This window comes from Choloepus didactylus (assembly GCF_015220235.1).
Source record: "Choloepus didactylus isolate mChoDid1 chromosome 23 unlocalized genomic scaffold, mChoDid1.pri SUPER_23_unloc1, whole genome shotgun sequence".
In the NCBI taxonomy this organism is placed as follows: domain Eukaryota; kingdom Metazoa; phylum Chordata; class Mammalia; order Pilosa; family Megalonychidae; genus Choloepus; species Choloepus didactylus.
The window spans coordinates 3,094,859-3,151,338 of NW_023637590.1; the positions used below are offsets into that span (position 1 = coordinate 3,094,859).

General features: G+C 50.8%; 2 protein-coding genes and 1 non-coding gene across 6 annotated transcripts; 2 read left to right on the forward strand and 1 right to left on the reverse strand.

The window, feature by feature from the left end:
- Positions 1–699: 699 nt before the first annotated feature.
- SCARF2 (scavenger receptor class F member 2) lies at positions 700–9,942 on the forward strand. The gene is given in 12 exon segments (XM_037823654.1): positions 700–893; positions 5,245–5,303; positions 5,390–5,491; positions 5,654–6,173; positions 6,272–6,490; positions 6,654–6,782; positions 7,280–7,383; positions 7,457–7,574; positions 7,662–7,777; positions 8,309–8,461; positions 9,094–9,567; positions 9,570–9,942. Coding segments are annotated over 12 exon segments (2,406 nt in total). The 5' UTR covers positions 700–717; the 3' UTR covers positions 9,806–9,942.
- A 16,347-nt stretch (positions 9,943–26,289) lies between these two features.
- LOC119524944 lies at positions 26,290–26,396 on the forward strand. The gene has a single exon (XR_005214900.1). It is a non-coding gene; the product is annotated as a U6 spliceosomal RNA (small nuclear RNA).
- Positions 26,397–26,450: 54 nt separating this feature from the next.
- ZNF74 (zinc finger protein 74) lies at positions 26,451–41,810 on the reverse strand. 4 transcript variants are annotated; one of them, XM_037823644.1, is made up of 4 exons: positions 41,547–41,810; positions 32,353–32,479; positions 31,848–32,060; positions 26,451–29,255 (listed from the first exon to the last, which is right to left on the reverse strand). In XM_037823644.1, exons 2-4 carry the CDS (start codon positions 32,384–32,386, stop codon positions 27,595–27,597), a joined length of 1,908 nt encoding a protein of 635 aa, XP_037679572.1. In that variant the 5' UTR covers positions 32,387–32,479; positions 41,547–41,810; the 3' UTR covers positions 26,451–27,594. The 4 variants fall into 4 exon arrangements, with proteins under 4 accessions (XP_037679572.1, XP_037679571.1, XP_037679570.1 ...); XM_037823643.1 differs by having other exon boundaries at positions 31,848–31,949; positions 41,320–41,810; XM_037823642.1 differs by having other exon boundaries at positions 31,848–32,036; positions 41,320–41,810.
- Positions 41,811–56,480: the final 14,670 nt, after the last annotated feature.

Sequence of the window (56,480 nt, forward strand, 5' to 3'; positions counted from 1 at the left end):
CTGCCTGGGACTTGCTGCCCCTTTTGTCCCACCCCCGGGCCTCCTCTGTCTCCACCGTGGCCCCCTCCCCACCTGCCCTGCTGCCGGGCTCTGGGCCCTCAGCACCCCCCCCGCTCCAACACAGGGGCTCCCACGCCTCCGCCCCCGACTCTGGAGTTCCAGCAGCCTTCTCCCAGGCTCCCCACCAGCGCTGCGGGGTCTCCCTGTCCCGCACCGGCCCGCATCCCCCACCCACCTAGCCCGGACCCTCGGGCCTCGGGGCTCGGGGGGCTCTGCGCTCCCGTCGGGGGGTTCGGGGCGGGAGAGCCGCGGCCTGGACCCGGGCGGGCCCCTGGACGGCTCCGCGGCACTGCGGGCCTGGCGCAGGGGGTCTGGCTTCGTCGCGCCCGCGTCCCCGCGCGCCCGGGGCGCCTCTGCGGGGTGGGGGGGGCCGGGGAGGGGGAGGACAGGGGAGGGACCCCCCCAGCTCGCCCCCAGCTCGCGGGCGGCCGCGGGGGGCGGGTCGGCGGCGCGGCCGGAGGGTGGGGTCTGGCGCGCGGGGCGGGCGCCTCCGCCTGGCGGCCGCCGCTGGCCCGGGCTCAGGGAGCCGATGTGGAATTTCCTGCCCGGCCCCGCGCCCCTCCTGCCGCCCCCCGCCCGGCCGCGCACTCCGCTTCCGGCCGCGCTCGCTGCGGCCGCACCCGCGCCCGCGCCCGCCCCGCGCCTGCCCCGCGCCGCATGGAGGGCGCAGGGGCCCCGGGGGCCGGGCCGGCGCGGAGCCGGGGAGCCCGGGGGCCCACGTCGCCGCCGCCGCCGCCGCTGCTGCTGCTTCTGCCGCTGCTCTGGCTGCTGCCCGGCCCCGCGGCGCCCCAGGAGCTGAACCCGCGCGGCCGCAACGTGTGCCGCGCGCCCGGGTAGGAGCCCGGCCGGGCTGGGGGAGGGGCGCCCCGGGGCCGCGACGGGCCAGCGGAGGATGCCCCGCGGGCCAGAAGCCAGCCGAGGGGAGGCCGGAGTGCAGGGCGCCCCTGGAGGGGTGACGCGCGATGTCCGAGATTCCAGGAGAGACTCCGGAAGAAAAGGGGCTCGGGCCGGGTAGCACTAGGCCGGGGAAGGGCATCCCAGGCTGAAGGAACGGCATGTGCAAAGGCGCCGGCGAGTGTGGCTGGAGCCGGGGGTGGGGCGGTGTTGATGGGGGATGATGGGGGAAGAAGCGGTGGGACCCGGGATGGTCTTGGGGCAGGCGAGACTTGGGAGGACAGATTTGTGCCTTCGGGAGTGGGAGGACAGAGGCGGGATCCGAGGAGCCGGCGCTCATAGTGGACCCAAAGCCGGCGTAGAGAGGACAATGACGGGCGCCGGGGGCTGGCTGGAGGATGTAGAACCCCCGGCGACTCCCGAGTCGGGGCACTGGGTGTGCTGAGGGACCGCGCAGAGATGGGGCACCCCGAGGGGCCGGCTCGGGAAGCCGGTGTGGGACAGACAGGCAGGGGACAGGCCTGGCCGGAGGGCAGGGAGTCAGGAGTAGGCGCAAGGGGTCGGGGATTGGGGTGGGGAGGGCTTGATAGGGCCGGTCAGAGGCCACGGCGAGGTCAAGGGCATCTCCGAGCCCGGGCGAGGAGCCGGCGAGTGGGGGGCGCCTGGTGCGCGCGTTTTGGGGGACCCCCGTGCGGGCCGGAGACTGGAGAGGGGGCCGCGGAGCTCCGGGCTGGCTCCCGTCGGGGCTCCCTGGTCCGGGGAGGCCGCGTCCAAGGACTCGACGGCCTCGGCAGACAAGGGGAGGTGAGGGGGGCCCGCGCGGGGGTTCCCGGCCGGGATCCGGAGGCGCGCAGACCCCTCCCCGCCGCGCGCCCCGCCTCCGGGGCGGGGGCCGGCCTGGCCCGCCATCTGCTTCGCATCGACGCCGCCGCCGCCGCCGCCTCCCGGCCGCCCGGGCCCCAGGAATGCAGCGGCGGCGGCGGGCGGAGCCGCGACTGCGGAGGGGGAGGGCGCATGGCCGCCGGGCCTCTCCAGGGCCGCCGCCTGCGCCTCCTGCCCCGCCGGCCGGGCTGGGTCCCGGGCTGGGGTTCCCGGGGGGCTGGCCCGGGGTGGGGGACCCCGCGAAAGGCTCGGGCTTGCTGGGAGACCTGTGCGTGAGGCCGCTGGGTCCCACAAACCTAGCGGGAGCCGGGGGTGGGATGGAGATGCCGGGGTTAATCTCCGAGCCGCAGCCTTGGCTTCCGGAAAGGGGGTCGGGGATGGCGGCTCCCCCCGGGTTGAGTGGGGTGACTGTTAGCACGTGTGGAGTGGGTTTGAGGGGGAGGGCGCCTCTCCGGGGCATCAGTTCCATGACCCTGTCAGGGCGCACGGGAGGGGGCCTGCATTCGGCCAATCAAACCCTGCCCCCCACTGCGCCCCAGCCTGTCCTCAGTGCGGGGGACACCGCAGCAGTGGCTCACGGCCCTGTCCCAACCCGGAGAAGCAAGTCCGTCTAGACCAGGCCTGATGCTGGAGAGGAAAAGGGGGGTGCCGCGGGTTGCTGTTTCTTGTAGGGTGATCTGGGGAGACCCTCTGAGGAGGTGATGAGGGAGCCCACGTCTGCAGAGCAGGAGGTGGGAGCCCCCTGGGGCTCGGGGGCAGGGTCCCTGAGTGGCGGGAGCAGGGGGGGAGGAGCCATGGCCGCAGGGAGAGGCCAGAGGGGGGCTGTCCGCTTTTCTCAGGGCCATGGGGATCCCTGGGGGGCTTTGCACAGAGGAGGGGCAGGACCCCCCAGGGAGGGCTGCCAGCTGGTGGAAACACTGGGGCCAGGAGGGTAGAAGTTGGAGCTAGCTAAGAAGTCAACCGGAGAGTTGGTGGCTGCCACGGGACCGGGGACAGGGATGGGCAGGAGTGTTCCGATTCTCCACTGGTTTCAAAAGTGGAGCCAGTGTACTTCTTGACGCTTCTGGGGGGGCTGTGAGCGAGGGAGAGGAGGCGGGCCTGGCTCCTGGGGTTCTGGCTTCTGAGACTGGGATGAGCTGAGCAGGCAGTTGGATTTGCACGTCTGGTGTGGAGGGGAGAGGGCCTGGCTGGAGGTGCCCGGGTGGGACCAGGTGAGCCCCGATGGAGCTAGTGTGGGGAGAGGGGGTGACCGAGGGCAGGAGGAGAACCGGGCAGGCGCCAAGCCTGGGTGGGGTGGCAGGCGCAGCTGTGGGGGTCTGAGGAGGGGAAGGGGACGCTGGCACAGTGAGCTTTGCAAGGGATGGAGCAGCTGCGGCAGGAGAAGTCACGGTGCTTTGGTTTGCTGCTAACGGGGATCTAAGCACGTGGCCTGCCTCCAAGTCCTGCCAAACTTACAGAGCAGACTCTCAATTTCTCTCCCCAAGAACTGCCCCCCAATCTGGCCTTGTCTGCCAGCCCTTCCAAGAAGGAAAGCAACTTGCTCTTGGTGAACCTGTGTTGGCTCCTTTTGGGCAGGGGGGGAGGTGAGAGCTGGATGCCCACCATGGTGGGGGGAACTTTCTGGAGCCTTCCAGAACGGGCCAGAGAGCAGAAAAGTGACTTCAACAGCAGGAATGGCTAATGTGAGCTGTTAGTTTGTGCCGAACCCTTCACTGACTTGGGCTCTCCTCCCACCAAACCCGTGGGCCCATTCTGCAGAGGAGGAGCTCAGTGCTCAGAGAGGTCAAGCCACATGCCACAGGTCACACAGCAAGCCGCAGAGCCAGGCATCAAACCGGGCTGAGTGTGCTGTCCAGGAGGGAACATGGGCCATGCTTCCAGAGCAATCAGGGAAGGCTGCCTGCAGGAGGAGGCCCTGCAGAAGCTCTCGGAAGCCAGAGACCTGGGTTCAGAACTGGTAGAAGAGGCGGGAGGCCTTGACAGGGACTCCCTGCAGGTGGGCACTGAGGAGGCTCTGTTAGGGACGAGTAGGTGGAGATGTTGGGGGACAGGAGAGGCCAGGCTTTGTGCTCCCATCCCCCAGTTCCAGCTTTACTTGTGGAAAATACGCTGAGCCTTCTCTCCGTGGTCTGGGATTTTATGGACTGTTTCCCAGTTCCCACCTTTGACTTGAAGGAGAATCAAGCCCCTTTCGTAGCGGTAGGGGCCTCCCAAGGGCGCCAGCACCCCGCTCTGGTGTGGAGATTACCTTGAGCTGGGGAAGTTGGGGAACCCCCTCACCCCAGCTTGACAAAGTGGTGTGCAGCCAACTGAAGGCTTTCCCTTCCCAGGCTCCTCGGACCCCCTCCAACCTCTTCCCACCACCACATCCCTGTTCTAGATTCAGAACCTTCTAGAGAAGCAATCTCCTTTTCAGTAAAATGTCAGTAGCTGCTTGTGACTTTGGGATTTGGGCAAAGCCTTTCTGGGTCTGATGGAATCCTACAAACCAGCAACTTCAGACCCCCTCTGCCTTCCAAATCTGGGTGCACCCCAGTTTGGCCCCTGTAGCCCCTCTCTGGGCTATATGTGGGTGCACGGCTTCACTGGCACAGTGGCCTCCAAAGCTTTGGGGGCCCTGTACCCCCTTCAGCTCATGATTCTGGAGCCTGCCCCATCTTGAAGTGTGACAGTTACCAATTATTTACCTTCTGTAAGGCAATAGCATCATGTACTTTTAAAGCCAAATAAACTTAAACAATTTGAAAAGAAATATAAATAGGTGTTCTAATATCTCCTTCCCCTCCTTGCCCCACCCCCCACCTTCCCATCTCAGAGGCCACCCATGCACCCACCCACCCTGGCGCTTAGTCCCAACTGGGTGTCAGGGGGTGGCTCTGCCTCTTCAGCTCGGCCCGTCTTGACCGTGTCCCAGTCCTGTCATATCCCAACCCCTGACACCCATCTGGCCAGGCCCCCAACTCCAGGGACCCTCTAGACTCCCACCCCTGAGCAGGCCCTGGAGCCCCCCCTCAAGGGGCCTCTCCCATCACACCTGCCCACTGGCCAGCCTGGCTGTTGTCCGCCTCCTGGGACATGGGGGCCTCTTAGGGGTGCAGTGGAGTCAGGTGATCTGGAGGGGGAGGGGGTCCCTGTGGGAGGCGGTTGCCAGGGCAGCCCTTGGAGGTCCGGTTTGTTGCCATGTGGCCCCTGCAGCCACCCAGGATCCGCTCCCTGGGAGCCAGAACTTGGGTCCTTCCTGTTTTCCATGGAGTCTTTTGCACCTCCTGCAAGGCAGTGCCTGGCACATGGCCATCACCTCCCGAGAGCAGATGCAGGGGGCCCCCACGGAGGCTGCTGGGGACCTCCTGGTGGATGGGGACAGGGGGAGGAGCCAGTGGGCTCAGGCGACCCCCCCTCCGCCTGCAGCTCCCTGGTGCCCACGTGCTGTGCCGGCTGGAAGCAGCAGGGAGACGAGTGTGGGATTGGTGAGTGTGGCACGCTGGGGACAGGGGGAGCGAGGGGGCAGTGTGGCGGCTGGACGTGCGGCAGCTGGGACCCGTCTCGTCCGCAGCGGTGTGCGAGGGCAACTCCACGTGCACGGAGAAGGAGGTCTGCGTGCGCCCCGGCGAGTGCCGCTGCCGCCACGGCTACTTCGGTGCCAACTGCGACACCAGTGAGCGCCGGACAGGGCAGGGAGGGAGCCTGGCAGGGTGGGGCGGGGTCGTAAGGGCCGGGACGGGGGTGGGGGGTAGGGCTGGGGGCGGGACGGCGGCCGGTTGCGGTGGGGCCCCGGCGCCCCCGTGAGTGCCCGCCCCTCCTCCGCTCCTTCCTGCAGAGTGCCCGCGCCAGTTCTGGGGCCCCGACTGCAAGGAGCTGTGCAGCTGCCACCCGCACGGCCAGTGCGAGGACGTGACGGGCCAGTGTACGTGCCACGCGCGGCGCTGGGGTGCGCGCTGTGAGCACGCGTGCCAGTGCCAGCACGGCGCGTGCCACCCGCGGAGCGGCGCGTGCCGCTGCGAGCCGGGCTGGTGGGGCGCGCAGTGCGCCCGGGCCTGCTACTGCAGCGCCACGTCGCGCTGCGACCCGCAGACGGGCGCGTGCCTGTGCCACGCAGGCTGGTGGGGCCGCAGCTGCAACAACCAGTGCAACTGCAACGGGTCCCCGTGCGAGCAGCAGAGCGGCCGCTGCCAGTGCCGCGAGCGCACTTTCGGCGCGCGCTGCGAGCGTTACTGCCAGTGCTTCCGCGGCCGCTGCCACCCGGTGGACGGCACGTGCGCCTGCGACCCGGGCTACCGCGGCAAGTACTGCCGCGAGCCGTGTCCCGCCGGCTTCTACGGCCTGGGCTGCCGCGGCCGGTGAGCGCGGGCCCCGGGGACGGGAGGGGGGGGAGAAGCGGAGGGGACAGGGGACTGCCGCGCCCGGACGCGCCCGCCATCTCCCACCTCCCCTCCAGTTGCGGCCAGTGCAAGGGCCAGCAGCCATGCACGGTGGCCGAGGGCCGCTGCCTGACGTGCGAGCCCGGCTGGAACGGTACCAAGTGCGACCAGCCGTGCGCCTCGGGCTTCTACGGCGAGGGCTGCGGCCACCACTGCCCGCCGTGCCGCGACGGCCACGCCTGCAACCACGTCACCGGCAAGTGCACGCGCTGCAACGCGGGCTGGATCGGCGACCGGTGAGCAGTCCCGGGCCCGCAGCGGCCCCAGAAACGCAGCTCCCCAGCCCTGCCTCTTCCCCCGCTCCCCGAAGGCCCCTCCGCGGAGGGCGCCGGGGGCTTTGCGCCCGTCTGTCCTCCCCCACCCCCCGTGCCTGCTGACGCCCCCTCCCCGCGTTCCGAGGTGCGAGACTAAGTGCAGCAATGGCACGTACGGCGAGGACTGCGCCTTCGTGTGCGCCGACTGCGGCAGCGGCCACTGCGACTTCCAATCCGGGCGCTGCGTCTGCAGCTCGGGCGTCCACGGCCCCCAGTGAGTGCCCTGGACCTGGAGGGGGTGGGGGTCTGTACGGACCCAGAGGGGCTCCAGCCAGACCCCAGGGGCCGCTCTTCTGGCGTAGAAGGTGGGGCCCAGACTGGCCCGTTACCCCAGCTAGCAGGTGACAACAGGCTCTTTGGTGTGGAGCCTGCGCTCGGAGCCTGTAGTCAGTTGGCTGCTGCCTGCAGGACCAAGGTGACGCGGAGCTGGTGCAGACTAGGCAGGGACCTCTCCTTTCCCCGGGGGCCTGGCCCGGCAGCCCCTCTTCCATCCACAGAAGAGCCAGCCCCAGTAACTGACCACAGCCCGGTCCCCAGACCCCTTTCCCTTCCACTACTTGTGCACCCAATCTCTCATTTCCCAAACACTGATCGCCACTGTGTGCTTGGAGGACGGGGCGGGAGCTTCGGTCCCTAGAGAAGGGAGGTGGCCGCAGGGCGAGGGCGCGGAGGCGTCACCGGGGGGCCCCAGCTGACCGTGCACTCCCGCAGCTGTAACCTGACGTGCCCGCCGGGGCTCCACGGCGTGGAGTGCGCCCAGGCCTGCAGCTGCCACGAGGACTCGTGCGACCCGGTCACCGGTGCCTGCCGCCTGGGTGAGGGGCGTCCCGGGGCGGGGTGCGGGGGAAGGCGGCCGGCACCCGCGCTGACCCCCGTGCACCCCCGCAGAGACCAACCAGCGCAAGGGGGTGATGGGCGCCGGCGCGCTGCTCGCCCTCCTGCTGGGCCTGCTGCTCTCGCTGCTCGGCTGCTGCTGCGCGTGCCGCGGCAAGGACCCCGCGCGCCGGTGAGGCCCCCGCCCCTCCCCTCCCCTCCCGGGACCCGCTCCCCGCCCCTCAGGCCCCGCCCCCCGGCTTAGGCCCCGCCTCTGCAGGGAGCTCTCGCTGTCCAGGAAGAAGGCGCCGCAAAGGCTGTGCGGGCGCTTCAGCCGCATCGGCATGAAGCTGCCCCGGATCCCGCTCCGCCGGCAGAAGCTGCCCAAGATCGTAGGTGAGGATGCCCGCGCGGGGTCTCCGCGGAAACACCTCCCGGTCCCGGGGCTGCAGGGAAATGGGCGCGAAGGGGGTCCCGTGCTCGGTGGGGGCGTGGGGAGGTGAGGCCACAGGGAAGGACAGAGGGGGGCTGCCGAGGCGCGTGGGAGGAAAACAAGAGCCCTGGGTGTGCGCGCAGGCGTGGGTGCGTCGAGGCCCTATCCCTGTGAGTGATGGCAGCTGGGGTGTCCTGGGAGTGGGGGGATATCCGGCCCCGGTAGCCCCGCACCCCTAGTCTGTACCAGAATGCTACACATTCCGGGGGCGTGGCTGCAGGTGTGTGCAGAAGTGCACGCAGGACATATGTGCAAGGGAGTGTCCCCCTGCCTGGATCCTGAGCAGTGCCCCGGGCCCCTCCTGGAAGGGAGACTGGTTGCTCCCACCCCATCCCCAGCCTCCATCGCTCCATCCCCATTTGGCAGGAGGGTGGGTGTGGGCGCAGGCTGGGGCAGGGCCGGGCCCCGACATCTGTGCCTCCCTCCTTCCCCAGTGGCGCATCACGACCTGGATAACACGCTCAACTGCAGCTTCCTGGAGCCGCCGTCGGGGCTGGAGCAGCCCTCCCCGTCGTGGTCCTCCCGGGCCTCCTTCTCCTCTTTCGACACCACCGATGAAGGCCCCGTGTACTGCGTACCCCACGAGGGTGAGTGGGGCCTCGCTCCAGCCCAGGACTCGGGTGGCAGCTCAATCTTCCCCCCTTAAAGGTTTCTGGGTTCCCGGGGGGCAGCGACACAGGCAAAGAAGACGCGGCCGTGCCATTAACCTGTAATCAGACCTGCTCAGTGCGGGTCTGGGGAGATGAGTTTGGGTCTCCAGTCTCCAGCCACAGCCCAGGCTCATTCCTGGGGGACACGAGGCAGAGAGAAAGTTCTTGGGCTGGGTAGAGAACGGAAAGGGGGATCCACAGATATGAAGGGGTCCCCGGGTTTGCAGCCTTGGGCACGGGGCAGCGCGAGGGAGCCTGGCTGGCGGGGATTTGTGCCCCTCTCTCTCTTAACCATGTTCCTAGGCGTTCAAGGGACAAATTGGATGGTAGCTCGCCAGGCTGGGGCTGTGGGGGCGAAGGGTGCGAGGCCAGGCTGACATTGAGGCTGAAATCCCAGGAACCTGCCCCTCTTCCCCCAGCGCTCAGCCCCATGCCCAGGGGGCCCTGAAAGCGCTACACACGGAGCCGGGGCGCAGGGTGGTGGGACGGAAGGGGAGGGTTTGCGCCCCGAGACTGGACGGGCCCGACCTCTCCCCGGAGGCGGCGACCGCTGGCCCTTCCCTTGGCAGAGGCGGCCCCCGAGGGCCCGGACGCGGAGGCCCCCAGCGCCCCCGAGGCGCCGTCCCCCGCGCCCCTGAGCACGCCCGCGTCGGCGGAGGAGGCGGCGCCCCTTCCCGCGTCCTCGGACAGCGAGCGGTCGGCGTCGAGCGTGGAGGGGCCCGGCGGGGCGCTGTATGCGCGCGTGGCCCGGCCGGCCCGGGCCCGGGGCGAGGCTGGTGGCCTGTCGCTGTCGCCGTCGCCCGAGCGCAGGAAGCCGCCGCCGCCCGACCCCGCCACCAAGCCCAAGGTGTCCTGGATCCACGGCAAGCAGGGCGCCGCCGCCGCCCGTGCGCCCTCGCCCAGCCCCAGCAAGCGGAAACGGACGCCCAGCGACCCGGCGCCGCGCCCCCCGGGGCTGGCGGAGGAGACGCCCGCCCTCGGCGCGCCCTCGCCGCCCCGGGGCCCGGGCCGAGGCCGCGGCCTCCCCGAGCCCCCCGACGCCGGCGCCCCCCGCGCAGCGCGCCCGAGGCCGCCTCCCTGCTGGCCGCCGAGCTGCGCGGCAAGACTCGCAGCCTGGGCCGCGCCGAGGGCGCGCAGGGCCCGCGGGAGAAGCCGGCGCCGCCGCAAAAGGCCAAGCGCTCCGTGCCGCCCGCCGCGCCCGAGGCCCCCCGCAGGAAGACGCCCATCCAGAAGCCGCCGCGCAAGAAGAGCCGGGAGGCGGCGGCCGCGCCCAACCCCTAGCGGCGCCGGCCCGCCGCGCCCGCCGGCTGCTCCCCGGCTTCGCCGCGCTGCTTGCCGCCCCGCGTTCGCGCCCGGGCAGCCTCCCATTGGCCGAGGGCCCGAGCGGCCCTGCGTCTCATTGGTCAGAGACGGGAAGGCGCCATCCCATTGGTCGAGGTCTGCCAGGCGCTTCGCTGGCCACTCCCCTTCCCCCGCCCTGGGCGCTCGGGCCTGCAGGTACCTAGAGGAGCTGGGCCTGGATGTGTTCGGCCTGGAGACCACTTTTTATTGGCCCCGAGCGCCCTCACCGGGGCCTCCTTATTGGCTGAGGCCGGAAGCACTCCTGCCCCTCCCCCACCCCGCTGCCTCTCATTGGCCAAGGCCCGGCGCCGTCGGCCGGCGGCTCTTTCCGCTGGCTGGGCTCCGGGGCATCTGGTTGACCCGAGCTTGGGGAGCAGGGCCGGACCCTGCCTCTCGGGGGGCGCAGCGCCCCCAGGCTCCGCCCCGCCCCTGCCCCTGGGCCGTCGAGCTGGTTTTGATGGTCCCCTCCCCACCCCTGCACCGTGAGCTCGAGGGGCGTCGCCGGTGGCCGGAGGGGACGCTTATTTATAGGCCCCGGCAGGGCCGCCCCCACCCCTCCCGGGCGCCCCAGGACGGGCTCCTCCCGGCGGGGGCTCGGCCGCAGCTTTCTAATAAAAGTGCCCTTTTCGTCCTGGGCCTTGGCTGCTTCCTGCCTGCGGGGCCTCGGGGGGGGGGGTCCCCCAAAGGAGATTGCACGTGGCGTCTCCCGGCCTGCACCCACACACCCCCACCGAGGACACCCTAAGTGGGGGGCGTTGGAGGTGGGCCGCGGCCATCCGTCCCTCGTTCCCCTGCCCAGCCTTAAACTTGGCCTCCAGAGCTGCTCGGGGTGTTGGGGGACGAGGCTGGGGCCGGTGGGGGTGCAGCGGCCGCGGGCGCAGCCTCCAGTGAGCCTCAATGGCTCCTTGTCCTCAGCCGGAAACTCTGCAGCGGCCCGAGCTGGAGGGGTGGGGGGCGCAGAGGGAGAGGGGAGCCTGCCGGGCCTTTGTCTTCTCAGGGTCTTCAGGCTCCTGGCCCCCCCATGGCTCACCCCCTCCTGGGGCCAGGCCTTCTGGAGGATCTGCCCAAACCCCCAGACCCTTCCATTGCCAGGGCCCCCCCACTATTCCCCACCTGTGATCGACAGCTGCGTGCACTGGGCTCCTCCTCCGTTCCCCTCACTCACATCCTCCCCATCTTTGGTGTGGGGTCTCCCCATTCTGACCCCATTGGCCGATCGACCCCCTCCCCCCCACACACACGCACCGTGCATGACACTAAAGGGGGGCAGCTCCTGTCCCAGCCTCAGGTCACGGGGCAGGAGCTCACCCTCCTGGGCCGCGATGGCCTGGGGACACCGCTGGGACGCTGGAGTGGCTTGTAGGGACACGAAGTGCGGGCTCCCCATCCCCAGCCAGCTGTGGCCCTGCCAGGGTCTCCAGGTCAGCCAGGAGGAGTGACCCACTTGCAGAGGCTGACAGCTGTGCCCCCCACCCACCCACCGACACACACCAACAGCATCTTGGGGCGGCTGCACAGGCTCCCTGACCCCTGCACCCCAGCCACCCCACTGGGGTTCTCTCCCTCCCTCCCCAAGGCTGGCCCAGGACTGCACTAGGAGATGGGGGGGTGTCCAGCAATGACCGGCCTTGCTTGGTCCCCTCCTGGCCCCTGCCCGTGAGTCCCCCCCAGTGGGGCTCCCCTCTCCCCGGCAGCCAGCCCTTCTCCCCGGCCTGCCCGACGTGCAGCCCCCCCAGGAGGCCCCAGTGGCTGCCGGGAGAGGGAGCCCCGGGCCCCCCGCCTGCACCCAGGGCCGGCGCCACAAAGGGGAACCGCGGCGGCTGGAACGCCCGTTGCCATGGGGACGGGGACCGCAATCCCCACATCTGGTAGCGATTGAGGAGGAAAAATTATGAGTCGTGGAAAACGCAAATATTTTGTGTAGCACAGAGCACAACAGAGCGGAAGGAATGTCAGCCACCGAGGGCCCAGCCGGCCTGGTTGCAAAGGGGGCCAGGGCTGCCCGGCTCAGCGGGACACACACACACACACACACACACACACACACACACACACGCAACGGGTGGAACATGGAGCAAGTCCTCAGCCTACAGCCACACACACCACCAGACACTCGGAAACACCAGCACAGATGCATAACCCGAAACTCAAACACCCTACAGAAACACCATGGCGAAACGCAGCCTGCAACAACACATACACACACACATACACAGACCACAGAACCGGACACACAGAGACACACTCACCCTTAACACACACACAACACCTCCTGACACACAGAAACACCAGCACAGATACACAACCTAAAACTCAAACACCCTACAGAAACACCATGGCAAAACGCAGCCTGCAACAACACACACACACTCAAACACACAGACCACAGAACCGGACACACAAAGATACATGCTCACCCTTAACACACACACAACACCTCCCGACACACGGAAACACCAGCACAGATGCACAACCTGAAACGTGCATCTACACACATGGCCTTTGGAAACACTAAGGCAGAAATGCAGCCTCAACACACTTTATAGCACCACACTCAGCAACACACACACAGACACACACACTGCAACACACACACAGCAGATGCAAATGCAACACACACACTCCTCCAAACCACAGAAACACCACAATAGACACACATGCTGCAACACACAGAAACAGAGGCAGATGTGTTCCATGCAAAGCACGCACACACACAAAGTCCTGACTAAATACCAAGACAGACCCTCACCCTGCCACACACACAAACACAGTATTGGATACAGACATGAAGAGTCAGGACTCCTCAACACACACACACGCACACACACACACACACACACGCTCCACAAGAAACACAGAAACAATGACACACACTTCAACACACACTACAAAACACCCAGAAACACAGGGACACACTCAACACATGCCATAAAACACAAACACAGGGACACACACTGCAATACACCAGAAAACATACAACACAGGGACGCACTCAACATGCATCACAGAACACACAATACAGGGACACACACTCAGCACACCACAAAACACACAACATGGGGACACACACAACATGCAGCACAAAAAAACAGAAACACAGGGACACCCTGCAACATACACCACAAAACATAGAAACAGGGACACACAACTCAACTCACACCACAAAACATACAACACAGGGACACAGTGCAACACACTGCAAAACACACAACATGGGACACACACTCAACACACACCACAAACACACAGAGACACAGGGAAACACACTACAACACACACCCTCCATAGACCCACAAAAATGCACTCATCATACAGCACACACACACAACGATCCACACACCCACCAAGAGGGACATGCACACTCTAACACAAGCACACCCCCAACCTGTCTTAGTTTCCAAGTACCATACAATGGTTTGGCTTGACAGCAGGAATTGATTGGCTCACAGCTTCAGAGGCTGCAAGGCTTGTTTCCTCCAGCATCTTCTGGCTGCCAGCAATCCTGGGGGTTCTTGGCTTTTCCGTCACACAACTGTGCATGTGGCGGCCACCTCTCCTTTCTCTTCCAGGTTCTGACTTCTCTCTCTGTCTGATTTCACTCTGCTTATACAGATCTCCAGGAATGGGATTAAAACCCACCCCAATTCAGGGGGTCACAACTTAACTGAAGTCACATCTCAAAGAGATTGATTTCCAATGGACCCCCACCCACCAGAATGTGGGCCAAGAACTCGGCCCAACTGGGGTGCATAAGTCAATCCCCCACACCACCCAAAGCAGAACAAGATGCTTACGCTGCAAAACACACCACTCCATCAGGCAACTGGGCACAGCGAGATACACATACACCATGCAAAAAACACAAACACAGTCCACCCGATACACAAAACACCTTCTCAACCCACCATCTTTCAATGCCACATTTTATGCCATGTACACAAGAATACCGAGACAGACGTACTCTGCAGGGCAAACTCACTGTCAGACCCACAGACACACAGGGACGCTCAACACACACGGAGGCAAGAGGCAGACACACTTGCTGTCACTCGCACACACTCTACAAGAACCAACGCAGACGCCAAAATACAGGGAACGACGTCAACCTTGCATTTCCACAGCAGCACTGGAAGAGACACAAACCTTGCAACAAAACCACACACCCTACCTGACACGTGGAGTATTAGATGCATCTACACACCCTGCAGCACACAAACACACACAACCAGACCTGCAGACACTGGGACAGACACAAACTCTGCAATGAAACTATCTGAAACATCGGAATTTGGCGGCAGGCACATACCCTACAACACAAACATTTCATCACATCTGCACACAGCAACACACACACACACTGCCAGAAACTTGGAAAAAGACACTCACTGTGCAACACACATATACACACCCAAAGACCCACCAAACAATAAGACAGGTGAGCACACTGCAACACACATGACCACCACCAGACACACAGAAACACAAGGTAGACTCAACACACACAAAAATCATGCTCTAGAAGTCATGCAGAAATGGAGAGAGATTAATGCTCAAGACACACAGCCCACAGGACCCACCGACACACACTTTGCAACACACATATGCCACAAAAATATAGAGAAACACAGAAAAAGATACACCCTGCAAATTAAAAAATAGAGACAGACACTTATCCTTCAACATGCACATCCTCCACCAGGGACAAAGAGTAGACACACATACACACACACACACACACACACAAACACCATGAGATGCACAGAATATGTAGTCTGCCACCCATTTTGCAACACTTACACACACACCACCACACCCTCAGAAACTCAGAGATGAACATAAACCCTGCAACACACACACACTCTGCTGGACACACAGAAATTTGAAACAGACATCCTGAAACCAGCACACAGACACACACACACACACACAGAAACACAGATGCAACCTTACAATACACACAAACACTCCACTTGACCAAAATAACCAAGTAACAAGCAGACCTGAGCCATAAAAACACAACAGAGAAACACAACAACTCTACCGTATCCATAGAAACATTCTGCAAACACACACACACACCACCTGACATGGAAATGTACAGAAAAACACACTGAGAAATAGACACTCCACAGGCAAACAGAACACAATGACAGATGTCCTGAAGCAGACACACAGACCCCCAGGCCCAACTAAGTTCCTAGACAGACACTCACTCTGAAACACATCCCACCAGACACACAGACATGTTGAGACAGATGCCCACCCTACAGACACCCACTCGCTTCATCAGACACACTGAGATCCAGAGCTACTTGTCCTACAAGACACACACGTACACACATCCCACCTGACACAGAGAAACACAGAAGGAGCCCACTCTGCAACACACACACACACCAGATGCACAGAAACACCAAGAGGGACTTATCCTGAAAACACTGACACTTTCCACCATGGATACAGAAATACCAAGGCACACATTGTTCTAGTTTGCTAATGCTGCAGAATGCAAAACACCAGAGATGGATAGGCTTTTATAAAACGGGGGTTTATTTCACTATACAGTTACAGTCTTAAGGCCACAAAGCACCCAAGGTAACACCTCAGCAATCGGGTACTTTCACCGGAGGATGGCCAATGGCGTCTGGAAAACCTCTGCTAGCTAGGAAGGCAGCTGGCATCTGCTCCAAAGCTCCGGCCTCAAAATGGCTTTCTCCCAGGACGTTCCTTTCTAGCAAGCTTGCTTCTCTTCAAAACATCACTCCCAGCTGCACTCTCTTTCCTCTCTTTTCTCTCTTCTCTGTCTCCTCCAGCCCAGACCAGCAATGGCTCTGTCTATAAAGATCTCGTAAAAATTCTGTTGGCTTTGCATGAAGCACGCAAGGGTCAAAGCCATCAGACAGTAGGACTTTCCACAAATCCTTTCTGGATAATTCCATCTCCAATCTTGGCTTGTACTGAAATGGTGGCTGGGTTCCGTGTTTGGTTACATCCTCACGTTGGGCTGTAGCTTCTGGGATTCCACCCCCTGGAAGCTCGTAATTTTCCAAGCGATCAGCTTCTGGTCTCTTTGAACCCAAGAGTTCAGTTCTAAGTTTATCTCTCTCTGCTCGCATTTTACTATAAGCTGCAAGGAGAAGCCAGGATACGTCCTCCACACGTAGTCTGGAGATCTCCTCAGCTAAGTATTCCAGGTTGTTGCTTCCAGATTCTTCCTTCCATCTGACACCAGGACTCAATTTTGCCAAATTTTGTGCCACTTTAAAACAAGGATCACCTTTCTTCCAGTTTGCAACAACACATTCATCATTTCTGCTCAAGTCCTCATCAGAAGTATCTTTAGAGTCCATATTTCCACAAACAGTCTCTTTAAAGCAGTTTTGGCCTTTTCTATCAAGCTCCTCACAACACTTCCAGAAACTCCCCCTTATCCATTTAAAAAGCCGTTCCAACATGTTTGGTATTTGCAAACTCAGCAGCAAAAGCACCCCACTTCTCTGGTACCAAAACTTCTGCCCCACACAAGACTACAAAGATAATGGCATTTGGGGGACACAATACACTCAAACCGGCACACACATACACACATGCCACCAGACAAACAGAAACAGTGACATAGACACAACCTGTAGCGCATACACACTACTCCACCACATCCCAAGACAGACACACATCTTGCAAACACACAGTCTCAGTTTGCCAGGGATGCTATGACAAATTCCACCCAACAGGTGAGCTTACACCACAGGAATTCATTGTCTCACAGTTTTGGAGGCTGCACATCCAACACCAAGTCTCCTGGAGACTGCAACATTCCGGCAATCCTGTCACTTGGCAACTTCTCCTTGTGTCTGCTCCATTTGGTTCCACCAACTTCCGGCTGTTTCTGCCTCTGACATCTTCCGATTGACTGTGTCCGAATTTCTGTTGCTTCTGAGGGCTCCATTCATGAATTAAGATCTGTCTTGATTCATTTTGACCTCAACTAAAGATCTTCTGCGATCTTATTCACAAATGAGTCTACACCTTAACTTATGACAACATCCTCATAACTTCCTGTTTACAAATGGGCTCAGACCCACAGGAGCACAGATGAAGACTTGAACGTGTCTTTTATCGAGGGAATAATTCTACCCCCAGTACACACACAGATACAGAAATAGAGACACAGCAAGACACACACACACACCATTAGATAAAGAGTAACACAGACACACACATGCAAACGACAAACACACTCCATCAGGCCCAATGAAATCCTGAGGCATAACTCAGTCTGAATGCACACACACAACTCCACTTGAAACACACATATGAGCCAGACACACACCCCGTAAACACACAGACGCTGCCCCAGACATTCGGAACTCCAAGACAGACACAAGAAACACACACACGAGCCACCAAACACACAGACACACCAGGACAGACTGACGGTGTTGAAGTTTATCTGTGCCCTGTGCTCTGGGAAAGCGGTGATATCAGGTTGGGAGATTTTCCCTCCTCTTCTGTGTTCTGAGAAACAGCTAAGCCTAAAGGACTGTGTTGTCCTTATGTATTCCAGGTCTACTTGCACATGTCCTGAGGACTTCCTTCTTTACCTGCCTCCATAAAACCCCAGCCTCCCCTCCTCTTCTTGGAGACACTCTTCATTAATGAACTTTCTTCTTATCACAATAGCCTGAATAAAATCATTTCCTTCATTGCCTGGTGCATCCCCACCACCACCATCCCCCATGGTTTGGGAGCCATGACTTGGGATGGGTTGGACGTTGCCTTCAGAGCCCGTTTCTCACCCAGGTAAGGAAACCTCTTGGAGCCTTCATGCATTATTAGTGACCGGTGATCCAGGGACCCAACGGTGAGTCCACGATGCCTAGTTCTGGGCTCTGGGCTCTTGTCCATGCGTAGCACAAGAAGAATTTGATTTTGATTCTTTTTAAGTACTTGCTTGATTTCTGGTGCCATTTGGTGATTTCTCTAATGAATTCATGGTTTATAGAGATCTTGCTTCTGTTGGGCAAGAGATGACAAAGTATCTGATTTGTTAGTCTTTCCTGTTTGTCTGTTTTGAACTTAAACCAATGCAGAGTTTGTGTGCATTGGGAAGATGGCCTGGGGATGTGGCCAGCTGATCAGATTGGTAGAGGATGGGTTGTGCGGTCACAAAGGCGTCATTGAGATGGGTGGACAGACGGTGGACAGGCATACGAAGAACAGGTAAGCAAGGGGTAGCTTCTGACCTACCCAACAATTATAGTAATCCTAGATAACTAAGGGTATAGACAGCAGTAGACGAGGTTACTGTCCTGGCATCACCTTGGGGGTATAGGAAACCCAAATGGGCTGACCCATACTTCCCCACGTGTGGCACTCCAGGGGCTGTTTCAAAACTGGTCCAACATGTGTGCTGAAAGATGATCTGCTATTTAATGAACACCAATGTGCAAATGCCTGAGAGTCCTTGCTTTCAATTTTTGGGGGTATATCCTTAGAATCGGGATTGCCAGATCGTATGTAATTGTCTTAGCTTTCTGAAGAACGCTGGTGGCCTGTCTTTTTACTCATGGGGGTTATTGACCTTGTAATGCTATTTCACTACTTCTCTTTCTGCATACCATTAAAAAAAAATCCAAGTTATTGGCACACACACAACAAAAAGAGGCTGTTTAATAGTGGGGCATTCAGCAAGTATAATGTGTGGCGTGACTTGCTTGTGAGTTTAGAGTAGCCATCAGGGACTGCATTAAAAGCCATAAAATGTTTTGCCAGTGTGGCGGAGATGGCATTAGGCTACCATCTGCTGGTTGGTGGTGGCAATTACATGGTAGAGCCCAGGTTAGAGGGGGAAAGAGCAGGGGAGAGAGCCCAGCAGCTGTGGAACTGCCCAATGGGATCCATCCAAAGGGACACCATGTCCCAGGCTCAGGCTAACAACCAAAGTAGACATAGCCCGGGGTGGAAAACCACAAGGCCAAGTGACTTTGACATATGTGGGTGGCTGCTTGTGGTGGTTTGGAACTGTATGTTCCCCAGAAAAACATGTTCTTAAATTTTCCCTTCCTGTGGGTGTGGACCCACTGTAAGTAGGACCTTTTGTTGAGGCTACGTCAGTGAAGGTGTGATCCACCTCAATCAGGAGGGGTCTTATCCTATTACTGGAGGCTTTTAAAAGCAGAATGAAATCCAGAGAGAAAGCCACAGGAAGCAAGAAGCTGAAACGGAACCCAGAAGAGACTGGAGAGACCCGGAGATGCCACCGTGTGCTGGTTTGTATATATTATGCCCCCCAGAAAAAGCCATGTTCTTTGGTGCAGTCTTGTGGGGGCAGATGTATTAGTGTGGATTAGGTTGGAACCTATTGGTTCAGTATTTGCATGGAGGTGTGGCCATGCCCATTGGTTTACTGGAGCCTTATGGAGGCTAAGTCATAAGGAGTTCACAGCTACCTGGAGCTGATGCAGACATTTTGGAGAACGCCATTTTGAAACGCAACCTGGGAGCAAGCAGATGCCAGCCACGTGCCTTCCCAGCTAACAGAGGTTTTCTGGATGCCAATGGCCTTTCTCCAGTGAAGGTACCCTTTGTTGATGGACACTTTATGGCCTTAAGACTGTAACTGTGTAGCCAAATAACCCCCCTTTTATAAAAGCCAGTCCATCTCTGGTGTTTTGCATTCTGGCAGCATTAGCAAACCGGAACACCATGTGACAAACAAAGAACCGAGCATGGCTGGCAGGCAGCCCCAGAATAGGCCACCATCTTCTGGGAGAAACCTTGATTTGGACCTTTTCTAGGTCTCGAGACCATGAGTGAAGGAATTCCTGTTGTTTAAGCCGAACTGTTTCATGGTGTTTGCTTGAGCAGCCAGGACCCCGAAACATCACCATTCAACATGGTGGATTGGCCGGTGTCTAAGACGTTAGCTGAGGGGCAGGGCCCTGAGCCGTGGAGAGCGTCTGCGCTCCTTGGGTGAGAGGGGTCACTGAATCTCCTCTTAGGGAAGTGCTGGGGACAGCCAGATCCGATTCAGCTCCTCTGCCACAGGTGTGTATCCATTGTGGGCAACTACGTGATGGTATATTGTGTCCTGTCAACCAGGAGGCTGTTGTAACAGGCTCTGTGTAGACCTTCTTGGCCGAGTCACAACATCAAGATATTCACCAGTGGAAGACTGAGTGGCCTTGATCACTTCCATTCTGGGGGTAAAGGGCTTTCCTGGGAGCACACGTGGATGAGAGTGGTGGCAATCCACCATGAGGAACCATTTTTTTTTTTTTTTTGAAGTGTTTGAGAAGGATTGGTGCCTTCATCCACTTTTAAATTGGTTTGTTTGCGTTTTTTGGTGTTGAGTTCAAGCCTGCTTTTCGTAAGTGCTTGCGCCATAGGACACCATGGGTTTTCCCTCTAAATGCCTGAGGGACTTCTGCTGTGACAGAGACATGGGCAGCAGCAGCTCCAGGGGCATTTAAGGATCTCCGAGGGTCCTGGAGAGCCATCTGCTCTTAGGAGAGTGGACCCCAGCGTACCACATGGCAACTGTACTTCCTTGCACAGCAATCACCCAATGGCCTTCCTTGTAAGATACAAACCCCAACCACTCAGGATGCCCCGTTATGCCCGTGTATTAGAGCTCTCTAGAGAAACACAACCAACAGGAGATATCTGTAAATATGAGATTTTGTAAGTGTCTCACACAACTGCGGGGATGCATGAGTCCAAATTCTGTAGTACAGGATGCATGAGTCCAAATACAGGGCAGGCTGTATACTATTGCTTTTGTGACGTTTAATACTGGTTCTGAATTTACTTTACCCTCCACCTGGATGTGCCAGTTGGTTGACTTATCTTGTGACCCTCCCTGATGGCATTGGCTGCATTTGTGGTAATGGACATGACATTCCCTCCTGCCTCAGTGTTCCCAGGAGACTGCCAGGCTGTTCCTTGCCCTCGCAGGTGTTGGTGGCATGGAAAATAGCCCAGCTAATCCTAACCCTAATCCATAACCATCTTAACCCTAGTCATGATTCCTAACCACCCTGACCTCTAAAACCTGACCCAAGCCAAAACCCAACCTGAACTCAAACCTGAAGTCCAACCTAACTCAAACCCTCTCATCTCATCTAACCTTGTCCCAACCTTGATCCTAACTAGGACTCTGTTCTAGTTTGCTAATGCTGGTGGGATGCAAAACACCAGAGATGGATTGGCTTTTATAAAAGGGGGGGTATTTGGTTACACAGTTACAGTCTTAAGGCCATAAAGTGTCCAAGGTAACACATCAGCAATCGGGTACCTTCACTGGAGGATGGTCAATGGTGTCCAGAAAACCTCTGTTAGCTGGGAAGGCACGTGGCTGGTGTCTGCTCCAAAGTTCCGGTTTCAAAATGGCTTTCTCCCAGGACGTTCCTCTCTAGGCTGCAGTTCCTCAAAAATGTCACTCTTATTTGCACTTGGGGTATTTGTCCTCTCTTAGCTTCTCTGGAGCAAGAGCCTGCTTTCAATGGCTGTCTTCAAACTGTCTCCCATCTGCAGCTCCTGTGCTTTCTTCCAAGTGTCCCTCTTGGCTATAGTTCCTGTTCAAAACATCAGTCACAGCTGCACCGAGTCCCTTCTGACCGTCAGCTCATTTACATGGCTCCAGTGATCAAGGCCCACCCTAAATGGGTGGGGCCACACCTCCATGGAAATATCCAGAGTCATCACCCACAGCTGGGTGTGGCGCATCTCCAAAGAAACACTCAAGGAAATCTAATCAACACTGATAACGTCTGCCCACACAAGATTACATCAGAGATAATGGCATTTGGGGGACACAATACACTCAAACCGGCACAGACTCAGATGCTTCAAGGTTGGGTACTTTGACCTCGCAAGCAGGCAAGAAGTGTCCGGGGCTGGGAAGGCCAAATCTGTCCTCTGCTTCTTGGGGGAAGCTTGGAACAAGAAGCAAGCCCCTTCTGCCCCCTCTCACCTCCTGGTCTCTATCCAAAGGGCACAACTTGGATACAACCTACCTGGAAGCAAAGCAGCAAGGAACTTGGTTTGTAGAGTCCCAGCGTAACAGCACATAGCAAATTCCAGGAGGGACGGACTTGGCCGATAGACGATGTGCAGGTTACCAGGCTCTCCCTCCTGCTTTTGTCAATCTTTGCACGAGTGAAATATAATGAGTTGCACAACGGAAACAAGATGTGTGGAAGGGAGAGGCATTTGAAGCAAGGATGGTTTGATCTCACTTCCTTGTGCGTTGTGGTGAGGACATGTAACGCAGCAGGCCTACGATGGGGGAAAGGTTGGGCTACGCATTGCTTCCTGAAGGTGACCAACATTCTTATACTCTGATTTCTGCCTAACAGTTGTGGCAATGTGGCTAGTCTCAAAAATGAATGAGCATGCAGGATGATGAAATTGTTCTGGAAACAAAGAGTGGTGGAAGTTACACAGTGTACTTAATATCACAGAATTGTTCTCTTCAAAGTGGTTTAAATGCTTTTATGGTATGTATATTTTACTGAAAATTCTAAAAAGTTATTTAAAATGAATGTTATATTGCATATATGGTAATAGAATTAATTTTTTTTTAATTCATGGAACTGCACTACACAGTGAATCCTTAGTTAAACCATGGACTATGGTTAATAGCACAATTATAAAATTGTGCTTTCATCAATTTCAACACACATATCACATCAACATAAGGTGTTAATAATAGGGTGGCATATGGGAATCTTGTATTTTATGTAAACCCACAACTTCCCTAGTAAAAATAAAATAAAATTAAATTAAATTAAAATGAACGGGCATTGTCGCTGTGTGAGCATTCTTTTGGAGGACCAAATTGTGATTTCTGGTCCATCTGCTGAAGTCATGGTTTTGATCGAGGCAGGAAAAATAGTGTTATTCTGGAGCACTGCCTTGGGAAGAACTATGGATATTAAATTTTATTTTTCAAAATGTAGGTTGCTCATGGTACTGATTATAAAAGTAAGAAATGCCTATCACTTTCATCATTCAGAAAATTAAAAGTCAGCTCTAACCCATCATCTAAAAAAGACATAGCATCTGCCCCATCTCTTTTGGAAGCCCCATATTTTAGAGGGTCTCTCTAGGATTCTCTCCCAGCCACCAGGCTGTTCAGCTGCCACTACCATTTCTTGGAGGAGGGAACCACACCTCTTTGGCTCTTCTTTTATTTTATTTTATTTTTTTTTTTATTTTTACCAAGTGGGAGAGCGATCTTATCAGTAGAGTTATGAATGGATTACTTGGGTACATCTGGGTTCATATACCAGCAAGTTTACAGGAGTTGTCAGAGGAAGTTGGCCATGAGCAGATGACTGGGCAAAACTCTTTGTGTTGAGTGCATGAGAAAGCCCACCAGTCACAGATAGCGCATTTCCAGGCAAAACCAGAGTGAAATCATAGCCAATTGAGGTTCATTCCAAAAACCCAAAGATGATATGATTTAGAAAATCTTTTTATATATCAAATTATATTTCCATAACAAGGACGGAGACTCATGTCATCATTGAGATACACCAAGAAGGTATTTAGTAAAATTCATGCTCCAGTCTTGATTTTTGGAAGTCTTGGCAAACTAGGCCTATAAAGATAATTCATTAACAAGATAAATAGTCATGGCTAAGGGTCAATACTTCATGTACAAGTGAAATATTAGCTGTTTCCCTTTATGTCAGGTTAAAGACACAGATGCTATACCAGTGAGCAATGAAACAAATGTGAATAATGACAAATGAGACTCCAGCTGTTTATTTTTCTTACATAATGAGAACTCAGGAAGTTGAATGTCCATAACTAAAACAGCCACTCAAAGATCTCATTGAAAGCCTAGGGTCCTTCTGTTTTTCCATTCCATTAACTTTAGTGTGTGGCTCTTGTCCTCAATTATCTTATGGTTACAAGATGGCTACCATACCTCCAGGCATTACATCCAAGTTCCAGGTAAGAAGGAGAAGAGATGGAGGAAGGAGCAGATCTATCAGGATAGCAAAAGCTTTCCCCCCAAATCTCTAGACTTCCTCTTGCATGCCATTTGTCATAACTGACTCACATGGCCACCCTAGCTGCAAGGGAGTCTTAGAAGCAAAGTATCTTGAGCTGGTTCCTGAATCTGGTGTCGATGAGTACTATCAACAACATTCAGTGTTGTTCTGGAAGTGCCAGCCAATGCAAATAGAAAGAAAGAAAAAAAGAATGGAAGGAAGCAAGGAAGAAAAGGCTACCTATTAGGAGAGCAAAATGTTTTACTTACAAGTATCACTTTTTTCCTAGAATATTCAACAACCTGAAAAACTGTTAGAGACCCACTAGAATAACTCAGTGAAGTGGCTAGGTATAAAAGAAATATATAAAAAAGATAGAAACAATCAATAGCTTTCCTATATATTTTATAACAGAAAGAACAATTTACAAATCCCACAAAAATTAGAATAAACTGAAGAATAAATATAAGAACATAGGTGAAGGGAACGGTGAAACTTTTCTGAAGGCTGGAATTAGATTCAGATGAACAGTGCTCTGCCACATTCTCTGATGTGAAGGCTTGTATTTCCTATAACTGTAGTAATTCTTTAAAAATTAGTGAGTTTTATTCAACTGTAACAAAAATCTCAATGAGATACGCATGGGCACAAAGCGCCTGAGTGCTGAGAAAATGACTCCTAGGTTAGCTGGAAGAATAGATTCAAAAACAACAACTTTTAAAAGACCTACTAAAAAACGTGGTCCTGGTACTATCTACCATATATTATAGCAAATTATGAAGCTACAATAATAGAATACATGGGTCTATGGAATAGTGTGGAAAAAAACTTCAAGAATGAAGCAAGGATCTTGCATTATATATCCTAAACAGGTTTCATATGGATTTAAAAGCTAAATCTAGTTTATGGGACCACAAGAGGATTTAAAAAAAGATTGGAAGGGGGCTTCCTAAGAGTTAAAACAATGGAAAAAAAACATAAAGAAAAAATCTAATAGACCTTATTACATAGAATTTGAAAATCATTATATCTTAAAAATGCCATAGCAAAGATTAAAAATGTTCATGACAAAAATGTACACACACACAAAAAAACAAAAAAACAAAGAAATAGACAAGTGGACAAAAGATAGGAAGACACAGTTCACATGAGAAGAAAAATAAATGGTTAATAAATAGGAACAAATAACATTCTTAATGTATCAAAGTTGTTAATACAGATAGTGAGGAGATAAAACCAAGTGTTGGCAAGGCTGTGGAGAAGTGGACATGAGAGAATAAAATGGGGCCATTAGGTTGGAGACAACCTAGAAATTAACACTCTTACAACGTTCATGGCCTTCACCCAGTAATTCCACTTCTCAGAATTTATTCAGAGGAAATCACGAAAGATGGGCACACAGGTTTATGTTCCACAGTTATTGATAGGCAAAAATGATCTCGTTTGTCAATAAAGGAACAGATAAATTATAATACACAACTGTAAGGTAGAAAATGATGTAGCTGTCAAAAGTAATATGCATGTATTACTCTTATAAACCAAAAGTTATTTATATGTAAATAAAGGAAAAACAGCAAGGCCCTGGTGGAAGGAGGGCAAAGAATATATTCAAATACTTTTCAAGAAGAAAAACTAATATAAAAATGTAAAAATTCAACCTCATTAGTTAGCAAAGGTGCAGGGTAAAAGGATAACAAGCCATTTTCAGCTTATGAAATGGAGAGCACGGTGGGGCCTTCAGGAGACACAGGGCTGGGGACCCAGATACTGGTAGAGCCTACAAAAAGGTTTTAATTTTAATTTCTTTTAAAAAAGAAGAAATAGGAATATAATAATGCCTATATAGCAACAAATCCAGCCTAGTTTGTATTCCTTTTTCAACAAAGCAATGGTATGATATAATTTAAATATTATAAATATTTGCAACTGCCCAAATGAGGCCTGGAGAGTGTTCTGAGAAGCCAGCCCATGGACACTCTTGGGGAAGGCGATTTAGCAACCGAGTCATAAATATGTTGTCACTAGGCACTGCAAAAGGATAATCTGGACCCCAAACTTCCAACAGTGCCTCTCTCAGAGGATGGAAACCCAGGGAAACGACTGCTTTGTAAAACACAATCAAAAAAAAAAAAAAAGTTCTTTCCCTTCTCCAGCTTTTCACTTCTAAAGATCTACTCAGAAAACACTAAAGAAGTGTAACACAAAAAGACGCTCAATGGAGAATGACTCAGTGAAAAATAAATATTACTTTGACTTCCAACAAAAGAATATATAACAGACTGATAGGATACCATGCCTCCATTGAGAAATGTAACTACAAAGATGTTGCAATTGCTTGAGAAAAAAATATGCTATACATACAAGTGGAAAAAAATGATATATATGCTGCATTTAAAGTCATGTTAAAACGCAATATGCATGCTCGCTTCTGCAGCACATATACTAAAATTGGAATGATACACAGAAGATTAGCATGGCCCCTGGCCAAGGAAGATATGCAAATTCATGAAGGGGTCTATATTCTTAAGAAAAAAAAAAAGCAAATAAAATGCAATATGAAAGAAGCAGAAGGGAATATATCAAAGTGCAAAATGCAGTTTATTCCATGTTTTCCGAAATGTGCTTATATTACCTTGATAATTTAAAAAGCATTTTGAAAGCATTTTGTTAGCTACAATACTCTATACATTGTAAAATACTATCACTGAAAAGGCAGTGTCTGCTTGCTTGGAACTAAGTAACGTTATCATTAGTTCCCGATCAACACTGTCTGCCCAGCTCTGCTGCAAGCACTGGGATGCGAGAGGGTTGACGTGTCCTGGAGTCTGTACAACAGCCTGTATCTCCCTGGAGCTAAGGCCTCCTTCCCAGCCTTCCCTGTGGAGAGGTGTCCCCTTCCCCCTCCTCTGAGCTGAGCTGGGGAGCAGAGCTAAATGGTGACAGCAGAGGCCCTGCAGGGAAGTCCCAACAAACTGTTGTGGCCCGGCCCAGCCCAGCTCCTGGCAGCTGAAAGCAGGTTTCTGGACACCTCTGTCCGATGCTGTGTACACCTTCTCCGGACACACCGGACGTCAGCTGGGTGTTCCCGATTTCCTGCTACAGACTAAACGGTAAGGAATGTGGCAGGCATGTCGGGACCTGGTTACACAGAGGCCACCGCGGTGCAGACTTCTGATTCAGCTGCCACTAAGGAATAACACTTCTTCATTAAGCAAGTCTAGGAAATCTGCTTTTTCCCCAAAACCCACCATCCAAGATATTCTCCCCTCTGGGAATATGATAATGTTCACTTGGAAGTAATAGTGTTCACAACCATCGTTCCATTGTTGTATTCTTCTGGGTTTTTAAAAAATATTATTTTCCCAAATGTAACAGTTTACAGAGAAATTCCTGATCCAGATCAGGTCAGGAGCCTGTCCAAAGACTCACCAATTGACATACCTTCTTTTTATCTGCAGGAAAGATCTACTCCCCTTGTCAATGATCTCCTAACCCAAATGGCCCTCAGCTCTCTTCTCCTGAAATGTATCCCTTCCTGCAGAGGTGACGAACTCTAACCTAAAAGATGGGTCCTGGCAGGTGAAAGATCTGAATGGGGTGATAAGGCGGGTCTCACAATCTGGATACATGAGCCATCTTGCCTTCCCAACTCACCCTGGGGGAAGGAATGAGAGTGACTGAGGTAGCTAAGGAAGTAGCTACCATGAAGAAAACCATGTCACATTAATTTCCAGGTTTGCTACCCACGGGAAAATTCCTGCTGGGTGAGGCCTGAACCACACACAAAAGCTTTGCCACATCCATCGCATTTATTGGGTCCACATCGCTCACCCCCGTGGCCCCTGCCCCGAGCAGACTGCTGGGCATGTAGTACGAGCTCAGTAAGTGTTTGTTGAATTGAATGGGAAAGGGCTTCTCTTCATTGTGAATTCTCTGGTGTTCGGTGAGGTGTGAACTCCAGTTGAACATCTCGCCACATTCGTTACATTTAAATGATTTCTCTCCAGAGTGAATTTTCTGATGTTTAATCAGGCAATGATTTTGGCTGAAAGCTTTGCCACACTCGTTACACTTATAGGGCTTCTCTCCAGTGTGGATTCTCTGATGCACAATGAGGGACGAATGGCAGCTGAAGGCCTTCCAGCACTTACTACAATCAAAGGGCTTCTCTCCAGTGTGGATTCTCTGATGCACGATGAGATACGAATGAGAGCTGAAGGCTTTCCCACATTCGTTACATTTGAAGGGCTTCTCTCCGCTGTGAATTCTCTGGTGCACAATCAGGTAGGAATGGCAGCTGAAGCCTTTCCCACAGGCGTTACACTTAAAGGGTTTCTCTCCAGTATGAATCCTTTGATGGAGAATGAGGCGGGAACGGTTATTGAAGGCCTTCTCACATTCGTTACATTTGAAGGGCTTATCTCCATTGTGGATTTTCTCATGCACCGTCAAGGAGGAATGGCAAGTGAAAGCCTTCCCACATTCATTACATTTATAAGGTTTCTCTCCCGTGTGAATTCTGTGATGCCGGGTGAGGTGCGTCCTCTGGTTGAAGGCCTTCCCACATTCGGGGCATTTGTAGGGTTTCTCTCCAGTGTGAACTCTGAGGTGCATATTAAGTAGCGAGCTGCAGCTGAAGGCCTTCTCACAGACATTACACTTGTAGGGTCTCTCGCCTGTATGAATTCTGTGGTGAACATTAAGTGACGAGTGACAGCTGAAGGCTTTCCCACACTCACTGCAGAAAAAGGGCTTTTCTCCGGTATGAATTCTCTGGTGCTCGATGAGGTTGGTGCTCCACGTGAATGCCTTCCCACACTCGTTACATCTGTACGCCTTCTCCCGGGTGTGCCACCGTCGATGCAGGGTGAGGGATGAGCTCTGACTAAAAGCTTTCCCACATTCCCCACACACAAAAGGATCCTCCCCGGCATCTGCTCTCCGCTGCTTCTCCAGGTGCGAATATTTTCTGTGTTCATCTGACCCGAAAGGGTTTCCCCCTGCACACATTCTCTGGTGTTCTGTGATGATCTCACTGGGTTGGAAAGCCTTCAGGTGTCTTTCTTGAGAGTCTTCGGCGGGAATGCTCAGTTGGGTGAGAAGGGTTGACCTCGGTGGAAAGTCTCTCTCAGGCACATTGTGTCCCCAACAGCTCTCCTTTGGAGAGATATCCTCCCAGGGGGTGGGCACTTGCTTCCAGAGCACAGCCTGGCTTCTTGTCAGAGTGTGGACCTGGGCCTCCTGGTCCCACACTTCACCCACATTGGAGCCGTGAAGACAGGACCCCATCAGCCTTTCTGCCGTCGACTCCTGAGATGGTTCCTCCTTATCAATGTCCTGCTTTGGAGATGATTCCTCCTTCATCTCATGGTCAGGATCCCACACTGGAAGAGACGGAAAATGAAATTTTCCATAAGCAGGTAGAAATGCGGCACTGGAATTCAGATTTGAGATCCGACCCAGTGATGTAGATAAGCACAGAAAAGAGAATGGGAGCCAGTCGAGTGGCAGAGCATGAAAGAGCGAAGGCAGGGAGACAACACAGGTGCCCAGGACGAAATGCCCTGAGCCCGCCAAAAAGAAGGAACAGCAAGAAGAAGCAGGAAAAGGGTGACTGGAGAGCACAAAGATCAAGGCAAGCAGAGAAGCCAAGGGAATTCCAAAAAACAGGAGCTACAAAAGAGTACCCGAGGGCTGAGGAAAGAGCCAAGCTCATGGGGTTTGGCAATCGGGACATGATTCATTCATAGAAACGACTGATGGTTGTGTGTTGATGCCAGCTGGACGTAGCTGCTCTTGCAAGGGTAAATACAAGTCTAAAAAAACAAATTACAGATTTTCCCCGGTGCCAAAAGGAAAAGAGAACTCTCCCTACTTCTCTTTGGCACTTTCCTTAGAAAACTTGAAACTATAAATGCTTTCTCAATTTCTTTGAGATGTATGTGAATCTTTTTTAAAAACGAAGTGAGCCTCTGGCCAGACTGGGGTCCCAGGAACAGTTCTTGGAGCCATCTCTTGGAAATGTGAGCATCTAGAAGGAGGCATCCTGTTTCCCTGACTCTGTGGGAGTTTTGCTTTCTCCTTTGGATAAAAACAATTAACAGGCAGGCAATGGGCTGTATCAGGGCTGGCTGTATAAAAGGGTGAGATTTCCTTTTTGTCTTTGTGATCTGTGATGTGCCCCACAGCCTAGTTTAATGCCAGTGCCATCAGGAAAGGGCTTTTGTTCTCTTTTACCTTGGTGGAGAGGTTTTCAGGGTTGGCAGGAGGCTTTCTTTTAAATTATGTTTTCCCCAACAGCCTCAAGGAGTGGAGCCCAGTGTGGCAGGCAGACCAGCCTACAAAGCCAGAGCAGGACATAGCTGGGGTGGGGGGTGGCACTGGCCCATCCTGAGGAGCTCAGGAAGGTCTCCTAGAGGGCAAGCGGAACTGGCTCTGGATGGATGAACTGCAGGCAGCCAGGTGGAGAGGGAGCAGGAAGGGATTCTGATGCTGAGGGAACAGCACGTGCGAAAGCTCAGAGGTTGAGAAATGGCACGACAAGGATGAGACCCTGTAGAAGGGCAAGGGGAAGGTTGAGAGGTGGTCCTGGAAAGGGGGGAGGAGCTCTCCAAACACCTGCAGCAGAGGGGAACCAGGGAAGGAAGCCTTTTCTTTACACAGCAGGGTGACGCCATCATAGCCGTGTGTCGTCAAGATCGCTCTGGCTGGTTCGTACGGGAGAAGCTAGAGCAGAGCTGGCTGGTGGCGAGACAAGCTAAGGAGGCTATTCCAATAATCCTGGGAGAATGAAGAGGAAGTACGGGTTCCAGAAGTTAAAAATCAAGGGTACAGCTTAATAGTTGAGTGGAAGTGGCTGGCAGGAAAAGGGAGAGGATAGAATGAATGATTGTACCTTTTACAAAGATGGGGGTGGGAAAAGGGGGCCAATTTACGGGATGTACTGATGGCCCTGGCTTCAGGCAGATGACATAGGCCAGGGCAAGGGGTCACACAGGCAGAGGAGCCCACCAGACGGGTGGTGATCCAGGGCTGCACCTCTAAGACACCCATCTGGGTGACCACAGGGCAGGGGATGCTGGGGGGTAAGGCGAGAGGCTCCACAGAGCACGCACACAGCAGGGGAGACTGGGAGAGTGTTTTCAGCAGTTGTGGGGGGCCGCCTGCCTAATGGGGTGCCACCATGGAATGAGACACCGTGCAATCAGTAAAAGGCACGGGCCTCATCCTCATCATGGAAAAAGCAAGATTCCAAATGCACCCTGTGATTCCCAGTATGTGGTGGTTTTTGTTTGTTTTTTTAATGAATCCATATACAGAGGCACAATGGTGAGGAAATCCAGTGAAATGAAGTCGTGATTATCTACGTGCAGAAAGATTAACGGGATTTCAATTTTTTAAACATACTTCTCTGTATTATCCTAATTTTCAGGATAAACATACTGATCAAAAAACATTACTTTTAAAAAAAATGTACTTTTAGTAAAGAGGACAGGGACAGACAGCAGACACTGGAGTGGTAAAAGAAGTCCGAGAAGCTGGGGCCAATGCTATTTAGGTCCAGGGGGGCCCTGGCAGAGGACAGAGGGGGACAGCAGCTCCCCCGGGCCCTCGAGACCTGGGGCCGGGCTTTGGGGACCCCCAACTGCACCCCTGCCTGGGCTGTGTCTGGGGTGCAGCACATTCTCTGTCCCCCATGGCCGGGCCTGCTCCCCCCGACCCTTCCCCACTGCCCACCCCCCACAACCCCTCTCCACGGACGCCCCCACTCCCAGCTCCTCCAGGCAGATACCGTTCCCCATCCCCAGCTGCTTTAGTTTTCTTGGCACCATCTAACAAACTACACCCCTTAAATATGGGGGACAGGAGACCTGGGATGGAGATGGGGAGGGGGTCAGGGAGGTGATGACGAGGGTGCCCAGGTCTTGGGGTTCTGGGGAGCCCCACCCCTTCCACCTGGAAATCCAGCCGCTCACCTGGACAAGCAACTCCAGGGGCTTCTCTCCGCACCCGCCACGGCTCCTCACCCCGTTCCAGGTGGGAGATCACGTCTGGCTTGCAGACTGGAGGCCATGCTCCTGGGGATGGGAGAAGGCAACCTGCTGCTCTCCGGGCTTGAGGCTCAGGAGGAAGCACACGGCACAGCTCTGTCGCCAGCACGTCCCCTGGGGGGCAGGAGGCAGAACCCTCTGGACCCCAAAGTGGGAGATGTTTCAAATGCAGAGTCCAAATGGAAGCACATGTTTGGAAGTCCCCCCTGCACTGACGCTTTCCCTTTATCCCACTTGGAAAGCTCCAGGGGAGGCTGGGTCCAAAGTCCCTTCTGTCCCACCCTCTCCCCACTGGCAGGCCCCCAGCCCCTGGCTACAAGTCTTCTGCGTCTCTCTGTGTGCAGCACCAGGGCTGGAGCCAAAGTGATGCTTGGCGATGTCTACCGCACAGAAGAACGCACAGAGGGCTCCCCCAGGGGAGCCACCTTACCCAGGGAGAGGAGGTTCTGGTAGTTCTCCAGCATCACGTCCCGGTACAGGGCCCTCTGCGGGGAGTCCAGCTGACCCCACTCCTCCTCGGTGAAGTCCACAGCCACGTCCTTGAACGTGACCGATTCCTGAAATGACACGCACGCTCGCAGTCACCCGGGGGACCCCTTGCGCAGTGCCGGGTGAGGGGTCAGAGAACAGCGTGGGGGAATTAGAAGCCACACACACAGGGGCGACTCGGATTGTGCTCAGGGTCCCCAGTGTCCCGCTTATTAATTAAGGGTGTTATGAGTAAGGGGTTGTGCCAGTTTGAATGTATTATGTCCCCCAAACGCCATTATCTTTGATGTAATCTTGTGTGGGCAGACAGATCAGTGTTGATTAGATTGTGATCCTTTGAGTGTTTCCATGGAGATGTGCCCCACCCAACTGTGGGTGATGACTCTAATTGGATAATTTCCATGGAGGTGTGGGCCCGCCCATTCAGGGTGGGTCTGAATTAAATTACTGGAGCACTATATAAGCTCAGACAGGAGGAGCAAGCTGCTACAGCCAAGAGGGACACTTTGATGAATGCACAGGAGCTGCAGATGAGAGACGGTTTGAAGATGGCCGTTGAAAGCAGACTCTTGCTCTGGAGAAGCTGAGAGAGGACAAATACCCCAAGTGCAACTAAGAGTGCCATTTTTGAGGAACTGTGGCCTAGAGAGGAACGTCCTGGGAGAAAGCCATTTTGAAACCAGAACTTTGGAGCAGACGCCAGCCACGTGCCTTCCCAGCTAACAGAGGTTTTCCAGATGCCATTGGCCATCCTCCAGTGAGGGTACCCGATTGCTGATGTGTTACCTTGGACACTTTATGGCCTTAAGACTGGAACTGTGTAACCAAATAAACCCCCTTTTATAAAAGTCCATCCGTTTCTGGTGTTTTGCATTCCAGCAGCATTGGCAATCTAGAAGAGGGGTTAACCTCAATGGGCCTTCTCCCATCCCCATTTCCTTGAAATGTCCTCAGTTAGGGCCATGGAAGATGGAGCTCCAGACACCACTTCCCATAAAGCCCTGACTTATGGGCAATGCCTGGCCCAGGAGGGCTGGAAATCGGCTCACAGTGCCTCTCCTCCCCACCACGCCTTCCGGACTCGGACACCACGGCTAACGTGGACCCTGCCGTGCCCTGACAACTCAAGCTGTCCTGGGTAAGACGCTGATGCTTCCCGCGATCAGCATGGCTGTGCTGGCTGAGTTTTCAGCCAAGAGCGGAGCTGCCAGGTGTTGAGCACTCCATTAAGACAACCAGCCAAGATGAAAGTAACAGTCAAGACTTCAATCGCTTACTGCAGAAGTGGAAGCAAGAGGTTTAACTGGAGCAGGCACCAAACCCTCCCTCCCTCATTCCATTTGTCCCTGTGTAACCCCACTGGGCAAGGGTTCCACAGACCCTCTGGGCAAGGGTCACGTGGGATGAGCACTGATGTGGGGGATCATCTCACTGACGAGGGAGCCCCCCAACAAAAGGAGGCCCCTGCAGTTTTATGGACCCTGGGGCTGGGGGATGCTAGGGGAGCAGGGCTAGGCGTGGAAAAGTACTGAGCCAGAGTGGACTCTCCCCTCACCCCTGATTAAGGAGGGCTCAGAAGAGGTGTCTGCAGGAGGTCTTTGCTGAGGGTTCCCCGAAAACGAGGCCTCTGAGTGGAGGCGCTTGGGCTGGGAAGGTAGATAAGGCTAAGAGCATGGCCTGCTGTGGGGCGGGCACTGAGCCTTGGCTGCAGCCCCTCCACAGAGCGTGACACAATAGTCGGGCACCGAGGCTGGAGCGAGGGCAGCTCAGCCAAAGCCTCTGTCATGGTCTGTGGTCGGGCCCGAGAGTCAGCATGTAGGGTTTTGGCCAGGAGGGTGCAAGGGGCTGCAACTGGGCAGCTGTGGGACGTCCCGATGCCATAATGCTGTGTGTTCTGTGTTTCCAATCCTACCCATGCTGGTTTGGATACTTTATGTTCTCCCAAAAGCCATGTCTTAATCCAATCTTGTGGGATATCTGGATTAGGTTGTTTCCATGGAGATGTGACCCACCCAACTGTAGGTGAAACATTTTGATTAGATATTTCCATGGAGATGTGGCCCTGCCCACTCAGCATGGGTCTTAATTAGATCACTGGAGTCCTATAAGAGCTCCCAGACAGAAGGAGCTCAGAGCAGCTGAGAGAGACTTTTGGAGAGATGGTACAGAGATGCTTAGAGATGCTTGGAGCTGTGGACAGAAGGATGTTTGGAGATGCTAAGAGATGAAACTCAGAGTCTGGGAGCAACGGAAGAGCAGATACCAGCCACGTGCCTTCCCAGCTGACAGGGGTGTTCCAGATACCATCAGCCTTTCTTCAGTGAAGGTATCCTCTTGTTGATGCCTTAGTTTGGACACTTTTATGGCCATAGGACTGCAAATTTGTAACCAAATAAACCCCCTTTATAAAAGTCAATGCTTTTCTGGTATTTTGTGTAACGGCAGCATTAGCAAACCGGAACACTACCGAAGCTTGGAAAACCTGGTGCTGGGTCAAAGCCTGTGTGCCTGATAGTGTGAGGGGTGAGGGTCCCCACCAGGGACAGGGGCTGGCAGGGGGCAGGGTGGAGGGATGGCCGGGCGATGCCCGGCCTGAGGCTCTGTCGTGGGGACAGTTCCTTCTAGTATGAGGACAAATGCCTCATAAGCAGCAGGCACTGGGAGACCAGCACCACTTAGCAGCTTTAGAACAAGCCTCCCCATGGGAAAGTTCTGGAATGGTTGTGCTGAGGGTACAATGTGAAGGTGATTGATTCCACAGAATGGTGTGCTCGGGAGTGGGTGCGATGGAGAAGTTTATGTTGAATGTATGTTTCCATATTTTTTTTTTTTTAAAAAGAGCAACTAAAGAGACACTGACAATTATACAGTAGCCCATGATCCTGGACTGGATCTAACAATGGAGGGGAAAATGTCCAACTTTATGTTCATGTTGAAGTTCTTGAAACTCGATAATTGCACTTAAGGTGGTTACGTAAGTGAATATCCTTGTTCTTAGGAAATGTACTGGGAAGTAATACGTGCTCAAGGAGCATGATGTCCACAACCTACACGAAAATGTGTAGAGAATAGATGGATAGATAGATAGATGGATAGATAGATAAAGTGATACCACAGATGTGGCAAAATGTTAAAATTGGTGGATCTGCATATATGGTGGTGGTGGTAGGCGTATGTTGGAGTTCTCTGTATGGGTTTTGTTATTATTTTTGCTATTCTCTTTTAAGTTTTTAAATTATTAAAAAAAAAAAAAAAGAGTCCCCAAGGCTGAGTCAGGCCTGAAGAGGGTAGCAGGAACCCCTGGTGTAAGAGGCTCAGAGGGGATCAAGCGTGGAAACTGAGGACAAGGAACACTCTGGAGGGTGAGGTCTGCAAAGGAGGGATCGGAAGAGATGATGGAGAAGCAGAGAGGGAGGCGGGCAAGGCAGACTTCTGCCAGGCTGCACAGGAAGGGCTCGTGGGGAGCTGGGCCTGCTGGGGAAGCCCTGTCCTGAAGACGGTGATGCCGTCACTTGGTGAGCATCTGCAGAGCACCTGTCCCCTGAGAATCCAGGGCTGCCTCCACGAGTGACCGCTGCTATGACACAAGACCCCCAGGCACAAGCTCCAGCCCCACCCTGCCCCTTTCCCCCTCGCACGGTCTCTGGAGACGGCTCTGCACCTGCCTGACTTAACAGACGCCCTGAGGAGGCCACGTGTTTGCCCCATCCAAGCACCCTCAAAAGCAGGTGCCTCTCCCCGTCTTGGATCTAAACACCCCCAACCCCCAGGGAGGTCACTGGCTGTGATCAGAGATGGCTGCCTCGAGGACAGGGGGACAGGGCAGGCTGGCGGTGACCAGCAATGGCAGCCTCAGGGACAGGACAAGGAGACAGGGCATTAGCTACCTACAGGGAGGTTAAGCAAATAAGTAAATACATTGAAGATGATGGGAGCCCAGTTTCTCAATGACAGAGGAGGGAGGTACAAATTAGGAAAGGGGGAGACCAGAATGAAACCCGCAGGACTGGACTGGAACTTGGAGTTACTGGTATGAACGCCGGGTTCACAATATAAAGACAGACACAGAGATAAATCTGGAATCAAAGCTGTGCATGGCTACGGACGTCACCTTCCGAGCTCCGTCTGCTAAGAGGCCCAGAGCATGGGCGTCCCCGTGGCAAGGAGCACACCATGTGCCCAGATCTTGGTTTGTAAATACCGAAATAACCAGAATCCTGGAAAAGGCTAAGTCAGAAAGTAAGGAAGTGCTCAAAGAGTGGTGGGGGCCAAAGAATATGGGAGTTAGCCTGAAGGACGCCCACTAGCCAGTCTGGAACATTCTCAGTGTCGAAATACAGGATCATAATAACTAAACCCGGGGAATACATGCACAAGTCCACACTGACATAAATAAACAGAAGGCTTCCCTAGAGTGGAGTGATGACTACTAAATGTAGAAGGAGTGAGGGAATTAGGAAAGCAACGGTTGGCAACTGTCGTGGTAATAATTCAGCCAGGTGAGAAGCTGGCTGGGTCAATGTGGGATGAGGACCTGGGGGTTAGTTACGAAGCAACCGGAAGGAAGTGCTGCACATTATTTTAAGTGAAAGAGGCCAGATAACAGAAGGACACAAAGTGTATGATTCTATTTATATGAAATGTCCAGAGCGGGCAAATCCACAGAGACAGAACGGAGAGGACTGATTGCTAGGGGCTGAGAGGAGGGGAGTACGAGGAGTCAACTTTTTTGGTGGGTGATGAAAATGCTCTAAAATTGATAGTGGTGATGTTGCACAACTTTGTAAATACACTAAAAACCACTGAATGTTACATTTTAAAGAATGAATTTGATGGTATATATGGTGATTTTGAGCTATGCACCCTAGAAAAACATGTTCTTGAACTTAATCTATTCCTGTGGGTGTGAACCCACTGTAAGCAGGACATTTTGATGAAGTGACTTCAGTGAAGGTGTGACCCAATTCAATAAGGAGGGGTCTTAATCCTATTCCTGGAGTCCTTTGTAAGCAGAATGAAGTTCAGACAGATAGAGAGAAAGTCACAGAAGAAGCAGCCAAAAACTGACATCAATGGAACTCAGAAGAGAAAGGAGAGGCCAGGAGATGCCGCCATGTGCATTGCCACATGACAGAGGAGCTAAAGACCGAGGATTACTAGCACCCAGCCCCAGCGATATCCTGCATGGAAAAGCCTCCTAATTCATGTGGGGGTGGAGGGGGGAGATGCCAGAAGGGCACTGCCTCAGCCATGAAGCATAATTAGCCCTAGACTAAAAGCTTCTCTGGACCCATCTTAAGAAAAGTGAAAAGCAACCTTTGGAAGGATCAAACTAATACCAAATAATTTAATTGTATCCCAGAACAAAATCCAGAAATATTTAAGATATACCAAAAACCCAGTACTCAATAAAATAAAATTCAGAATGTTTAGATCCAATCAAATAACAAAAAAGTTTAAAAATCAGGGGAATTAAAAGACTATAGTATAAAATATTTGTTTACTTCAAAACAAGGCATGAAGGGAGGAATAAAGAAACAAAAAAGACAAAAGATACATAGAAAACAAATAGCAAAATGGCAGGCATAAATTCAACCATATAATTACACTAAATGTGAATGGCCTAACCACTCCAATTAAAAGGCAGAGATTGTCAAGTCGAATAAAAAAAAAGATCCAAATACAGGCCATCTATGAAAAGTCCACTTTAAGTATGAAGGCAAAGCCAGATTAAAAGTGAAAGATTGGAAAAAGATATACCCTGCACACAGCAATCAAAAGAAAGCTGAAGTGACTATATTAAAACAAGTAAAGTAGATTTCAGAGCAAGAAGTATTATCAGTAATAAAGCAGGACATTGTATCATGATATTCATAAAGAAGTCATAACAATCCAAAACATATATGCCTTATAACAGAGCTTCAAAATACAGAAAGCAAAAACTGAAAGAACTGAAAAGAGAAATAGACAAATCTACAATTATACTTGGCAATTTCAATAATAATCTCACTCAATAATTGACAGAACAAGTAAACAGAAAATCTATGAGGATACAGAAAATTTGAACAATACCATCACCCAACTTGACCTAGTTGACTTTTACGTAACATTCCGCCCAATAAAAGAAAACATATTCTTTTCAAGTGCACATGGAACATTTACCATGATAAACCACACTGTGGGTAATAAGTTAATACATTCGAAAGAATTGAAATTATACAAAGTGCCCATTTTTTTACCACAACAGCATTAAATTAGAAACCAATAATAGAAAGATATCTGGAAAATCCCTCAAATATTTGGAAATTAAACTACCCTGAATAGTACATGGGTTGAAGAAGAAATCACAAGAAAAATTAGAAACTATTTTGAACTGAATAAAAATGAAAATAAAACATAAAATTTGTGGGATGTAGCTAAAGCTGGGCTTAAAGGGAAACTTATTGTCACTGAAAACTTACGACATTGAAAAGAAGAAAGGTGTCAAATCAGTCATGTACATTTCAACCTTAAGAAACTGAAATAAGTAAAGGAAGGAGATAAAGAAGAGCAGAAATCAATGACATAGAAACGAGAAAAGCAAATGAGACAATCAATGGAACCAAAAGCTGGTCCTTTGAAAAGATCAATAAAATCAATAATTAAACATACATTTACTCTGCAACTTGGCAATTCCACTCCTAAGTATTTATCCAAAAGGAATTAAAACATGAGTTCATACTTGTATTCAGATATTTATAGTGTGTTATCTGTACTAGCCCCAAACTGGAAACAACCTAAAAATCCATCAACTAATGAATGGAAAAACAAACTGTGGACTATCCATCCAATGGAATACTACTCAGTGATAAAAAGGAACTACTGATTTGCACAACATGGACGAACTCAAAAGCATTAGGCTGAAATAAACCAGGTGCAAAAGACTACATGTGTGCGTAATTCCACACAAAATTCTTAAAAAGGCAAAACTAGAGCAGTAGCCAAGAGGCTGGGGGAGAGGAGTGACTGCAAAGGGGCATGAGAGAACTTTTTGGGGTGATGGAAATTTCTAAATCCTGGTTGCACAACTGTATACATTTGCCTAAACACCTATATTTAAAATTGGTGAGACTTATTGTGTGTAAATGATACCACAGAAAACCTGATCCCAAACAGGACTTCAGGGAGATGAGAACATGGAGGTGAGGACACGCATGGAGAACACTGTCCATAGTTGCCCTCAGAGATGAAGAAGGGTAAGGGTGGCTGCATTGGCAGAAGGTAGAAGAAAATGGGCAGAACAAAGCTCCAGAGGCATTGGAATGCGGTGCTGGGGCGAGGGGGCTGTCGGGGGTGACACTGCTTCAGTGTGGGGGCATCAACAGGCAATAGTAGGATCTGAGGCTAACAAGACCCTTCTGAGGGGCTATTCCCCACCCACCAGGAGAAGCCCTTGTTCAATGTGTCACTGTTCTGTAGGAAAGGAAACAAAAACCCCAGTTGTGTGTGTGTGTATCAAATGCAGATGTGGTAATGAAACTAGCAGAGAAGTCAGTACAGACCATGGGAAGTGTCCGGACACCTGAAAACAAACCACAAGTACGAATGAGACTACTGGGAGAGAATGCAGAAGGCAAAGAGCAATCAGGAGAGAGGGACAAGTTATTCCAAGATCTCACATGCTGATATTTTAGGAATTACACATATGCCTAAGAAAGGCACACACACCCACACACACATACTTTTTTGCGGAACCATTTGAAGGTAAGTTGCTGACATTGTGACATTTCACCCTAATCCTTCAGCTTGTGCCTCCTGAGATAAAATCACACATATAATCAAAGTGCCATTATCACACCAAGAAATTTAATGCTGATACAATGCTATCTAATACCACTAATATACAATATACAACTAATACAACCTTTTCAGCACTTCCTCAACTGTCTCCAAATGCCTTGTGTAGGTTTTGGGGGGAATCCATGGTCCAATCAAGAATCATGCATTGCATTTGGTCCTGGTACCCCTTTTATAGAATCACGGAACCTTCCAACACATCATGGACCCCAGTGCCTCTCACTATATATGTTTTCCAGCTTTTTCTACTTTTCCACAACTAGATCTCACCCCTTTCAAGTAGGAGATAACAGAGTCACCAAAACCTGAAAAATCAAAGGACCGTCACTCCTCCAGCCCTTTTCACACTACACTCTCCTTCCTTCTTCTGTGCCCTTCTTCAAAGCACCGCGATGGGGGCAGGGGTGGTTAAAGTGGTAGAACAAAATGAGGAGCCAAGTCTGTAACTGCAGGGCTTCGGGGCCAGCTTCAGTTTGGGACTGGTCCCAGGGTCAGTTCACTCCCGAGGCCCCAGACTCTCTAAAGCTCCAGGTTTTTCCACGAAGGCCCCATCTCAGGGATCCAGGGGCAGGGATGTACCCCCTACCTTCACTCTTACCCTGATGCTGCTGTGCAGCTCTTCCTCAGCTCTTCTGCACTCCCCACACCTGATTCCATCCTATTAGGCTCCCCCAGACAAGGACCAATCACCAGAAACATCCCCTGGGCCTGTATCCACCCCCAGCCAGCCTGCAGAAATGACTCACGTGCCCTGGTAGGGGCTGTCACCAATGAGCCTGGGACCCACTAAATCCACAGAGCTCCTGGCCCGGGGCTGGAAGTAGGGGTCCAGGAAAACTGAGCCTTCACCGGACCAAGGCAACACTCAGAGCCACATCCAGGGCACACCTTGGCCCCCCAAGAACACTCCTCCGCAGGAGCCGCTGCCACTACCCGGAGCCTCCTGAGGACCAGGGAGCAGGTCCCCGGCTGGGGGTCCCAGGATGGCTGAAGATCTGGGGCAGGAGAGGGGCTGGGCTGGCTCTCATGGCAAAGAACAAGACGTCCAGAAGGAAAAACGATGGCCACTCACCTCGGACTCAGCTTCCAGGGGATCCCGACCCCATGTATCCTTGGGGTTGTCTTTGAGGAGAAGAGCAGGGCCCTGAGAGGACAGAGCTGGGGGAGGAGGGAACCAACGGGGGTGCCGGCGGGGAAACGGGAGGCCGGCTGCTGCCGGGTGCTCTGGGGGACCCCTCTGGGCGCCAGCCCCCGGGGGGCAAATCCGCAGACCCCCTGACCCAAAGGGCGAAGCGGTACCTGCGTCCGCGGGCTTCGGGGCGGGGGTCTCCATGGCGCCCCTCGGCAGCGTCCCCGGGAGCGGCCTTGGGGGACCCCCTCCCCCGAGCCCCCAACCCCGGCCCGTCACACACTCCTCCCAGAGAACCCGCGCCGCGGGGCCAGGGCCGGGCGGGAGAGACGGAAGGACGGACGGACGGACGGACGGGGGAGCGCGCGGACGCGCCGCCGGCCCCCCACAAAGGACAGCGCCCGCCACAAAGGGGCCGCCGCGGAGACCCGCGCCTGCGCGGAACCCAGGCGAACTACCACTCCCGGAAGCCTTTGCGCGCGCGGGCGAGGGCTTCACTTTTCACGGGGCGTCGCACGGCCTTCTGGGAAGTGTAGTTCCGGGGCCGGGCGCTCAGGGCCTGCCCCCCTCCCAGGCCACCTGTGCTGCGGAAGGCGCAGTGTATCCCGTGTGTGCGCGCGCGTGTGTGTGCGTGTGTGTGTGCGTGTGTGTGTGCGCGCGTGTGTGCGTGTGCGTGTGTGTGCGCGTGCGGAGGGCCCTGTCCAGGAACGTGGGATTGCCCTGTCGGTTGGTCCATGCCTCCTCGTGGGTGGGTCCACCCCAAATCCATCTTAGCAGGAAAATCTCAGCCCCCTCCGCCGCCCTCGGGATGCTGGAGGTGATGGGCTGCACTCGCGGGGTTCCCAAGGATTCTGATCCCCCCCGTCCCTTCTGGAGGGAGGCACCTGGGGCTCGTGGGGAGGGGTCCCCGGAAAAGAGGTCAGGTGGCCCTGACCGCGGGGCGGTGGCCAGGCGCTGGCACACACACTGGTAACAGCAACAGCCACTATTTATTCAGGACTGACCACGCGCTAGGCACGTTTCCACGGGCTTGGCATGTATTATCCGGCAGAAGGCTCGTGGTGGCTCAATGAGGTTTGGTAACGACCATTGTCTCTAGGTTAGGGATGAAGAAACTGCTGCACAGAGAAGTTGGGTGACTTATCCCAGGCCTCACAGCCAAGAGGCGATGGGGGGGGGGGGGGCTGTGAACCCGGCCTGAGTAACTCCAGAACCGCAGCCCATTACTAGGTATGGAAGGACTGGTCTGGGATGGTGGGGGACGGTGCAGACGGGAAGCCCCTTGAACTCCCACCTCAATCCCGTTGACAGCCCTCACTGACACCTCCGTGGCCTTCACATAGATGGGACTGGTTGTGAGTCTCTGTGTGTGTGTGTGGCATTTGGTTGTTGGTTTACAGCCCGGAACAGTGTGTGTCTTCGTGTGTATGTGAATCTGTGTATATGTTTGTGTCCCTGTGGGTCCTATAGGTCCAGGTCAGTGACTGTATGTCTGCATTTGTGTGCACAACAATTGTACACTCGTTTCCAACTTTGTGTGGCTCTTGCCTCGCATATTTCACCTGTGTCTGACTGTGTGTGCCTCTGTGAAACAGCACATACAGGTGAGTCTGTACCTGAGTGTGGCTGCTGTCTGGTAGTGTCTGGATGCAGGCATGCGTACAGACTTCTGTATATGGGAGTGTAACTTGTGTGCACCTGTATGCTTGCTTGTGAGCCTTACAACTTTGGTGTGGTTCTGAGTGTGTTTGCATGTGGCTATTAACTCACAGGTCTGGCCTGAGACTTTACGTGTGTGTGCTCATGTGTGTTTGTGTGTGTCTTACTGTAGTCGTATCAGTCTGGATGAATGACTGTGTGCATTTGTGCATATGTGTTCACTGTGTGTTCCTCTGAATGTCACTGTTGGGGAATGGCTGATTGCCTGGGTGTGTTTTAGGTGTGCCTGTACCAGTGTACAGGTGAATCTGTCGACCTGTGTGTGTGTGTGTGTTTATGTTCCTCTGGATGTTACTCTCTGTGTGTTGACCCACAGGACATGCATATGACATGGTGGGTCTCACAGATCTGAGCGTGTGGCCTTCTGTAAGTCACTTTGAGCCCTGGGATGCTATTTTGAGCGTTCTATCCACCCACTTCTCTGCCCCCTGGTCCACAAAAGTCCTAAGGTAGTAGCACCAGGGATGTGTATGGGCTGAAAGGAGGGGTTATTGCTCTATGTTGTCTACAGAATTCTGGAGCTGGGCAAGACTTTTTAATCAAGAATATTTAGCCCAAGAGTCTCACCCAGAAGTGCCAGGTCCTTCTCTGACCTCTGGGTTCCCCATCCACACAAAACGCTGAGGGCTGATTATCAGGGCTTTGTGAAACTCCAAGGAAATTTGGGTAAGTAAGCCATTTTTAAAGAAAAAAAAAAGGGGATTTTAAAATGAAAGATTTTTAAGACCAAAACTTATTAATAATGTCTTCTTATGTTACATGTTTGATGTTACAACCTAGAAATGTTTTTGATACCTGTTCCAATAATGGCAAAGTAGCTTGTGTCACACTAGTCCATCTGCTAATGACAATTATAAATTTGTACTGAGGAATAGCTCTCAAGCAGAAAGCAGTTTGAAGAAACAATCCAGTGTCCTTCAACAGATGAGTGGATAAGCAAAATGTGGTACATACACACGATGGCTCTCAAGGAGAAAGCAGTGAGGATACAGAAGTCAGAGTTCAGGGCTGCCAGAGTGGTTATAAATTGAGAAGGAAAAATCCAGGAAATGAGTAAGTGATCAATGGAATAGAATTGAGAATTTGGAGATAGATCCCCAGATCTATGGTCAACTGATCTTTGATAAGGCCCCCAAAACCACTGAACTGGGGCATAACAGTCTATTCAACAAATGGGGCTGGGAGAGCTGGATATCTATATCCAAAAGAATGAAAGAGGACCTCTACCTCACACCCTACACAAAAGTTAACTCAAAATGGATTAAAGACCTCAATATAAGAGACAGTACCATAAAACTCCTAGGAGATAATGTAAGGAAACATCTTCAAGACCTGTATTAGGAGGTCACTTCTTAGACCTTACTCCCAAAGCATAAGCAACAAAAGAAAAAATAGATAAATGGGAACTCCTCAAACTTAAAATCTTCTGTGCCTCAAAGGAATTTGTCAAAAAGGTGAAGAGGCAGCCAACTCAATGGGAAAAAATATTTGGAAACCATGTATCTGACAAAAGACTGATATCTTGCATATATAAAAAAATCCTGCAACTCAATGACAATAGTACAGACAGCCCAATTATAAAATGGGCAAAAGATATGGAAAAACAGTTCTCTGAAGAGGAAATACAAATGGCCAAAAAGCACATGAAAAAATGTTCAACTTCACTAGCTATTAGGAGATGCAAATGAAGACCACAATGAGATATCATCTCACACCAATTAGATTGGCTGCTATTAAACAAACAGGAAACTACAAATAGTGGAGAAGATGTGGAGAAACTGGAATTCTTATTCATTGCTGGTGGGACTGTATAATGGTTCAGCCACTCTAGAAGAGAGTCTTGCATGATTCCTTAGAAAACTAGATATAGAGTTACCCTTCAATCCAGCAATTTCACTTCTCGGTATATACCCAGAAGATCTGAAAGCAGAGACATGAATAGATATCTGCACACCAATGTTCATAGCAGCATTATTCACAATCGCCAAGAGATGGAAACAATCCAGTGTCCTTCAACAGATGAGTGGATAAGCAAAATGTGGTACATACACACGATGGCAGTAAGAAGGAACGATGTCGTGAAACATATGACAACATGGATGAACCTTGAAGACATAATGCTGAGCGAAATAAGCCAGGCACAAAAAGAGAGATATTGTATGTTACCACTAATGTGAACTCTGTGAAAAATGTAAAATAAATGGTTTATATTGTAGAATGTAGGGAACCTTGCGACAGACAGCAAATAGTGAAGGGGTACGATAATCTCATAAGAACAGATGAGTTATGGAGGGTGAACTTAGTGCTATGGGAATGCTCAGGAACAACTATGGTTTGTTAATTTTTTGGGAGTATGGTAGGAACAAATTGGCAGCAATATAGTTATTTTAGGTTAATTGTTTTTCTTATTCCTTTGTTTGGTTATAGTTTGTTTATTTTCTTGGGGTAGGGTAGGAACATGTTGGAAGCAATGTAATTATTTTAGGTTTTTTGTTTTTTCTTATTCCTTTGTTTTGGTTTTGTTTGAAATTTTTTTTAATTGTTTGTTTTTTAATTTTTTGATAAAGTAAAAAAAAAAAAATCATTAAGAAAATGAGAAGGAAATGCCAGTGCCCACAACACACTCCCTGCCACACACAAAGAAAATGAAAAGGCAAGTGTGCGGGATAAGGTTAATTTCAGCAGGTCTGGGTTGCTCAATCCCTGCACAATCCCAGGAAAAGCTTGTGTCCTGGGATGGTCGTTGGCCAGCTTCTGGGAACTGAGCTCCTGGAATGTTCTGCTGGGGAAGTGTTTTTGCAAGCCTGAGGCCTTGAACCACAGCATTACCAGTTTGTCCACATAGTTTCCTCTAACAATGTGATTTATGGCGAATACCTGCTTCCCCTCTAGGGGTCTGGAACTTCAGCCACCTGTGTGACCCCTAATTAAAATCCTGGACCCCCAGGCTCAGTTGAACACCTCTGGTTGGTAATAACATGTCACACATCATTGCTGGGGAAATTAAACACACCCCAAGTGACTCCACTGGGAGGGGATGCTTGGAAGCTTGCATCTGGTTTCCTCCAGGCTTCATCCCATGCACCTTTTCCCTTTGCTGATTTTGCTCTATGTCCTTTCAGTGTAATAAACACTAACCATGAGCATGACAACTTCTGAGTCCTGGGAGAATGTCTAGTGAAGCCCTGAGCTCAAGGGAGGTCTCAGAGACTCCTGACACAGCAAACCAGACTGCAAGGATCTATTCACAAGATATAAAACAAATAACACAGACATAATGTACATACACATACAGATACAGGACATAAAAAATAGATACAGGATATAGTTCTTATGTCCAGAATATATAAAGAACTCTTATAGCTCAAAAAGAAGAAAATAAACAACCCAATTAAAAAAATGACTTACCTTGGACACTTTATGGCCTTAAGACTGTAACTGTGTAACCAAGTAACCCCCCTTTATAAAAACCAATCCATTTCTAGTGTTTTGCATTCCAGCATCATTAGCAAACTGGAACACCAAGTATAGGCAAATATTTGGAGCAAAAGTAATTCTCACACATTGTCAGTGGGACTGCAAAATGGATCAGCCACTTTAGAAGTTTTCACGGTTTCTTATAAAGTTAAACATACACCCACCCTTTGACCCAGCAGCTATTCCCCTCCCTGGTATTTACCCAAGAGAAATGAAAACATAATGTCCGTGCAAAAACGTGTACAAAAATAACCATAGCAGCTTTGCTCGTAATAGCTAAAAACTATGTTTTAGTTTCCGGGTTGCTAAAACAAATAACTTACAATGGGTTGGCTTAACAACAGGAATTTATCGGCTCATGGCTTCAGAGGCTAGAAGGCTGGCTTCCTCCTGGGGTTGGTATCTTCTGGCTGGCTGGGAATTTGGGGGGATCCTTGGCTTTCCCATCGCATGGCATGCACATGGCTGCGTCTTCTCCTTTCTCTTTCAGGTTCCATTGACTTCTGGCTTCTGGCTGCTTCCCGTGGCTTCTCTCTCATCCTGCTTCTAAAGGATTCCAGTAATCCCAACATCAAAGCCCAAACTGATTCAGTTAGGCCACACCTTAATCGTAACCAAAATAACATCTTCAAGAGATTCTATTTAAAATGGGTCCACACCCACAAGTCCCAGGGTTGAGACCGGAACTTGCCTTTTGTGGAAGACTTATTTCAATCCCCACATCTGCCCTCTGGACCCCCAAAAGACATGTTTTCCCCCCATGCAAAACACATTCGTTCCATCACAACATCCCAAAGCCTTATGTCATTTCAGAAACAATGATAAGTCTCATCAAAATCCATTGTGGGTGTGGTCCATATGGGGCAAGATTCCCCTCTGGTGACCTGTGAATCGTAGAAAACAAATTATCTGCTCCCAATATACACCAGTGGGACAGGCATAAAATAAACATTCCCATTCCAGAAGTTACACAGGGGTCAAGGGTCCCAAACAAGTCCCAAACCAGCCTATTGTGGGTGGGGCCTTCTGATTAGGTTACTTCAATTGAGATGTGACCCCGCCCATTCAAGGTGGGTCTTCATCTTGCTGGAGTCCTTTATGAGAGGATAAAACATACAGAAGTGAAGAGATGAAATTAGGAGAATCTCACAGAGAAAAGCCCTGGAAAAGCTAAGAGAGGACCCATAGAAAACAGAGAGGAGGCCACTGAAGCCAGAAGCTGGAAGCAACAAAACCCAGAAGAGAAGGACCAGCAGACGCCAGCCATGTGCCTTCCCATGTGACAGAGGGGTCCTGGATGCTGGCAGCCTGTCTTCAGAGTCCAGATGTCATCCTGTTGATGCCGTGAGATGGACACTTTCATGGCCTAAGAACTCTAAATTGTAACTTAATAAATCCCCATTGTAAAAGCCAACCCATGTCTGGTATATTGCATTGTGGCAGCTTTAGCAAACCAAAACACTCTCTTTAGCAAAGGGATGTTCAGTTAAATTCACACATGGAGACTTCTCCTCTGGGAAGTTGCTTCCTGAAGGTTGGGGAGGTCCTAATCTCTAAGCCCTCCATCTGGATAGGCTGAGAATGTCCCAAACCATCAGTTTCTGGTTTCTTTGAGCTTCCAAGTTCAGTTCTCGGCTTATCCCTTTCTTCTCACATTTTACTATAAGCTGCAAGAAACCAGGCTGCACCTTCCACATCTGGCTTGGAAATCTGCTCAGCTAAATATCCGAGTTCATCGCTTACAATTCCAATTTCAATCTGACATCAGAACACAATCCTGTAAGTTCTCTGCCACTTTATAACAACGATTGCCTTTCTTCCAGTTTCCAATAACATATTCATCACTTCCTTCTAACTGCTCATCATCAAAAGGGGCTTTAGCATCGATGTTTCTACTGACAGTCTCTTCAAAGCAATCTAGGCTTTTTCTATCAAGCACCTCCCAATTCCCCCAGCCTCCACGCAGTACCCAATTTCAAAGCTGTTTCCACATTATTAGGTATTTGTAAAAGTGGCACCTCATTTTCCAGAACCAAAAATGGTTTTAGTTTTCCAGCTGCTAAATCAAATATCTGACAATGGGTTAGCTTAACAACAGGAATAGAAACCCTTGTACATTGTTGGTGGGGATGTAAAATGCGGCAACCACTGTAGAAAACAATTTGGCCGTCCCTCAGAAAGTTAAACGTAGAATTATAATATGACCCAGTAAAGAACTGAAAGCAGGGATTCAGGCAGTTATTTGCACACCTGTGTTCATGAAAGCATTAGTCACAACAGCCAAAAAGTGGAAGTAACCCAAGTGTCCATGAACAGATGAATGGATAAAAAAATATGTGATCTGTCCACACAATGGAATATTATTCAGCCATAAAAAGGAATGAAGTCCCAATACATGAGACAACATGGATGAACCCTGAAGACAACGTATTGAATGAATTAAGCCAGATGCAATAGGACAGGTATTGTATGATTTCTGTTACGTGAAAGACATAGAATAAGCAAATTCATAAGAGACAGAAAGCAGAATAGTGGTTACCAGGGGTGGGGGAAGGGGGATTGGGGAACTATTGCAAAATGAGTATGAGTTTTGGCTTGGGATGATGAAAATAATCCGGGAATAGACAGTGGTGAAAGCTAAACATTCTTGTCAGTGTACTTCATGTCAAAGAATGATCCACTTAAAATGGTTCAAATGATTTTTATGTTATTTATATTTTACCACAATTAAAAATAAGTAAAAATGATATCAGGTGTGAGATTGAGACTATCCCTATAGAAGTATTTTCTCAACATAATTACTGAAATAATTAGCATGACATGACTGGTGAAAGCCCACAACAATTTTTACCAAAAAATTATGGTAATGATTACAGGACTAATATTTGTGCCTGTTTGTATTTTCCATTACATTTCTAGAATGCCTGTGTGTTGCTTGTACTGGATGATTCCTTAAAATAGAGCAGAGATATTCTCAGCTTGGCTCATGAAACTCCCAAGTGCTGTCTTTAAGCACATGTCTTTAAGCATATAAGGGAAATGCTTTATTTAGCCGACTCCTACCCACCCACCCACCCAGCTGCCCACTGAAGCTTTTCCAACCCCCCAGGGTGGACAGCCCCAGGAGCCCTGGGAGCTCCTTCAGATTCATTCCAGATGCTTCTCCCGGGCCTGCTGCCTGCCAGGCCATCCCCCCCCTCCCAGTGGCGTCACTCAGCAGCCCCCTGCCACCCTCCCCAGACCCAGCAGCCCCGGGTAGGCCCCAGCACGGGGCCCCACGCGAGGCACGAGGGCCGGGAAAGGATGGATGGGGCCCCGTTCCTCGGCCTTCCGGGGACTCCCAGCGTCTTCTCAGCATTTGCTTTCTCACTGGTGTCTCAATCAGTGTTTCATTACTGATCCTCAAACCACGTGGGCTGTGAGATCCACATACAGGACCGCGCAGAAACAGGTAACTGCAGGGAGAACACTCTGACCCAGCAGGCAGGTCAGGAAATGGGCGCTCCTCCACCCCCGACCCCTTCTGATAAACTGTTTCTGTCGAGACCCCTCTGCGGGACCCCCGCGCTCCGCTGCACCCCCACGCAGAGACCCTCCCACGAGTGCCCGCTGGAACGCGAGACCCCAAGGAAACCCGCACCGGGGGGCGGCGTCGGACAGGCAGAACGACCACGGGATGCAGGAGCGAGCGGACGCCCCTGCAGAGAACAGCTACTGTCATAGAGAGGCCGCCTGCGCAGAACCGAAGCGAACTACAGCTCCCGGAAGCCTCTGCGCCACGCAGGCGTGGACTCCATTTCCCAGAGGTCGCCCAAGCCCGAAGCACAGCCTTCTGGGAAGTGTAGTTCCGGGATGCCCACATGCAACAGTTCCTTGCTTTGAGGAAGGCGTGACCCTGCTCTCTGGGAATGAGCCTCCCCAGTTTTGGCTCTTCCCTCTGTGCTCTTGTTCTAGGTTCTGCCCTCTGAGTCGTCCTAGTTTTCGCTTAAGAAAGGGCTTGTGTTTGCTGCTGAATGGCTCTCTCAGCTGCTTCCTGCCCCGAGAGGTTTGGGGAGGTGGTGTGTCTTGGTTTATTCGAGCTGCTATGACGAACACCACATGATGGGTTGGCTTAAGCAGTAAGAATTTATGGGATCATGGTTTTAGAGGTCAGAAATCCTAAACCAGGGTGTCAGCAAGGCCACACCGTCTGCCCCAGTCTGCAGCATCCTGGTGATACCTTACTGCACTCTCCAGGGTTCCTTAATTTCCATCTCCGCCTCCAACACATGGTGATCTCCTGGGTCTCGTCCTTGGGCTTTCTCTGATTCCTGGCTTCTCACTATAAAGCCTCCAATAATATGGGCCAACCCCACCCTGATTCAGGGTAGCCACACTGTAATGAAAAATAACCACTTCTAAAGGTCCTATTTACAAATGGGCTCACTCCCACAGGAACACATCTTCTGCTGAGGTACATAACTCAATGTACCAGAAGCTGATAGGACTCTAAAATTCATTACACAAAAGCCAAACACCCCCAAATCTCTTCAATACAAGCCCTTCCCTACCTGGGCATGCCTTCAGCCTGCTGTGGGACAAGACCCTACACATCTTAGAGGCTCCATGGTTTAAAAGGGAGGGTCTCTAGGCCTTAACAAAAGGTTTTAGTCACACCTTGGCTTGCTCTATTCGGTAAGACCATAGTTTCCTCACACCCTGGATTATCTGAGGCCCTTTCTTACTTTGAGAACCCCTCACTGGCTGGAAAAACTGTCCTATGCCCTCTATGTTTGCTCCCAATTCAACTTGAAAACTGAATAGCTCCTTTTCCACTCTGTCTCTCTCCTCTCTTTTTATTGGGTAGCAAGAAGCCAGGTGGCACCGTCAGCACTGCCTGGGCATCTCCTCAGCCAAACCTACTAGCCCATTAGGTACATTTCTTACTTTCCACGTTCCCACAGGTGATAGTTGTACTGCATTTTCTACCACTATATAACCAGGGTCCCTTTTCCTCCAGCTTCCAACAAGATACTCCTTTTTTTCTTTCAAGCCCTGAGCAGCAGCCTCTCCAAGGGCCACCATGCTTCTGGCCACTGCTCTGTCCACAACTCATTGCCACGTGTTTTATATTTTTTATGGAAACACCTCATTCCAGGTACCAAATTCTGATCTTGTCAGCTGAGCTTCATAACACACAGTCCCCAAATTATTGGTGTAAAAACAGCCAGTGAATGATTTTCATTCATTCTGTTTATGGGCCAGGAATTTGGAGAAGACAGAGAAGGGATGGTGCTTTGCCCTTGACTTCTGGAGCCTCAGCGAGGAAGACTCGAGCAGCTGGGAGCTGGACTCACCTGGAAGCATCGTGACCTACCTATTTGAAACCTGGGCTGGAAGACTTGAAGTCTGGGCTCAGCTGGAATTGTCAACTTGAGAACTTACACATGGCTTCTCCACGGACTTGGGGTTCTCACGGCATTGCAGTTTGGTCTGAGAGAGAGAGCAAGGGAAGGGAAGCATTTGGAGAGAGAGTGTTTTAAGAGAACCAGGCAGTAGCTGCATGGCCTAATATGTCCGAGCCTCAGAAGTCATAACATCCCTTCTGCCTTAATCCATCTATCAAAGCCCTCCTAGACCCAAAGGGAGGGGACAGAGACTCCACATTTCAATGGGAGGAATGTCCAAGAATTTGCAGCCATATTTTAACTTCAACATGGGGTGGGGTCTATGTCACCTCCCCTTGAATCTGGGCTGCCCTTGTGACTTGCTTTGATCAATGTAATGTTCAGCTATCGGGTAAATGAATCCAGAGTATCCTGCTGGACAGAGGGAGAGCAAGAGACAGAGGGAGGGAGGGGGGAGAGCGAGAGTCCACATGGAGAAAGAGGCCATATGGAGGAGAACCGAGGTCCCCAGCCTATAACCGGTACCAAGATGCCAGCATATCAATGAGCCCACCATGGACCTTCCAACCCTGCCCAGTTGCCAACTGAAGACACCCACATGAATGGACTCAGCCGATGCCCCACGGAGGAGAGACAAACCATTCCTACTGAGTCCCTCTCAAAAGGCTCATCCACAGAATCATAGGTGAAGTTTTTCAGCCACTAAGTTTTGGGGTGGACAGAACCAAAATAGATAACCAAAATAGTACAGCACTATTTGTTTTTCTTTCTCTATTTTGATTTCTAAATCATCTCAACAAAATATATAAGAGTCCGATAAAAATTGAACATCCATTCCTGATTTTAAAAGACAAGCTCTTAGTAAACCAGACATTGAGGGATACTTCCTTAAATTGAAAAAAAAAAATTACTAATCTTAAACCAATAGCCAGTGTTACATCTAATGGTAAAACACTAGAGGACTTACCTTTAAAGCCACAAGGTAGACAAAGATTCTGGATAAAATCATTACTGTTTGACATTGTTTGGAAATGTCAAGTCACCATAGTAAGACTTAAAACACAACAATGAGATACAATGTTGGAAAGGAAGTAACACAATTATAGTATTTTTTTCAGATATGTGATATCTAATTAGAAAATCCAAGATGATCTGAAAATGATTAAATATAGGTAAGTAATTCATTGAGTTTGCAAGTTAGGAAGAAATATAGAAAACAACTTTCCTGCATTCCAGCATTGCCAGTTGTAAGACATTGCAGAAAAATAGTCCCTTTTGCAATAGCACTAAAAACATACAAAAATATCTATTTCTGTAATCTATTGCATTATAACAAATCACCCCAAAACTTAGTGGTCAGGACAACCATATATGATTTCTGAGCAGTCTGTGGGTTGACGGGACAGTTTCCTTCTCCACATGTTGTCAGCTGTAGTTATCTGGGGCTCAACTGATGCTGGTTGTCAGATGGGAGTTCAGATGGGGATGTCAACTAGAACCTACTCATAAAGCATTCCAGTACACCCACGTGCAAGCTCCCTTACGACCTAACCTCAGAAATCTGAAAACATCACTTCCACTGCACCCCAATGGTCAAGCGAGTCACAGAACCAAAATAAGTGGAAGTATAGCAAGAAGAGTGACAAAGGACTTGCAGACATTTTTAATTTATCACACCAAGGAATACAAATCTTAGCCAAAAAATGAATGAGACCTATAGGAAAAAAAAAAAAAACTATAAAACTTTATTTACAATCTTAAGAGAGGATCCAAATAAATGGTACCAGATGAGTAGATTCAATGTGGAAAAAAACTATAATTCTTCCAAACTGACTGTATAAATTTAGAGCAATTCCAATAAAATTCTTAGGAATGTGTTTGTCATGGTGGGTAATTTGACCCTAGAGTTTATTTAGAATAACAGATGAGAAAGTATGGTGGTATTATAACTGGTAAAAGATAAAGGTAATAAGGACTCAGAAGTGAGGCTCAGTATGGTTAGACGGATGGCTGGATGAGAGATATGTAGGAAACATTACTCAATGAGTCATGGATGAAATATTGTTAAATGTGTGGGGTAAAACTTCATCACTGACACTATAAGCTAACAAACTCCTTATGGATATAAGAGTTAAATGGAAAAATGGAAATGATATTTACACAAGAAAATATTTACATGATCTTTAAACAGGAATTTCTTGAATAAAAGACTCTTGAACTTAAAATGTAGACTGATCAAAAACACCAATTTTTTTTAAAAGCCTAATGATAAACTGGGGGATATTGTAGCATATGAGAAAAGGCTAATTTACAAATGAAAACTCATAACTCCATAAGAAAAGGGTACACAATAAATACCTATCAAGCTCCTACTACGTACTACACACAGCTGGAGGACTGGTAAGTAAATATTCTGTCTTCATAAGCTTACCTTCTAGTCTGGGAAACAGAAAACATACAGCTGTATAAATACAGACACATTATTTCTACATCTTTTCTAGAAAGTTATGGAAAAGGTATTGAGAGAAAGGATTCACTTTATTTGCTAATTTTATGGTGAATATGTTATTGTTAACTTCCAGTGCTTATTTCATAATACTTACTAAGAGATAAGAATTTAATATTTTAATATTTGATATATTTATAGAATCCCTTCATATCAAACAGATTATTCCAGAATAAATGACATACTATTAGGCTGAATTCCTTCCACCATCATTATTCAGAGTGCATCTCTTGCATTGACCTCTCGGTGATGCTGAGAAAATTCTGTGTTGAAGCTGAGATATTCCCATATTAAAAACATCTGCTGAATTTCTCTCCAGTCTTAAGAGAAATTTGTGTTTAGCACATTCTTAAGGTTTCTTTCTCTTGTAACTCCTTTGATGTAAAGCAAGGTAGGGACTTACGGTAAAGGCTTTCCCACATTCCTTACAGTCAAAAGGATTTTCTCTAGTATGAATCCTCCTGCTCTGGATTAGGAATGAACTATGATCACAAGCTTGGCCGTAGTCAAGACTTTTATAGAGTTTCATCCCAGACTGAGTTCTTCACTCATACAGAATAAGATGTAGGTCTGACATCTTCCCCACAGTAATTACAGTGTAGGCTACCCACATTATGGGAACAAGACCTTCCCACATTGGTTACATTAATAGGGTTACTCTCCTGTGTGAATCCTCTTATGTTGCATGATCTAAGAACTTTGACAAAAAGCTTCTTCACATTCATTATTTTCATGGGGTTTTCTCCCCAGGATGAGTTCTCTGAGATAGTATAGGGGATGAGTCCCAGCTGAACAATTTCCCATATTCCCAACTTCATATGGTACCTTCCTGCATTTATATTGTATAAAGTGGGTTCCCCTGATGAAATATTTCTCACAATTTCCTCATTTATAGAGCTTTTCTCTACTACACATCCTCTGATGTCAATTAAGGGAAAAGGTTAAGACTGAAGGCTCTCGCACATTCTTTACATTCATAAGGTTTCACTCCTGTACGGAGTCTTTCATGTTTAATAAAAGATGAGCTATTACTGAAGGTGTTACCACATCCATCCCATGTCTATGTTTTGTCTTTGTATGAATTCTCTGATGCTGAGTAAGATGTGTAAAACAGTTTAGGTATTTCTGCATTTGTAAAGGTATTCCATTACATTTGTAAGGTTTTGCTCGTGCAGCTTCTCTGGTGACCAATTAGGTTCAGGACTGTGAGAACTCACTGCTATATTTATCACAATTATGCACTATATAACCTTCAGAATCCGCTTTTGTGAAACAAAACCCTGAAATAAGGTTTGAGCCCAGACCAAATCCTTCCCCAAATTCATTACATTTATGACCATTCTGAGTCAAGATTTTTCTTGAGTAAAGATCATAGGCACAGACTAAAAAACTGAAGGAAACATACTGCAAAATGCATTATGGACAAAGAGTCCGTAATCTTATGAAACAGGAACTCTTATAAATCGACAAGAGAAATTCAATGAAAACAAGCAAAGGACAGAAATAAATAATTCCAAAAATAAATACAAATGGCCAGTGAGCACATGAACAGATGCAAGAGCAGAATGGCCCCCAGCCCCACCTGCCCAGTGCTGGGGTGGGCAAGCTCCCTCATCTCTCCTAGAACTCACTCTTTGCCCACGATGAGTGAGCAGGTGTAATGGGTTGGCGCTGGGAAGCGTGCAGAACAGAATCTGGCATATGGTACATGCTATCTAAGTGCTTGTTGCATTAAAAAGTAAAATCACGTTCCACTTCATCAACAAAAAAACAGAAAGCTTTATCTGTACACATGGCAAAGAACTCTTAAATCCTGACTATGGGAAGAGGGTGAGAACGTGCAGTGGAATTGGGAACGATTTTCCCTCTCTGTTCTGCGCATTACTGAAGTGCATGGACTTTATGGTGCTTTTATAATCTCAAAAATATAGAGGTATTTCCTCTTGAAAATAAAGATGCAAAAATAAATATCTTTTCATTACACCACTAAAAACCAAGTTGAAAATCCAAGGGCA

Excerpts from the sequence above, each read along its gene's own strand:
- ZNF74 (XM_037823641.1), bottom strand. The coding sequence starts at position 41,580 with ATGGAGACCCCCGCCCCGAAGCCCGCGGACGCAGGTACCGCTTCGCCC. Across the intron at positions 32,061-32,352 it reads CCAGAACCTCCTCTCCCTGG|AGGGTTCTGCCTCCTGCCCC; the intron begins GTAAGGTGGCTC and ends TTTGGGGTCCAG. Across the intron at positions 29,256-31,847 it reads CCCTGGAGTTGCTTGTCCAG|TGTGGGATCCTGACCATGAG; the intron begins GTGAGCGGCTGG and ends CGTCTCTTCCAG.